Genomic DNA, 60948 nt, shown 5'->3' with positions numbered 1-60948 from the left:
GACGCAGCAGCGAGTCTTCTGCTGCTGCTAGAGCCCCGGACTGGGACGCAGTGGAGCGGGTGGGCCTACATCCCCCGTCATCCCACTCACGGGTGGCAGTCTCCCCCTCGCACCAGACGCTCAGAAGCCGGAGCTCCTGACTGTGTGTTTGCTGCCCCACCCTGACCTAGGGCCTGGGCTCATATTGAACTATTGACTCAGCCCCTGCTTAAGCACCTGAGCTCCTGACTGTTTACTACCTCACCCTGACCTAGGGCCAGGGCTCACAGTGAACTATTGGCTCAGCCTAGGGGCCTGAGCTCCTGACTGTGTGTTTATTGGCCCGCCCTGACCTAGGGCTTGGGCCCAGAGCGAACTAGAGTGAGGCGGTGGCATACCCCACAGCCCCGCGGAGGGACGAGCCTCGGACAAGCCCTTCTACACCCTCTCACCCCCGTCCCGATTTTTCACATTTGCTGTCTGGTCACCCTACTCAGGACAAAGGCGGGCTTGTGGTATCTCAGCTAAATCTGGATCCTTTTTAGTTATAGTTAATTTCTAGTCCTGTGGTGTGAATAATATACTCACCCAAAGGCAATCTGGTTTAGCAGCATGGATCAGTATGTTTGTCACCTTTGCACTGGAAACATTTAGCACCGTATCTAGCACATTGCTTTCAGACTCTGTCTTTTTTGGACTTAATCCATGCAAAACAAAGTAAAATTGTAACCAAGTGACCTGCTTAAGGCCTTATATAATCTTCTGAGGGATATATAAACCCCCACCTGCTTTTCCAGAGAGTAAAATGCAAGGATCAATGTGGCATTAAGCTTGGTAAGACCATTCCCTTATGCGTCAACAGTTCATAGAAAAGGTGTGTGGAGTTTTCCCGCAGCTGACAGGAAACTAGGAATGGTTGCATGGAATTTTTGCAACAAAGGAGAAGCGACGTGGTAGCATACTCAGTTATTTAGGGAGAATATAACTCAATGCCTCTTGTTTGGAAACTACACCCTCAAGAATCCCTGGACACTATTTGCCAACAGCTGACTTTTTCTAATTGCTGTGCTTTATGGCTGTCTTTGAAGTTGTGAAGTGGAATACAAGCTGGATTCAAATTAACGTCTTTCTATGTAGATATTTTGATCACACAACGTTTAATTTTTACAAGTAATCGACCTATTTCAGGTAACGTCGGTTATTCGAGCCCCATCGTTTTTGCTTAACCCAGATGGTTAGTGCTGAATCTTCCAACCCGGCACCATGAGTTTTGCTGAGCTCTTAGACCACGTTGGGGGGATGGGTCGCTTCCAAATAATCTATGTTATCTTACTGGCTATCCCAGTTTTCATGATGGCCAGCCATAACCTCCTGCAGAACTTCACTGCTGCCACCTCTGAGCACCACTGCCATGTCCATATCAACATCAGCAACACTCCTTACACCAACCTTACCGGAAAGCTCACTGCCAAGGACCTCCTCAGGGTCTCCATCCCCATGGACAGCAAGCTGCAGCCAGAGAAGTGTCACCGCTTTGTCACTATGCAGTGGCAGCTCCTAGACTCCAACGTCACAATCACAAACCTGACCGAGCTGGAGACTGAACCTTGTGCTGATGGATGGGTGTACGACAAGAGCATTTTCACCAGCACCATCATTACAGAGGTACGTGAGAGCAAGACCTGCTGCAGTGCAGGTAACCGGCTGGGAAAGGGACACTGAAACCATGGGGTGGAAGTTGGGGTGGATGAGGTGAAAATATTTTTGTTGGAATCATGTCTTTTCACAGATTTTTGCATGTAAGTTTTACCATCCTATGGGCAGAGAGGGTCAGAGTATCTATCTATCAATCCTCCTCTTCCTCGTATCAGATCTTAAAATTTGCACCAACCTACAGCCCCTGCATGTCTATTGACATCAGCTTGGTTTCAGCCCAGGGCTGCCCAGAGGATTCAGTGGGCCTGGGGCAAAGCGGGGAAGCTGCAGCACTTGTACTCATCCAGCGGCGGTCCAGCTCGTCGGCAGCATTTTGGCTGCGGGGATGCCCTTCAGTCGGTCTGCGTCTTCGGCAGCACTGAAGGGCCCCCCACTGCCAAAATGCTGCCGAAGACCCGGAGCGTCTGAAGGGCCACCTGCCGCTGAAATGCCGCAGAAGACCAGGACCGCCACCAGGCCAGGGCTCACAATTGCCCCACTTGCCCCCCCTGGGTGGCCCTGTTTCAGCCTAAGTCAATACAGAATTTCATCCAGGGCCATGTGCTGTTCTCAGTTACGTTCTGGCCCCCAAGGCGACTTCAATCCATGCAGCTTCAAGTGACTGCCATTACACAGCTGTAAAGGAAAGCAGGACATGGCCTTTACGCTTCACAGAGTCTTGATTCCTTCAGTGTATGAGTAGGAGGAAGCTGTGGTTGCAGTGGTTGCAGTGGGAATTCCCCCGTCCATTTCGCAGTCAGTTTCCTCTCAATTAAACTGGACATAATCCACTAATCTGCATTAAAGGAACCATGAATGATACTAAGAGCTAGCCCTGCTCTCCCCTAGATCTCAAAGGGCTTTACAATAGTGACTAAACCTTACTATCCCATCTCACAACTGGGGGAAACTGAGGCACAGCAAGGCAGCATGACTTGTCCAAGGTCACAGCAAGTCAGTGTCAGAGTTAGGAGTAGCGGTCCCAGTCTCTTGAATGCTCACTCCATTCAAAACCATCCACCTCACGTGGGATCATTATATTTGATCCTACATTAACATCTAAAGGACCCATTCTGCCAGGCACTGCAGAGACCCTAGCTGAGTTCAGAGACTCACCGTGCCAGATGCTACACAGATCCAAACTGAGAGTGGAGCCCTGTTGTGCCTGGCACTGCACAGAGCCCAGTTCAAACTGGGGAACTCTTGTGCCAGATACTGCATGGACCCCACCTCCAATCTGGGTCCCATTGCACTGGGAACTGCACAGACCCCAACTGAGACTGTTCTGGGTGCTCTGTGGACCCCAACTGAGATTGGGGCCCAACTGTGCTGGGTGCTGCACAGGGACAAAGCTAGAGACCAGGATGATCCTCCCTCATTTTACGGATGATGGACATTGAGATTCAGAGAGATTAAGGCTGTGATGCCCTGCAGATCACATTTCCCATTAAAAGTAGGTAGCTTTGGACTTGTAATTAACAAATTGAAATTAATTGTAATGATTGCTAGGGGAACTGGCTGTCTAAATGCCATTAATGGCTCTGAAAATCTCAGCTCCAGTCTGGGGCCTTAACCACAAGCCAGTCTTCCTCCTGGAGCCCAGCTTCATTTTCTCTCTCCCTTACAGTGGGACCTGGTGTGTGACTCCCGGCAGCTGAAGCAGATGGCTCAGTCCATCTACATGGCTGGGATCCTGGTGGGAGGCATCATCTTTGGAGGTCTGTCAGACAGGTGAGAGTAATGTCATTATGAAGCCGAGCAAGGCTAATTCCTGGGGGAATCAGGACTCTCGAGCAGGAGGAGAGGAAATTATGGTACCTCTGTATTTGGCACTGGTGTGACTGCTACTGGAATCCTGTGTTCAGGTCCAGTGTCCAAAATTCCAGAGGGATGTTGGGAGGCTGGAGAGGGGTCAGAGAAGACCCACGAGACTGATTAAAGGCTTGGAAAACGTGCTTTACAGTGAGAGACTCCAGGAGCTCGATCTATAAAGCAAAGGTTAAGAGGTGACTTGATTACAATGTGTAGGTGGAGCCCCTTGAATTTGTTTAATAATTGTTTATTTTATTTTTTGGGGAATTTCTTGGTTTTTTTGTTTTGTTAATGTTATCCATACACAGGGATCGGGTCTTGCCCCTGGGGGTTGGGAAGCCCTGGAAGGGAGCTGAGTCCAAGGCCACCCGGGGGGGGCGGGCAAGTGGGGCCCCAGGCCCTGCAGGAGCCCCACAAGAGTTTTCAGGGGCCCCCATGAGAGTTTTCAGCGGGTCTTCAGTGGCAGGTCCTTCAGTGCCGCCAAACACACCTGGATCAAGTGAAGGACTCGCTGCCGAAGTCCCGGACCTTCTTTCGCTCCGGGTCTTTGGTGGCAATTCAGCAGCGAGGGCTCCTTCCACTCTGGGTCTTCGGCGGCAGTTCGGCGGTGGGTCCTTCACTCACTCCGGGACCCACTGCCGAAGTGCCCCAAAGACCTGGAGTGGAAAGACTGCCGCTGCCAAAGACGCCAGGCCCCCTGAATCCTCTGGGCAGCCCTAGCTGAGTCCTGCCACCAGGGGTCGGGAGGTTCCAGGGGAGGTGAGTCTTGCACCCCCGAGCCTGCCCTGCACTCATCCTGTGTGGCGCGGCTGGGCCTGGGTCTCAACTCAGGGTGTTGTGGCCTGGCACACGGGGTCGCACAGGCTGAGGAGCAGAGAACCTGTTGTTAATATTTTGGCAGCTCATCACTGGGCTTTTCCATCTAGCAGACAAAGGTCTAACAAGAGCCAGTGGCTGGAAATTGAAGCTAGACAAATTCTGACTGGAAATAAGGTGCAAATTTCTAACAGCAAAAGGAATTAACCATTGGAACAACGTCCCAAGGACTGTGGTGGATTCTCCACCCCTGGAGATTTTTAAATGAAGATTGCATGTTTTTCTAACAGTCAGATATCAGCCAGGGAATAACCCTACTGTCAGGGCCCTAGATTGCCTTAATCTAGTGTTGCAGGCAGGGCTGGCTCCAGCTTTTTGGCCGCCCCAAGCAGTGAAGCAGGAAAGAAAAAAAAAGATAATGCCGATTGGTGGCACTTCAGTGGCAGCTCAATCGCGCCGCTTCATTCTTCGGCAGCAATTCGGTGGCAAGTCCTTCGCGCTCTCTCTCTTCCTCTTCAGTGGCACTTCAGCGGCAGCTCAAAGAGGAAGAGAGGGACTGAGGGACCCGTTGCCGAATTGCCGTCGAAGACCTGGACATGCCGCCCCTTTCCATTGGCCGCCCCAAGCACCTGCTTCCTTTGCTGGTGCCTGGAGCAAGGCCTGCCTGCAGGCCTCATCATTAGCAGCTACAGCACGGCTGACATGAAGTATTTTATCAATAACCCTTTGTCATGTGCCACAGAGCTGGTTTTAGAACTGGGGCCTCCTGCCCTCTTAGCCCATTCCCCAAGCCAGGAAGCCATGCCAGTCAATGGCACCAATAGTTCCTTGCACCAGGTTTAACTCCTGCTCTGAACACACTTGCCTCAGTATACCTGGGTTTCCCTCACCTGTTCTCTTGGTTCTTTTTGGCTCAGATTTGGCCGCAGGTCTCTCTTGATCTGGTGCTACTTGCAGATGGCTGTCACGGGCACCTGCACTGCCTTCTCACCCAGCTTCACTGCCTACTGCATCTTCCGTTTCCTGACTGGAATGGCCTTCTCAGGCATTGTGATGAACGGTGTCTCTCTGTGTAAGTGTGTCTGGCGCCTGCCATCTCAGATACAAGATAAGCTGGTTATTGGGGATGGATGGAAGTGCCTTGTTCCTGCTGCTGATAAATTACTCTGTGGTGGGAGCACAGAGAGACCAGAAGCACACACAGCATGGGTGGGATCTCCAAGGTCCCTGGATTTACCAAAGCACTCAGCAGCTCCCTTGGGGACACTGATTGCCACAGCTGACAAAGACCTGAGCATGTTATTTAGGAAATATTTTGCACCTCAAAATCCTTTTCTGAAAATCTGGTACCTAAACGTGAACTGAGTTCTCTGGAACAATCCCACCTCCGTGTGCTTCTGCAGTGCCAGAGCACAGGAGATGCCACAAAACAGGGCAGCTTCCAATAGCATGCAGGTCCCCAAGAATGGAATGGAAGCTATTTAGAGTGGAGTGCCGTCATCAGATGACGATGATTCACAACAGAACAGAGATTCCACAATACATCTTCTACAGAACAGGCACAGGCCATGTGCATCAGCCAGGAGTTACAGAAGGCCCTCCTCATTACTAGAAAGTCCCTTGCACTATACAACATATACAGGTCCTCTAGGAACTGAACGGACTCAGCTTATTCAATTACATAACAGCTGTGTATTGTGGCTGATGTACTTCAGGGTTCATAAGTGTGCCATTGTGGGGTGTTGGAGCTGCTGCAACCCTGCAGAGGGCAGTACTGCCTGCTGCCACTGGGGGACGGGTGCTAGTGTAGCCCTGCAGGGTACAGTACAGCTTGCTGCCAACAGGGAGCTGGAGTTGCTGCAGGGCACAGTACTGGCTGCTGCCATGGGGAGGGGGAATGAAGTGGCTCCAGCAGGGTGAAGTACCACCTACGACCACTAGGTGGGATGCAACTTGCAGGGGAAGGCGGCATGGATCAGGGAATGCGGGTTCCAGGGATCCATTTCATCTCAGCCTCAAAGAGCCAGGGGAAGGCTGTTTGTACATGTTTCTGGTGCCTCTGCTTGTGCTTGTTCTCACCACTGGAGGTCATCAGTCCAAGGACAGAGAGATTATTTTCCCTCTGTGTGTGTTTCTCCTCAGCTGTTGAATGGACACCCACCCGCACACGGGCCATTGTGGGCACCATGTATGGATACTGCTACACAATCGGACAGTTCATTCTGGCTGGAATGGCTTATGCCATCCCCAGTTGGCGCTGGCTGCAGCTTGTGGTGTCTTTGCCCTATTTCATCTTCTTCATCTGCTCCTGGTAGGTTACCTCACCCTTATCCTTTCTGATCCATACCCCTTCCAGCCTGCTTTTCTCACTGGATGCAGCAATGAGATAAACTTTAAGCAAGTAGAATAAACGAATCTCTTATCCTAGTTCTTATAATCTTGCATCTCGACTACTGCAACATCCTCTTCTCCGGCCTTGGCAAATGCAATCTTGCTCCACTTACATCCATTCAAAAAACTCATGCAAAGATTATTTCCCTGTCTCATCGCTTTGTCCATGTCTCCTCTCTTTTTGCAGCCCTCCACTGGCTCCCCATTCTTTATCACATCGTACATAAACTTCTCATCTTCACTTTCAAAGCCGTCCACACCCTACAGCACCATACCAATCCCATCTGTCATTCACTAGCATAGTGACGACTCCCAACTCCGATTGGCCCATGATGCCTGCCTCCGTTGCCCGCCAGGGCCACCCAGAGGATTCAGGGGGCCTGAGGTCTTCGGCAGCGGTGTCCTTCCACTCCAGGTCTTTGGGGCACTTTGGCAGCAGATCCCAGAACGAGTGAAGGACCCGCTGTCGAACTGCTGCTGAAAACCTGGAGTGGAAGGAGCCCTGCTGCTGAATTGCCGTGGAAGACCCAGAGCGGAAGCAGCTCCAGATCTTCAGCAGCAGGTCCTTCACTCAATCTGGGTGTGTTCGGCAGCACTGAAGGACCTGCTGCCGAAGACCCGCTGAAAACTCTCATGGGGGCCCCTGAAAACTCTCGTGGTGGCCCAAATTGCTCCACTTGCCCCCTCTCTGGGCGGCCCTGTTTGCCTGCCTGCTAAATTTTCAAATAAGCACCTTTGTGCATTCTATCATGCTGCCCCTCATACCTGGGAGGAGTTCCCCTGTAAACATCAGCAAAGGTACCTCATTGTCCTTCTTCAAATCCTTCTTCAAACTCTCCTTTGCTGTGTGGCTTACAGAAAAACCTGACCACGGTTAGGTTGCTGATGTGCAGAGACCATTGTCTATCATGCTGACCAATACTCTCACTGTTTCCTTGTGTTCCCCTGTCTGTATCCACCTGTTGTTGCTTGTCTTGTCCTTAGATTATATGATGTTTGGGGCAGCGACTGTCTTTTTGTTCAGCACGTGAGAGAATGGGGTTCTGCCCCATGACTGGGCCTTCAGGGCATTACGGTAATACAAACAATGAATAAAGAACTATGAAAGTGGTGGAGTTTCAGACCTGGCATTGTTTCAGCAAACCAGGGAAATGGCAAGACTAAAAGGATAACATATGAATAGAGAGAGTTGAAGATTTGATGTCTTAAATTTGTTTTCCATGAAAAATGGCTTCCTCCCTCCACCCCCCAAAAAAAATTCTGTTTCCTTCAAAGATTTTCAATGGAAGGAAACATTTTATTTTAGTTTTCAGGGTTGGCGGGGGGGCAGGATTGCTGAAAAAATAACCATTTCTTTCAAAATTTGTTAATTTTTTGACACAACAAAAATTTTCATTTCAATGTTTTAGATCCATGTTTTTCCACTTTCCTCCATTTTCCAGTGGAAAAATGAAAGCAAAAGGAAATAAAAGAGAGGAAATAAAAAACAAACAAACCCCAAAATGGAAACAAAGTAAAACTTTTGTTCTGTTGAAAAAAATGTAAAATATTGTGAAAAATTTTCAGTGAAACCAAAAAGGGCTCTACTCTACCCATAATGTCACTGCTAGGTAATATAAGGAACTGACTTATCATGGGTATTTATCTGGCACCCATCACCATAGTATCAAGGCACACCACAATGTTTAATATATTTATTCTCACAGCTAGAGCTGGCTAGCAAAAAACATGAGAGTCTTTGAGACTTTGAAAAATTTTCCCATCCCGAATCTGGCCAAACGTCAAAACCAGGAAAACTTTTGTAAATTGATAATCTGAAAAAATATTCCAGTTGGGGCAGCTGAAATGTTTCCTTTTGAAAATTTTGAAATTTTTCTTTTTGATCTGGAGCTTGTTTATTTTTACCCCCTTTTTTTAGTGTAAATGATCAAAAATTTTGAAACAAAATTGTTGAAATTTTTAATATTGACAAGGGTCACAATTTTTTTTTTTTTAAAATTAAGAGATTCATTGAAACCGCCCTTTCCCTGCAAACAGTTTCAGTTTGGACAAACCTGCATTCTTCAATGGAAAAATATTTCAGCAGAAAAGTGCCGACCAGCTGTAACCACAACACCTTTCTGAGGGAGAGCAGTGCTATTATCCTATTGAACAGATGAGGGGACTCAGACACAGACACAGACTAAGTGACCTGCAACGGTTGCACAGGAAGTCTGCAGGGGAGCAGGGAATTGAAACCAGATCTCGGCTATCACCCGATCATCATCCTTCCTTTCTGATGCATGGCAAGGTGCAGTACCACCTGCTGCCACTGGGCAGTCTCCTGGCAGGAATGGAGCTTCAGGTTGCAGTAACACCTACCTGTCACTAGGGGGCTGCAGGTAGCAGAGGGGGAAGATAAAGCAGAGAATGCAGGTTCCACTGAGGCTATTCCACAATATGCTCCCTGCTGCATCTGTCACTGCTTGTGCCCTGCACTGGCTTTGGGCACTGTCCCTAGTGTAGAAACACAGCACCATGCTCCAGTGGGGCTGATCCCAGTTCAACAAGAGCAATGCGCGTGTTCTGTGCAGGTGTGTTTTCATATCTTTTGCTTCCCAGGTGGTTCGCAGAGTCCGCCCGCTGGCTGGTGATAGCCGGCAGACCCGACGAGGCAGTGAAGCAGCTCCAGAGAGTGGCCAGGATAAACAGGAAAAAGGAAGAAGGAGAAAAACTCAACTCAGAGGTAAGACTGGATCTCAGAGAGGCTGAGAGCTCCCACCAACTCCAGTGGCGATATAGGAACACGAGACAAGCAGATATAAATCAGCATGGTTGCACTCATGTCATGGGGACTCAGCACAGGTACACCAGTGGTGCAACTGGCTTTAGTGTTCCCTGAGCAATAGTATTCTCACCATGGTCTGACTTCTTTCTGATACCTTGTAGGTACGGGAATCCCACTGTATCTTCTATCAATCTCTCTACCTATAGCTGTACATACATAACCACCTATCCAGCCATCTATGTATCCATCTCTAGACATAAACACTCATCTTTTATAAACATATACACATACACATAATATCTCTATTCATTTCCATCGATCTTTCATCCCCACACACACCTCTATCCATCCATCCCCATACAAATGCTTCTGTCTATCCAACTATCCATCCATCCCCATGCACGCCCTTCTATCTATCCATCCATCCATCCCTTCCTACACATACACATTATTTGGTCTGCACTGAGGCCTGCTCTGAGACAAGAATTTTGGCACCACTGGATGATCCAGAATCTCATTCCCTCCCATTCCTCTGCTCTGTTTCCAGGCCTTTCCCACCATGGAGGCCCCATGCCATTACCCAGAACTCTCTTCTCTCCCCAGGTCTTGAGATCCCATATGCAGAAAGAAATAGCCTCTGCAAAGAGCAGCTATACCTACATCGACCTGGTGCGGACCCCTGTCGTACGCCGGATCTCCTTCTGCCTCTGCTTTGTATGGTTAGTCGGCTCTTGTGCTCGCAAAAAGAGGAAGCTGAGACTATGATATGAAGCAGCCTGCAGCAAGTAAACCAGGCACAACAATTTGCTGAGGAATGGGGCAAATAATGGATTTTCTGACCTGCAGGCAATTCCAAAAAAAAATCAGTAAAAAAATCATTTTGGGTTGAAAAGAAAACCATTTTTTCCTCAATTTTTGACTAATCAAAAAGTTGAAAAACATTTTGTTTTGATTTCAAATAGTTTAAGATTTTTTTAAAAATAAAATTAAAGAAATGTTTGAGACAAACATTCATTTTGAACCAAAACTGAAAACATTTAGATTTTGTTTTGGTTTGGTTTTGTGGGGCTTTTTTTTATCTGAAACAATTCAGCAAAAGGGACATGAATCCCCTAAGCATTTTGATGTTGTGGAGTCTGCATTTTGTGCTGAAAAAGGTTTTAGATGAAAAATTTTGCTCAGCTCTACTAAGCCCCACTGATGCTCCACTTCATCCCATGGCATCTCAGTGACAGCGAATTTCAATTGGCATGACAGTCAATTTCACCTTGACTGAATATCCCACTAGATCACAATTCAGTATGTTATAGCTAGACTTCAGTAAATCCCACCTGGGAGACAGCATGTAGAGAAAACCATCAGGAGGCACTTCTACTCAGAAGCAGGAATAGGACGCAGGAGTCTCATGCATCCGACGAAGTGGGTATTCACCCACGAAAGCTCATGCTCCAAAACATCTGTTAGTCTATAAGGTGCCACAGGACTCTTTGCTGCTTTTACTGGCTCCTATAGTCACCTATTCCTATTACTAGGACACATTCCATTTGCAGAGCGGGGAAAAGAACCCAGGAATCCTTGATGCCTAGTGTGTCTTGTTCCAACTATTGGACCCCATTCCTCTCTGAGAGTTAACAACAGAGCAAAGCCCCCCCTATTAGGCCCCACTCTTCTTCCAAGGCTGGAAATAGAACCCAGGAGTCCTGGCTCCCAGCTGCTCCCCAGTCTAACTCACTAGACCTTAATCCCTTCCCACCGTCATGAACAGAACACAGTGCAGTCTACCCACCGGAGTGGCTCCAAGCACCAGTGCAGCAAGCGCGTGCCTGGGGCAGCAAGCTGGAGGAGGCGGTGTGCCGGTCGCTGTGAGGGCGGCAGTCAGGCAGCCTTCGGCGGCTTGCCTGAGGGAGGTCCACTGGTCCCGCGGCTTTGGCGGCAATTCAGCAGCGGGCACGCCAAAGGCGCAGAACTGGCAGATCACCCACAGAGCCACCCCCGAATCCGCGTGACCAGTGGACCGCCTGCAGGCGTGCCGCCAAAGGCCACCTGACTGCCATGCTTAGGGCAGCAAAAAACAGAGCCGCCCCTGCTACCCACTAGACTACACTGCCACCCAAAGCAGTGAAGAGAACCCAGGGGTCCTGGCTCCAACCACTAAACACATTTCCAGGGCCCATTGCTGAAAGGGAACATGCTTGTAACAAATAAACTCAATGATAAGGACTCTCTATGGATCAATACCTGTCTGCTTCATCCCAGGTTCTCCACCAGCTTTGCCTATTATGGGTTGGCCATGGACCTGCAGAATTTCGGTGTCAATATCTTCTTGATCCAGCTGGTCTTTGGAGCTGTTGATTTCCCAGCGAAGTTCATCTCGGTCCTCACAATCAGCTTCATCGGGCGCCGGTTCACACAGGCCTTGGCCCTCATCCTGGCTGGACTCTCTATCTTGGCCAACATCTTTGTCCCACAAGGTGGTTACTTGGTGTCCTGGATTTTCAGGGTTCGATACGGAAGTGTTCAAGCTTTAGTCATTCCAAAGGTCCAAAGCCTGGCTAATATGGTCAGCTGCAGGGGAGGGAGAAGATCCAGGAGAGCTGGTCCATAAGGGCTAATGGGGCTCAAGCCCACTGATATGTCACATCTGTGTTCTGTGGCTGAGGCACTGCAGGGTACAGAACCACGCGCTGCTGCCAAGAATTGAAGCAGCTGACACGTGTTTACGACACCAGTTGCCATGGCACTTCCCCATGAAGCAACCTGAGAGACATATTCAGCCTGATGCAGGCTGGCCTGTTGCAAGATGGTTACGAAGCGGATAAGCCGCTATCTGGGAAGGGTGACAGACACAGTTTCACAAACAAAGCTGGGTAGATGGTTATTAGTATTTGATTATTGGGCGAGGCGCTGCACAGACCCCAGATGACATCAGGGCCCCATTGTGCCGAGCACTGCACAGACCTAAAGGGAGAGCCAGGCCCTGTCTCAAAGAGCTCACAATTTAAATAGACACAGCACAGAAAGAACTATCACTCTTATTTCTGGATGGCAAACTGAGGCACAGATCCTCAGCTGGTGTTAATTAGCCCAGCTCCATTGATTTCTTGCACCTTTTGGCTTTAATGAAGCAGCTGGGGATTTGGCTCCATTGACTCCAATGGAGTTACAGCCAATTTGTACCAGCCAGGGATCTGGCCCCATTGATTCCAGTGCAGCTATGCTGATTTACACCACCTGGGGATCTGGCCCCATTGGCCCCTGACCCTTCTTGAGCATTTCAGCCTTTTTCCACGTGCCTAACCCTCCTCCATTGTGTGCTTCTCCCAAGATCTGAAGATCCTGCGCACCGTTCTGGCTGTCTTTGGAAAAGGCTGTCTTGCTGCCTCCTTTAACTGCGTTTATCTCTACACGAGTGAGCTGTACCCCACAGTGATTAGGTAGGTAGAAAAAACTCAGAGGGTGCAGCTCAAACTACACATGCAGCACCATGGAATAGCAAAAGTCCAGAGCCAAGTGACTAGTGATTAGATCTGGGCAGGAATTTTTCATCAAAATGTACTTTTCTTACAGAAAAAGCTATTTCACCAAAGCCAGAGCTTTCATGGGAAAGGGTTGGTTAGAAAAAATGGAGGGAGGGGGCAGGGGAAGGTTGGAAATTGCATTTCCAAAATGAAAATTTTAATTTTTCTGGTTGGAAACAACTTTGTGTTTTGGAATGTGTATTAAAAAACAACCACCCTTTTTTGTACAAATTCATAATGGTCAAAATCAAAATAAAACGACGTGATGGACCCAAACCAAGATTTTTTTATACTGTTGAATTCACAAAATTTTTTGAAATTTCAGTAGTTCATCCTGATTCAGAATGAGAAAAATGACCAGCTCTACTAGTGATTTTGGGCACCTTGGGGGATGCCCACATTAGGACACTGCAACTGGGCTTGATTCTCTGCAATTGCTGAGGATGTGCCATCTGAAAAGTGAGGACGCTCTGAAGTGTCTCAGTCTAGCCACCCAAAATTGCCCTTCTAGGAACTAGGAATTGCCACATTGGATCAAAGATCTAGCTAGCTCTGTCTCAGCTGCAAGAAACCCTGCACTTGTGTGGTAACCTGCCCCCAGGAAAGTTCCCATTTGTTAAGTTAGCACCTAAAGACGACACCAGGGCCCCATGGTGCCAACTGCTGCACAGACCCTGATTGAAATCAGGTTCCCATTGTACTAGGCACTTCACAGATCCTGAGTGAGATCAGGGCCTCCATTGTATGAGGCACTGCACAGACACAAATTGAGATTAGTGCCCCATTGTGCCAGCTGCTGCCCAGATACATAGTGACAGCAGTCACTGCTCTTCACAATCATAATAGACAAGACAGACTGAGGGTGCGAGGAGAAAGAGATGAACGAAGGGAGGAAGTGACTTGCCCAAGGTTATGCAGTGGGTCAGTGGCAGAGCAAGGAAAAGAACCCAGGTGTCCTGACTTCCTAGTCACTCTACTAGTCCACAGGGCCTGGCTGAGAGGTACTGCTTGGCTTATTGCCTGTGAGCTCCTTAGCCCAGATTTTTCTCATCACTGTGGCTTATGCTAATAGCTCTGTTTGTTATGATTTCAAATTCACAGGCAGACCGGCATGGGTTTGACCAACACCATGGCTCGCCTGGGCAGCATAACTGCCCCATTGGTAAAGATGTTGGAGGAATACATTCCCTTCCTGCCACTGATCATTTATGGAGCTGCCCCAATCATCTCCGGCATTGCAGCGAACTTCCTGCCCGAGACGCTCAACGTGCCATTGCCTGAGACCATAGAGGAGGTGGAGACACGGTTAGTAGAATCTATTGGGAGGCAGTAACAGTAGCCATGACGCTCTATGTGGGGGCTTTGTGATATAGACATGGGTCCACTGAGAGACACAGAGAGAGAGAGAGAGCGCACGCACAAACAAGAAATGATATGCACGATTAGATAGTGTGATAAAGTTCCTCCTCTACTTTGGTGGGTCCTGTGCTTATTGGCAGATTTTGCTAACCTCAGAGATCTTCCTGTGTTGGATCAGAAGATGGGAGGTTTTGGGGGGAACCCGGCCCCACCCTCTACCCCTCGTTCCAGCCCAGGGCCCTGTGGACTGCAGCTGTCTAGAGTGCCTTCTGGAATAGCTGCACAACAGCTACAATTCCCTGGATTACTTCCCCACGGCCTCCTCCCAACACCTTCTTTGTCCTCATCACAGGACCTTCTTCCTGAAGTCTATTAATGCTTGTACTCTTCAGTCCTCCAGCAGCACGTCCTCTGACTGCCAGCTCCTTACACACACCTCACTAACTGGAGTGAGAGCCTTTTTATACAAGGTGTCCTGATTAGCCTTAATTAATTCTAGTAACTTCCCAATTGGCTACAGGTGTCCTAATTAATCTGCCTGCCTTAATTAATTCTAGAAAGTTCCTGAGTATTCTGGAATAGTCCCTGTTATCTTACCAGGGAAAAGGGACCTGCTTAACCTGGAGCTAATGTAACTACCTTCAACCACTCTCTTGTAGCCATCTGGCCTGACCCTGTCATGATAGATAGATAAGAACGGCCATACTGAGTCAGATCAAACATCCATGAAGCCCAGTATCCTGTCCTCTGACAGTGGTCAATGGCAGGTCCTCCAAAGGGAATGACCAGACAGGTTATCGAGTGATCCATGCCCTGTCATCCAATCCCAGCTTCTGGCAAACAGAGGCTAGGGACACCATTCAGGTCCATCAATGGCTATTAGCCAGGATGGGCAGATCTTCCATGAATCTATCTAGCTCCCTTTTGAACGCTGTTATAGTATTGGCCTTCACAACATCCTCTGGCAAGGAGTTCCACAGGTCGACAGTGCGTTGTGTGAAAAAAAATACTTTCTTGTGTTTGTTTTAAACCTGCTACCTATTAATTTCATTTGGTTGCCCCTTGTTCTTGTATTATGAGAGAGTAAACAACAATTCCTTATTTATTTTCTGTATACCACTCATGATTTTATAGACCTCTATCATATCCCCCCTTAGTCACCTCTTTTTCAAGCTGAAAAGTACCAGTCTTATTAATCTCTCCTCATACAGAAGCCGTTCTATACCCCTAATCATTTTTGTTGCCCTTTTCTGAACTTTTTCAAATTCCAATATATCTTTTTGAGATGGGGTGACTACATCTGGGCACAGTATTCATTGTGTGGGCATACCATGGATTTATATACAGGCAATATGATATTTTCTGTCTTATTATCTATCCCTTTCTTGATGATTCCCAACATTCTGTTCACTTTTTTGACTGCCACTGCACATTGAGTGGATGATTTCAGAGAACTATCCACAATGACTCCAAGATCACTTTCTTGAGTGGTAAGAACTGATTTAGACCCCATCACTGTGTATGTATAGTTAGGATTATGTTTTCCAATGTGCATTACTTTGCACTTGTCAACATTAAATTTCATCTGCCATTTTGTTGCCCAGTCATCCAGTTTTGTGAGATCCTTTTGTAGCTCTTCACAGTCTGCCTGGGACATAACTATCTCGAGTAGCTTTGTATCATCTGCAAATTTTGCCCCCCTCACTGTTTACCCCTTTTTCCAGATTGCTTATGAATATGTTAAATAGGATTAGCCCTAGAACAGACCCCTGGGGGACACCACTATTTACCTCTCTCCATTCTGAAAACTGACCATTTTGTTCGTAACCTTTTTTCCCCCGATCTTTTAACCAATCCATGAGAGAAGCTAAACTCTTATCCCATGACTGCTTAAGAGCCTGTGGTGAGGGATCTTGTGAAAGGCTTTCTGAAAATCTAAACACACTATATCCACAGGATCTCCTTTGTCCGCATGCTTGTTGACCCCTCAAAGAATTCTAGTAGATTGGTGAGGCATGATTTCCCTTTACAAAAACCATGTTGACTATTTCCCAACAAATTATTTTCATCTATGTGTCTGACAATTTTGTTCTTTACGATAGTTTTAACCAATTTGCCCAGTACTGAAGTGAGGCTTATCAGCCTGTTGTTGCCAGGGTCACCTCTGGAGCCCTTTTTAAAAATTGGCGTCACATTAGCTATCCTCCAATCATTTGGATAGATAGACAGATTGATAGATAGATAGTCTGATCCAATTGACTCCAGTGTAGCTATGGCTGATTTACACCAGGTGGGATCTGGCCCTGTTAGCTCCAAGTACGTCTCTTGATGCTTGTATAAATATTAATATTTACTGATATTCTTTTTCATTGAGATCCAGGCATCTGAGAGATGAAGAACAACAAATGAAGATCCTTCTGAAACCCACCATGCCAGACCCAGCCAAGGAAGCCAGTTAAGGAAAGAAAAAATGAGTAACTGTTGTAGGATCTACGGGTAAAATTTTCAAAAGTGCCTTAGGAGCCTATGTTCCATTTTCACCAGTGACTTAGCCACTCCCATGCCTCATCTACCTGAGCACTTCTGAAAATCCCACTGGGCACTTATCTGAATCTCTTGGTACCTAAGTACCTTTGAAAATGGGGGCTTAGGCATTTTTGAAGACTCCACCCTATCTCTTTTACTGTTTTAATCATGGCAAAAGTAATATGCAGGCATCAGTGACAACTCCATAGGAGTTGAATTTTGCACTTAATGCAGGGAATCAACCTCTTCAAAAAGCATGTTTACCTCCAAATCACAGCAGGAATTTATACCACGGGACCTGCTGGTGTGTAAGGTGGGGGACACGACTCAATTACTCTATGTAGCTCCTCCATGTAGTTCAAAACCTGGTGTTGCACTCTGCTGCGATCCAACATATGGTACCCAACAGCTCAGCAAATATTTTCAGGCCAGATCCTCAGCGAGTGTTAATCGACGTAGTTGAGGACTGACCCAGTACTGCAGGACAGTCACGTAGTGGCAATTCTTAAGGGAATTCTAAAAGAATATGTACAGAAATGGTGGCAGAATATAGGAACTGCTGGACTGACCACAGCCAAGGTCCATGTAGTCTCTCTGACAGTGGTCAGCGATAGATGCCTTATAGGAAGGTGTGAGAAATCTGCAGTGGGCAGATATGAAATAATCTCCGCACCATTAAATCTCACCCTGATCTTGAATAGTCATTAAAGTTGGGCAAAACATGGATTTTTCAGCTCACTCGCAATTTGGAAAAATCAAGGGAAAACACACATTTTGGCTGAAAATGAAATTGTTCAAAATTTTCAGCAAATCAAGAACAGTAAAAAATTTGTTTCAAACTAAACATTTTGCTTTGATTGCAAATTGCTTTTACACTTTAGTATTTTGTATAAAAAACAATTAAAGGAAATTTCTAAACGAAGTTGTTTCAAATCGAAAAAGCAAAACATTTAGATTTTTTTGGGATTTTTCCCCCTGAAACTAACAATTCAGCAAAACCAACATGAAATCATGAACCATTGTAGTGTCACCAAATCTGCATTTTTCATCCCAAAACAGTTTCAGTTGAAAAATTTCTCACAGCTCCACTAGTCACAGATTGGCTTAAGGCCCGAACCATGAGGTTTATATGCCTTCTAAAACTTTATTTTATTTCTGATATTCCTATTACCCATAGAGATGTGCAGTCCCTCCTTTGAATCTCGCTAAGTTGTGGCCTCGATGTCATCCGGTATCAGTGAGTTCCACAGTCTAACACTGTCATGTCAGAAAGGATATTTCCTTTGTTCAGTTTTGAAAACAGGAAAGGGAACCCAGGAGTCCTGATTCTCAGCTTCCTCTGCCCTAACCCGCTACATTTCACTTCCCTCAGAGTTGGGAGTCCTGACTCCCAACACGCCCCCTTGCCGAACACATACACACGCTAACCTCCCCTCCCATTCCAGAACTGGGAATGGAACCTGGGAGTCCTGACTCCGAGCCCCATCTGCTCTAACCATTAGACACTACTCTCCAGCCAGAGCTGGGAACAGAACTCAGAAGTCCTGACCCTCATTCCTGCTGCTCTGACCCATTAGACTCCATTCCTTCCAGAACTGGTAACCAAACCCACAGGGCCGGCTTTAGGAAGTGCAGGGCCCAATTCGAATATTTTTGGTGGGGCCCTGGCAGGGATGACTTAAAAAAAAAGTGGAAAAAAAAGCCTCTCATTTCTTTCATGTATTATTTACTTTCCATAACTATATAAATAATAAAATTATATATTATGTACATTGCATCATATATGCTGTTGATTGGTTATTAATGACTGCTTTTTCACATGTGTGGGTCCCCGCCACTCCCTGGGGTTGTGCACATGTGTGGGTCCCAGCTGCTCCCTGCCCCCCTCATTGAAGCATGTGTGCAGGGTTACTGTCCTGGAACTGCAGGGCAGCAGTGGACATGGGGCTGGTTGGAGGCAGGGCAGGGGCTGACTGGAGGTAGGGTCTGGCTGCAGGCAGGGCAAGGGGTGCAGGGTCAGCTGGAGACAGGAGGTGTGTGGGGCAGGCTGGCTTCAGGCAGGGCCGCAGGGGGATGCAGCAGGGGTTGGCTGGAGACAGGGCAGGGTGTGCAGGGCTGGTGCGGGCAGCAGTGTGTGTGGGGATGGCTGGCTTTGGGCAGGGTTGCAGGGGTATATGGCAGGGGTTGACTGGAGACAGGGCAGGGGGGTTGACAGGAGCAGACTGTGGGCACGGGGTGCAGAGCGGGCTGAGGCAGGGCAGGGGGTGCAGCAGAGGCAGCTGGAGCCCCAGCCCTTTAAATAGCCCCCAAGCTCCCTGATATCCCAGGGCTTTGGGGTCTATTTAAAGGGCCCGGGGCTCCCCAGCTTCTACCCCTTTAACCCTGGACCTTTTAAATAGCCGCGAGAGCCCTGGGGAATGCATGGGGGTGGCGGGGCTCCAGCGGCTATTTAAAGGACTGGGGTGGCAGAGGCAGCTGGAGCCCTGGCCCTTTAAATAGCCCCTGGAGCCCGTCACTACCCCAGGATCCCCTAACTTCGGGGTTCTCTGCTCGGTGTCCCTGTCGGGCTCCCTTCTTATGACCCTCTGACCACACTCCCATCCCTGTTCTTTTATTAGTTGTCCCCCGTAATCAGTGGGCTTCTGTGGTCCTGTGGGTCCTCCCCTTAGGCTGGGGGGGGATCCTTTAGCAGTGGGCGGGCAAAGCCCGCCCACTTCCCAGGAACCCAATAGATACAATATTAAACCTCCTGCTTCAACTATTTAAACCTCCACCTTTAACTATTCAAAATTAGGATGAGATTTTGATGGGGCCAGAAGATTATCCCACATCTGACTACTCTGGCATTCTCACACATTCTGAAACATCTAGTGCTGTCCCCAGGATTAAACTGACCCCAGGTCTGATCCAGTCTGGCAATTCCTGTGTTCTCACTATGACAGTTCATTTAGGGAGCCATTTTCCTGTCTTCTGAGAGAAAGGCACAGCCTGTTGTCAATGAATTATGGACCCCAACACACACATGGTGTTAATCGAACATGAGATATCATCTTGGAGGGACACCTAGAACTACTATACAGGCCAAAAATAGTCAGGCATTCAGCCTCAGAAGTCAACGCATCTGTTCCATCCACAATGGACTTTAGACTAGAAATAAAGGGCTCTGATTTACATATAAGGCACATAATGGAACAACTTACCAACGGCTCTGATGGATTCTCCATCACTGGCAATTTTAAAATCAAGACTTTTTCTGAAAGATAAACTTTTGTTCAAGCAGGAACTGATCAAGTCCTATGGCCTGTGTTATGCAAGAGGTCAGACTAGATGATCACAGGGGGCCCTTCTGACCTTAAAAACTGTGACTGTGAATAACACGGAAGTGTTACAATGGAAAACAAAGCGAAACATGATCAGAAGGTGAGTCGGATGCATCAGACCTCCAGCTGGCATAAACTGGCCTTGCTTCACCAAAGTCAGTTAACACCAGTTGGGGCCCTGGCCCACAAACTTGGGGTAGGGTGGAACTATCAAATGCCTCTTGTGGCACTGAATTCCACAGTCTAATTATGTCTTGTGTGGAAGAGGTATTTCCTCTCCTAAGAACAAAAAGTTAAGAGGACCTGGGTGCTTCTTTAAAGCGCTTTCGAAAATCTCCCAAGAGCAAATAGTACCGTTTTACATCAGCCGTAAATGATACACAATCCAGCCCAGATTCCAAGCCATGCTACACCCATCCTATAACACCAATATACTAACCAAGGTCATCATTCTTGTCTCCTATATGCTGCAGACTTGTTCCTTTGCCAGCACTGCCCTTTGCGCCATATCATGTCAAACATTTTCCTATCTGACTTAACCCACCAAATAAGCAAAGTAAAACTTTAACTGGCTGAGCACATCAAGCCTTTATATACCAATGGGTCCGTTTGCAAGAGGGTAAAACCTGGAGATTAGAAGGGACTCAATCCTGGCAGAAAATCCATCTAGCATTCCTGGAACTGGTGTCTTTTTCACTGACTTGGGACTGAATGGTTTGCCACTACAAACTGGGACCAGTTAACCTGGGATTTCTGCAGCAACAGGAAAAACAACAGACACTTAATGCAGGTGGGAATCTGCAAAGTTATTAAGCCAATTTCTGCAATTTTAACCTGTGGTATTAAGAGACTATTTGCTGGGAAGCACATACCTTACAGGAAGTTCAGCATAAGCATCCCAAGTGGCCATACTTCCATTTTATGGTGTGAATCAGCACCACTGAGCACTTATTTTTTGGCCAAACCACTGAGATATTTTGCTAACACAGGGGAAGAGCGTATTCTTCTCATCCATCATTGGGCTTGTTTTTGATCGACCCAGCGCCACCCGAGAGCCATGAGTTTTTCGGAACTTCTGGACCGCATTGGTGGCAGGGAAGCTTCCAAGTCACGCATGTGGCATTCCTGGCCATCCCAGTCTTAATGCTGGCCAGCCAGAACCTCCTGCAGAACTTCACTGCCAGGATTCCAGATCATCACTGTCAAATGCGCATCATGGCCAACTACACCCATCGTGCCAATCTCCCAGCCAGCCTAAATGCTGAAGAGATGCTCCGGGTATCCATTCCCATGGACAGGAGCCATAAGCCGGAGAAGTGCCAACGGTTTGTTACCACCCAGTGGCAGTTCCTAAACCCAAATGCCACAAGCATCCACACCATAGAGCTGGATACTGAGCCATGTGTAGACGGGTGGACCTATGATAAGCGCCTGTTCACTGACACCATTATAACTGAGGTGAGAGAAACCTGACTCTGCTATAGCCCAGGCAGTGCTGTCACAGGGAGGCAGTGTGGATCAGTGCCTAGGGCACTGGGCTGAAACACGAGGAGACCCGGGTTTTATTCCCAGCTCTGCTACTGATCTGCTGTGGGCAAATCACTTCCTCTCTGTTTCCTCTCCCATCCTTTGTCTATTTAGAATGTAAGCTCTTTGGGACAGTCTCTAACTATGTGGGTAAAGAACACTGGGGCCCTGATCTCGATCGGGGTCTGTGCAGCGCCTGACATGATGGGTCCCTGATCTCAGTCAGGGTCTGTGCAGCACCTGGCACAATGAAGCCCTGATCTCAGTTGGGGTCTGGGTAGCACATGGCACAATGGGGCCCTAGATTGCCTTTGAGATCTATATGTGCTAGGCCAATACAACACAATAGCTTGTAGACTGTTACGTTGCACTAGGCTCTATATATATACACAGTGAGAGACAGTCCTTCCACCAAATCTCTTACTGTTGTGATCTGGTAGACTGTTTTTCCCCCTTGGCACAGGTATAACTGACCACACAAGGTAGTAGGGTTGCCACCTCTGGTGACGTTGCACTGTATATGATTTTATGAAAATATGCTAATGTAACTGGAACATGCTTCATGCAAAAGGCCTCTTGTGAGGTATCATTACAAAGCTTATAATCTACTGAGTGCAATCATCCTATTTGTATAAATGTACCACTCTTGTATCTGAAACTAGAAATATGAAATATAACTCTGAAGGCCTATTGTAATTATGCAAAGTGTGGGCCATTAATGGTGGTTTGGAATCTTGATGACTCCCATTAACCAGGACAATTGACTGCAGATGGCTCTGTTTTACCTGTAAGTCTTCCTGTATAGGTGTGTGCTGGCAAGTGGGTAATGAAGTCTTACAGTGACATGTGATCACGTCACCTGAACTGGAATCCATCTTTAACCTGGTGTCTTTCCATTGAGAAGGAGGAGATGGGAACCCAGAAAGGGTTATGCAAAAGATATATTATAAATGGGTGGAACAGAACAAAGGGGGAAACCATCATGAGGAATCCCCTAGCTACCACCTGAGCTGGAACAAGGGCTGTACCAGGGGAAAGGATTGTGCCCAGACTAGGAGCCATCCAGTCTGTGAAAGAAACTTATGAAAACATCTCTGAGGGTAAGATTTGGTCTGTACTCAATTGTATTACCGTATTAGTCTTAGATTTGCGTGTTTTATTTTATTTGACTTGGTAATTCACTTTATTCTGTCTGTTACTACTTGGAATCACTTAAATCCTACTTTCTGTATTTAATAAAATCCCTTTTAACTTATTAATTAACTCAGAGTATGTATTAATACCTGGGGGATGGGGCAAACAGCATTGCATATCTCTCTATCAGTGTTATAGAGGGAGAGCAATTTATGAGTTTAGCCTGTATAAGCTTTATACAGGGTAAAACGGATTTATTTGGGTTTAGACCCCACTAGGAGTTGGGCATCTAAGTATTAACAACAGGAACACTTCTGTTAGCTGCTTTCAGTTAAGCCTGCAGCTGCGGGGCAAGTAATTCAGACCCTGGGTCTGTGTTGGAACAGACAGGCGTGTCTGGCTCAGCAAGACAGGGTGCTGGGGTCCCGAGTTGGCAGGGAAAGAAGTAGTCTTGGCACATCAGTTGGCAGCTCCCAACCCATCACACCTCTGAGGTACAAAAAAATGGGACATCCAAGATGATCCTGAGCCTGTAAAACTGGCAGGGTGCACTGAGTACCCTGACAGATATCCCAGGCAACTACCTCAAAAGAGGGATGACCCCGGGAAAACCTGGATGCATGGCACTCTACAAGGTACAGGGCAAGAGGACCACACCCACTGTTTGTACTATAACAGGTTTGCTGACTGACCAATATAAATCTCCCCATCCACCCATACACACACTTGAGCCTATGGGTTCTCTGTATACCAATTTTACTCATGGGTGTCCACCTCAGGGCCTGATTTTTAGGGCTCAGATTTTCAGTGTGGAGGGTGTGAATAGCCCCTTAATAACCCAGCCCTGTGGGAAGGCCAGTAAAAATGCTCCACTCCCAGGTCCCCAGCATAGGGGGTGTGGCCTGATTGCACTGAGCTCTGCTTCCCAGGGGCATCAGGAGGAAGAGTGGAAGATGGAGAAGCTCCGAGTCCACTCTACACACACCCCAGGGGTTAAGTAGGGTCTAGAAAGGGGGAGCACAAGTGTGGGTCAAAGCCACCTCTTCCCATCTCTGTGTCTGCCTGGAGCAAAATATCAAGACCCGGGGATCAAATCCTCTCTACAGACCAGGCTACAGCATGTCCAACCTCCTCTCCCCGCCACCCATAGGCACTTCCAAAAAGTTCCAGCTCTCACTGGTCTCTGTTTTCTTCCCCCCACGCAGCGGGATTTGGTGTGTGAGTCCAGGATGCTCTGGCAAATGGTATAGTCGCTCTACATGGCTGGTGTGCTGGTGGGGTCAGCTGTGTTTGGACGCCTCGCGGACAGGTGAGATGGTGAGGCTGCGACTCCGAGCTCCACACGCTTTCATGTTGCTAGTGTGAGCTGGAGCCACACCAACCCCAGTACCAAAAACATGTCACAATGGTTATGTATCTACTGCCTGCAGGTCAGGACTGTGTAGTGGCCCTGGGGAGGGATTGCTGGGAATGCTGCAGGTCACAACTGATACGAATTGGCAGAGGGAACAGGGTTATGGTTGAGGGGCACCACAGAGATGGGGGAGGGGAAGCCAGGGCTGGAACAGCAGGAGGGCTGCAGTTCGGGCTTGAGGGGCACCGGCAGAAGTGTACTGGGATAACATCATGCATTCAAATTAATGCCTAACCCTGAATTTTGGTTCACACACTCTCCATTGCAAACAGTGCTGAGAGGCAGCTGAGATCACCAAAGTAGGAGTAATAGGTGGCCATACCAGCCTCCAAATTCCCCGCCCTGGATCAGCTTCCTGATCTCTCTTCCCCCCATCCCCACCCCATTAACTCTATTCTCTGTGCTGCAGGTTTGGCTGGAAAGCCCTCCTGATCTGGTGCTACCTGCAAATGGCAGTAACAGGTATCTGTGCTGCTTTCTCCCCCAACTTCACCATGTACTGCGTTTTTCCCTTCCTCACTGGCCTGGCCATTTCTGGGATCTCAGTCAATTCTGTCTCGTTGTGTAAGTAGGCACTTCAGGTCTGAATGATCCCAGTGGATTAAGGAGCAGAGGCAAGTTACTTTCCAGTCAATCTTATAAAGTTGCCTCTGATAGCACCAGACACCTGTTGTCTGCTCCTGGGACAACCAGGACAGAACAAAATTCACCCTGTGTAGTGGGCCCAGCACAAGCGTATGCACCACTTCAGCCTCCCCAGAGCTGGGAGTCCTGACATTCAGCCCTCTTCACCTGCTCTAACCCACAGAACACACGCTGCTAACAGAGCCAGTGACGGAAGCCCGGAGTCCTGACTCCTTGCCTTGCTCCTGTTCTAATCCACTAGACCCTATTCCTCCATCCAGAGCTGGAAATGGAACCGAGGAGTCCTGACTATTAATCCCAGATCATGCTGTGTGTGTGTGTGAAAGGGAGAGAAAGAGAGCCAGCACTCTCGAATCAGAACCAGTGACCTCCAGAGCTAAAACTTACAAACTGCTACAGCCTGAGCTAACACTGCCTCCTTAGTGCGTCCTAGACTCATATCCTCTGCAGAGCAGGCACAGAGTGAGGGAGGGGACTGCACTACATACCGACTGAGTGGGTCCCACATTTTCTCTACCCAGGCATAGAGTGGATCCCCACCAATGTCTGGGCCATCGTGGGCACCATCAATGGATACTCCTACACTACTGGGCAATTCATTCTGGCTGGAGTGGCCTACGCTATCCCAGATTGGCGCTGGCTACAGCTCACTGTCTCCCTGCCTTTCTTTGTCTTCTTTCTTTATTCCTGGTACGTAGGCTGATCAATAGCTTGAATTATTTCTGGCAACTCTTTCCCCCCTTCCTAGGTGTGTAATGTACCTCTTGGATAGAGGACCATTTAAGACCTTCTTTAGCCTTGCTAACTCCCAGTCACTTCCTTGCTCTAACCAATAGATACCACTTCCCTCCCAAAGAACCCAGGATTCCTGCATCCCATCAGTCTAACCAGATACTCCCCCGCTCTCCTCCCAGACCCAGGAATAGAAACCAGGAGTCTTGACAGCACCTACTTCCTCTTCTCTCCTCTAACTGCTAGACACCACTTCCCTCCAAGAGCCAAAGGAGTTCAGTCTAGTGGGTTAGAGAAGGGTAGGGGCTGGGAGTCAGGGCTCCTGTATTCTACTCCCAGCTCTAAGAGAGAAGTGTAACTGAGAATCAAAGCTATTGTCTTGGCTTCGTCTTGTTGGCAGGTTGTTTGTAGTCTGCCTGCTGGCTGGTGATATCAGGAAAACCGGAACAGGCAGTAAAAGGGCTGAGAAAGGTTGCCAGAATCAATGGGAAAATGGAAGAAGGAGACAAACTCAGCACTCAGGTAAAGAATCCATAGAGGCCTTTATGGTCCCATAGACAAACCAGGTGGCCCAAACTGGGGTTAATATTGGGGTGGGAGGGGAATTCATGCCCTTTCCACAAAATAAGCTCTGCCTATAAGTCCTTAAAATGATTGTTCACATCTCTCCAAGTTATTGTTTCAGGCTCTCTACAAACTCAGGCAGGCATCTGCACCCAGGTCATGCTTTCAAGATCTTCTTTGCAAAAACAACAGCTTGAAACTTATTCGAAAAAAAAAAGACCTAAAGCAAGGTTTGTGGAGAACAGGAAGGCAGCATTAAAGTGGTGTTCCTATGATGTACCACCAGAAACTGGGCTGATCCAGGCCCTGGGTCCAGCGCAGGGAGACAGGCTTCTACAAAGCTGCAGTATGAAGTTTGGGGATAATGTATTCTGTTCTGGTCACCCTCTCATAAAGTGATGTGGCAGAAATAGAGTGAACAAAGAGATGGAATTAGAGCCTGGCCAGACCCTTAGCCATAAATTGGGACTACAGCTGGTGGAAAATGTTCCAACAGAACAGTAGTCCATCAGATAATGCTGATTTGATTAAATGGAAACATTTCATGGGAACTTATTGATGGCCTTAAAATTTTCATCAAAAATTATCAAAATTTTTTTAAGGTCAAAAGCACTACATTTTGTCTATAATATAATATAATATGATTAATTAATAGGCAGGCCTGTTAGCACCATTTATTATTAAGGTTGCCTGACACTTCCCATTATAAGACCCTGTTTTCAGTTGCCTATAAGTTTCCTAAACAATAACTGTTCAAGCTAAAATTTTCCATGCTGAGTGTCTGCCTCAGGCTGAATATTTGAGGAAAATATAATTATATATTATTATATTATACATATGAAAGTCAAAATGGTGAAGTCAAAATACCTTATCAAAATGTTTTGGTTTGATTAGATTGTTTCTATATTTCTCAAATGAATTTTTTTTTTTTGAAATTCCATTCCAGTGGCAATTTTGACTTTTTGTTCCAATTCGGGACGAAAGGAAATTTCAAAATGTTGGAACTTCACACAGAATGGACGTTTTGAGTTTCAACCAACTCTAACTTGGATTATTTAGTGTGGAGAGGAGGAAAATAAGAAGGAACATGATAGACAGACAGACAGATGCAGAACAATGACTGGGATGGAGAAGGTAGACTGGGAATGTTTGTTCCCAGAATGGAAGAATAAGACAATGCAGTGCCATCAACACTTATAATTTTATTGTGAGTCTGATGATATCTGATGCCATGGACTACTGGTGAGAGGTCATTCTGTGACAACCTTGGCTTTCATTTAAAAAAAAAAAAAGTAACTTTCCAGTACTCATAGTTTTGGAGAAAAGCTTGAAAATGTGACCCAAGCCTCTTTTAAAGTTAAAAAAACAGAAAGGAAATAAACGTAACCCAACTTTTATTATATATTGAAAATCTCATGTTTTTTTAAGACAATCTCAGGGTTTTTTGAGGTGAGGGTAAACCATGATTTTTGAAGATTTGGGGTTGATGAGGCTGGTTGCTGAAATGTAAAGACTGCACATTTAAAACTTATAAGAGTAAATACTTTTTCACAAATAATTTCCATTGGAATTCACTGCTACAAGATACAAACATAGCAGGATTCAGGAAAGGATCAGATATTTATACAGATAAGGAGAAAATCCAAAGGAAGGATTTAATAAAAAATAAACAAGAGTTTTGGAAGGGATGTAAACTATTAATTTAAATGCCCTATATGGCCCTATCACCTTCTTTGAACAGGGGGTTGGACTAGATGACTTCCTGAGGTCCGTTCCAAACCCGGTATTCTATGATCTATGAGCACCACACACTCCTGAATGTATTTACCCTCACAGCTCTCCCATGAACCAGGGGAGCACTATTATCCCCATTGTACACATGGGGAACTGAGTCACAGAGAGGCTAAGTGACTTGCCCAGGGTCATACAGGAAATCTGTGGTACAGAAGGAAAATTAAACCCGGCATCTAAATTTTAGGCTAGTGCCCAAACTACTAGACCATCCTTCCCATCAGTCTGAATTCTGCAGGGCATACGCTGATCTCTAATTAGTGAGGGTTAGGAGGACCCTGTTCCTGGGGACAGGTTATACCATAACTGAAAGGTTTCTTTCACCTTCCTCTGAAGCACTTGGTACTGGCCATTGTCAGAGGCTGGAAGAACCCACTGGTCTGACCCAATCAGGGGATACCTGTATCCCTAAGCCAGGGGTCAGCAACCTTCGACACGTAGCCCATCAGAGTAATCTGCTGGGGGGCCGCAAGACATTTTGTTTACACTGACCGCAGGCACAGCCCCACCACAGCTCCCAGTGGCCAGGGTTTGCCATTCCTGGCCAATGGGAGCTCCAGGAAATGGCAGCCAGTATATCCCCGTGGCCACTGGGAGCTGCGGAGGGGGGAAAGCAGGGAGCGTGCCTGTGGTCAACGTAAAGAAAATGTCTCACGGCCTGCCAGCGGATTACCCAGATGGGCTGCGTGCCGAAGGTTGCTGACCCATGCCCTAAGCTATCAGTGGACAGCTGAATTGTCAACAGGGAAGTGTGCATGAAATTATTGGGCCAGATCCCCAGCTGGTGTAAATCTGCCATCACTCCACTGGAGTCAATGGGGCCAGATCCCCAGCTGATGTAAATTGGCCATTGCTTCAAAGGAGTCACTGGGGTCAGATCCCCAGATGGTGTAAACTGACTGTTGTTCCATTAGAGTCAGTGGGGCCAGATAGCCAGCTGGTGTAAATGGGCATAGCTCCATCAAGGCAATGATTGTATCCCAGTTACACCAGCTGAGGATCTGGCCGTGTAGGTAGAGGAATCCAAACCTTCAGTCTGGGTCAGCCTTATTTGAGCAGTGCTGGGAACTTCATACACAATGGTATTAACTAGCACTTGTCCCTGCTACTCATTGCTTCATTCTCACGGATACCATTTGGAGCATGCTCTCGTCTCCATCTAGGTACTGAAATCCAATATGCAGAAGGAACTGTCCTCAGCCAAATCTAGCCATACCATCACAGACCTGGTATGCACACCCACCATGCGCAAAATCTCCTGCGGAGTCTCCTGCATATGGCAAGTGGGCTCTTTCATTTTGCTGAGGCAAAGATATTGAAGCATAAGGGGCCAGCTCTTCTACTGGTGTAAATGAGCACAGCACCCAGCCAACACTGGGCGCTGCACAGACCCTGACTAACTTCAGGGTCCACAGTGTGCCAGGTGCTGCACAGACTTAATGAGAGACAGTCCCTGCCCTGAAGAGCTGACAGTTTAAATAGACAAAGGGGTGAGAGAATGAAAGTGAGGAAGACAGACTTACCTAAGTTAACACAGCAGGTCAATGGCAGATCTGGGAATGGAACCAAGGTGTCCTGGCCTCCAGTCTGGTGCTCTAAACCACACTCCCCCTGCATCCTTAGACGAGCCACTTCTGAACCACACCTGGACGATGAAGATAACAAGGTCTATAGATGAAATGCAGTTGTCTAAGTGCTACGTACTACAGCTCAAATACAAGGAGAGTAAAGGTTTACCTATATGTATAGGGCCCTATCAAATTCATGGCCATGAAAAATGCATCACAGACCATGAAATCTGGTCTTTTGTGTGTTTTTACCCTATACTATATAGATTTGATTCTCAAATTGGGGGTCCTGACCAAAAGGGAGTTGCAAGGTTATTTTAGGGGGTGTCACGGTATTGCCACCCTTACTTCTACACTGCCTTCAGAGCTGGGTGGCTGGAGAGTGGCGACTGTTGGCTGGGTGCCCAGCTCTGAAGGCAGCACTGTCACCAGCAGCAGCACAGAAATAAAAGCAGCAGTATCACAACACCCCCTCCAACACACACAAACACAATAACCTTGTGATCCCCCCAAACTCCTTTTTGGGTTAGGACCCCCTACGCTTTCAACAACATGAAATTTCAGATTTAAATAGATGAAATCATGAAATTTATTATTTTTAAAATCCTATGATTGTGAAATTGACCAAAATGGACTGTGAATTTGGTAGGGCCCTAGATATGTATTAACAGTAGGTCAAAATTTTTCTGCCAAAACTGTTTTTTGGCAGAAAATTGGAGTTTTGATTAAACAAATGTTTTTTGCAAAAATGTCTGCTTCCTGCAAAAAATTTCAGTTTTTCATAGAAAAAACTAAACATTCAAACTGCAACATACTTCAATATTTAAATTCTGACATGCTACTGCATGGGAGTTGTAGTTTGGGTGTTGCATGTCCCTGTTGTACTCTATGGGACTGTCTGCCTGGCTGGACTACATCTCCCATGATACATCTCAGCCAGGGACTTCCATGATGCACTGCCTTCCCTTTTCAAGAGGGAGGATGATGATGCATCACAGGAGATGTAGTCCAACCTGAGAGTCCAGCCCATAGAAGAGAATGGGAACATCAGGCACCCAAACTACAGTTTCCATGAGGCATCATAGCAGCATTTCTAAACAGAAATATTTTTGTTTTGGCCAAAATATTTTGGTATTCAAATCTTCACCACAAATTTTCAGTGGAAAATATAGATAACATTGTTTTTTCCATTTTCATCAAAAAAAAATTGTGACCACCACTCCCAATTTTCTGACCAGCTCTAACCCATGGTCATATCTCTGCACCATCCATCTCAGGTTCTCCACCAGCTTTTCCTATTACAGCTTGGCCATGGACCTGCAGAACTTCAATGTCAATGTCTACTAGACCCAGCTGATCTTTGGAGCAGTTGATTTTCCAGCCAAGTTCACCTAAATCCTCACCATCATTTTCATTGGATGCCGTTTCTCCCAGGCCTTTTCCTTGGTCCTGGCTGGACTGCATATCCTAGCTAATATTTTTGTGCCACAAGGTGAGAGAGGATTTGCTCATTATGGGATGGAATAGGGGATTTCCAAGGGTTCAAGGGACTCTTGTACAAATCTCCTACAGCTAGAGATGGAACACGGACAGGATAGACCAGTGCTGTGAGGTTGTATGACAATTCTGTCTTAGGTGCCCAGTTGGTGTGTCTTGATCACATGCTTGAGGTCCAATTAAAAACCAGATTTTGGGTCAGGAAGGAATTTTCCCCCAGATCACAATAGCAGGGACCTTAGGGGGTTTTCCTCTTCTTTTGCAGTGTGTGTGTGGGGGGGGGAGGCACAGTCACATATCTAATGGGATCATCTGGGCCTTTTCCAGCCTAATCAATAGCCTGCAAATACATCGTCGGCCCCTCGGTCTCTCCTGTTCTTGGACTGGGGCACACAACAGTTTAGTTCTCTTAAGACTAAAATGCTTTGGTTTAACTGAAATTGTTGGGCTCAACATAGGGTGGTAACGGGGTGAAATTTAATGGCCTGTGACATGCAGGAGCTCAGACCAGATGATTTAACGGTCTCTTCTGGCTTTAAACTCTATGAAACTGTGAAAATGTCTGGGCATCAGAGCATTTGCTTAACCATGGAACAGCGGGGCGGATCCTTAGCTGATATAAATTGGCATAGTTCAACTGCGAATGAGACCCTGCCCCACGTCCTGTGTGGATGCAAGCAGCACTCCGGAGCCTGGCGGCACTGCCACAATGCCATCCCAGAACCGGCTAGTGAAAGCCATCCCACCGTCCCTGGGGAAGATCACCGTCGACTCCGCCATCCCTGGGACAGACAGCTGACTGCGACCCGACATCGTCGTGATGGGCGCAGAAAAGAAGGTGGTCCTCCTGGTGGACGTCATGGTGCCTTTCGAAAACTGGTCACCGGCCTTTCAAGAGGCCCGAGCACAGAAGGAGTCAAAGTACGCCCCGCTGGCCGAGACCCTGAGAGCCCAGGGCTACGAAGTCCAGGTACACACCCTGAGCATGGGAGCCTGGGGCTCGTGGGACCCCTGCAACGAGCTGGTTCTGAGAGCGTGCGGGGTCGGTTGACGCTATGCCCGGCTCATGAGACAGCTCATGGTGTCCAACACCATCAGGTTGTCCAGAGACATTTATACTGAACACATCACCGGATACCGCCAATAGCACACCGAGTAATCGAGACAGCCGACCAGGGAAATTACCCTCTTCCTTCCCTGACAGACCCAGGAACGCACTCCATCCATGTACCTATCCGCTCCACCAATACTGACTTGGACTCCTTATTCATTCCATGGGTGGCGTACCCAAGCCCACTTACCCACTGACAATTTAAAAACCCTTGCACCCCAATCTGGGTCTATGCCGGTTATGCGATATGTATGTATCTTTTCATCCTTGCAAACGGTATCTGTAACCTAACATAACCCAAGCCTGACCCCAGATGTACAGTACCTTCCCTCTCAACCTGTGTATATTTCATTTCAAACATTTACTTTAATAAAATTTTTATATCCCACACTAACACAATGTGGTTCTTTGTCCTATTCTAGTCGGCTGGACCATACATAAGAAGAGTTTATATATCTAGTAGTATTTCCAGCTTATAGCAGTTGAAGATATGACCCACAGATTGAAGACCAGATGGGGAAAGCAGTGTGATCTGGTGAACAAACCACTAGACTGGGACTCTGAAGACTTAGGTTCTATTCATTGCTCTGGCCTGCAGGGTGACCTTGAGCAAGTCATTTTGCTTCTATGTGCCTCAGTTTCCCCATAACTGGCGGTAATGACACTGATCTCCTTTGTAAAGAGTTTTTGCGATTTACCAATGCAAAGCATTAAATAAGAGTTAAGCATTATCATCTAATCTGACCTCCTGTATAACATGGGCCAGAGAACCTCATTAGTAATTCTTGCATCAAGCCCACATCTGATGGTTGAGCTAGCATCTTTTAGAAATATGTTCACTAAATTTAAAGATTCCAATGTGAGCCTTATTTCTAACTGAAATCTGTCTAGCATCAATTTTCAGCCACTCAATTTCATTTTGCCTTTGTTTGGTAGATTGAAGAGCCCTCTGCATCAGAAATCATCTTGCTGTGTAGGTATTTATAGACCATGATCAAGCCATCCCAGAACCTCCCAATGGATAAGCTAAATAGATGAAGCTCCTGAAATCTCTCACTGTAAGACTGGTTTTCCAGACCTCAAGTCTCTTTTCTGCACCCTCTCCCATTTTTCAACTTCCTTTTTAAAGTGTGGACTAGAACTGGACATAGTGAAGCAGATTTTCAGCTGGCATCAAGCAGCCTAGCTCCATAGTCTTCAGCAGCTGAGGATCCGGGCTGGTGTTATTATTATAATTATTTTTATTCCAGTTATACCTAAAGGCCCCAAATGAGATCAGGGCCCTATTGTGCTAGGGGCTGTACAGACACACTAGGGCATGGACCATCACTTGCAAAGAGCTTACAATCTAAAGAGCCAAATCAGACAAAGGTTGGGAGGGCAAATAGAAACAGAGAGAGGTGAAGTGACTTGCCTAAGATCACACAGCAGAGCTGAGAACAGAACCCAGGTATCCTGACTCCAAGCCCATTGGATCACCCAATCTTGTTTAGGGTGGCCGCACCAATACCATATGGAGAGGTCATCTCACTTCTTTACTGTTGCTCATGAGAATCACTGGTCTGTGGTTAGAATTCCTGCAATAACTGAGAGACAAGATGGGTGAGGTAATATCTTTCATTGGACCAACTTCTGTCGGTGAGACAGACAAGCAGAAACTGGTCCAATAAAAGCTATTGCCTCACCTACCTTTTCTCTAATATCCTGGGACTGACATGGCTACACCAACACTGCCTGTAACAATACCTAAGTCACTCCTGACTTAGGCTGAACTGCCCTATTTTTCCCCCTCTCCAGAACTGCAGACCCTGTGCATGGTCTTTGCTGTGATCGGAAAAGGCTCCCTGGCTGCATCACTTAACTGTGCCTATATATTTTCTGGAGAGCTGTTCCAAATGGTGATCAGGTATCTAGAAGCCAGCACCAGACCACACTGCTGCCTAGGAAGCTCTATCAGCAAACTGCGACCTTGGCTGCACTCCACGGAACTCGGTTGATGACTTGTAAAGTGTAGTGAATGTAGACATCACAGAGCTGACTTGTGCTCTCAGAGTGAAATGTACCCCTCTGCACAGGCCCGTACAAGCCCTCCATGCCACTTGAGTCCTCAGAGATAGAGTTCTATCTATCCGGCCCATACGTCCCCTTTTCTCTCTCTGTATTTTTATCTTGCTATATCAGTAGAGTTACACCAGTTTAAGTGAGAAGTAAATCACAATTTTCACTGTAGCCTCCATTTCAGTTATTCCTGCATCCTATCCTCAGACCACATCTTCTTTTTATGGGGGAAATCCCCTCTGAAATACACATTGAAAGAACCAGATCCCCAGCAGGTGTAAACTGGTATCTCTCCATTGCAGTCAATGAGGTCAAATCCCCAGCAGGTGTAAATTGGCATTGTTGCAGTGAAGTCGACGAGGCCAGATTCCCAGCTGGTGTAAATTGACCATAGCTCCACTGGAGTCAATGGTTCAAATCCAGAGCTGGTGTAACTCAGCGTTGTTCCATTGGAATGTAAATTGGAGTCAAAGGTTCAAGTCCAAAGCTAGTGTGTCACTCCATTGACTTCAGAGCAATGGCCCATTTACACCAGCTGGGGCTCTGGCCCAATAGCCCAAGCTCAGATGGGTACTTTTTATGGCGGTTGCAGGCAGACAGGGCTGGGACTTGGCGGCACCATGGCTCAGGTTGGTAGCATGATGGCTCCACTTGTTCGGCTGACTGATGAATTGTTCCCATCCCTGCCCCTGATAATCTATGGAACTGCCCCTATTGTCTCCGGCATCACAACCTGCCTACTGCCAGAGACACACAATGTGCCATTGCCTGAGACCATAGATGAAGTGGAAAGACAGTAAGTGGCATTTGTGTAATTAACCAGAATAAAAAAGACATTTCTTGACAACCTGGACGTTGTTTTCGATCTGTGTGTTCCAAACAGGAACAGCTATTTCACTGTTCTCAATATTTTTATAGAAATTTTTCATTTTTCCACCTCTAATTTAGTCATTTTTGTCTCCATTTCTCTCTTGCCACTGAAAATGGGAGGAAGCGGTGGGGGAATTGGTTTCAACTTCATCAAAAATCCCAGGAAAATGAAAAAAAAACATTATTTGGTTTTGTTAAAAAAAATAATTAAAATTAATTTCTTTCAGTTTTGGGTTTTGGCAAAAATAAACAGAAATTTTCAGAAAGAATTAAAATATTTTGGTTTTGGGTTCCTAAACTAAAAGTGGAAAATTTCAAGAAAAATGAACATTTTTTCATATTCAGGTTTTGCTAAAAATAAAAAAAAAAATTTGGGGGGGAGAGAACTTTAGTTTTGGGTTTTGTAAAAATAAATCAAAAAATCAAACAAACACTCTGGAACTTTAAAAAAAAATTTTCATTAGCTTTGAGCATTTGCTTTAAATGAATCACTTTTCTTGATGATGCTGCAAACGCTGATATTTATTTATTTTCTTCTTTTTTTTTTTTTTAATTAAGATCAAGAGATACACTCAAGGATGAACTACAAATGAATGTCCTCCTACATTCCACATAGCCAGATCCAGCCAAACAAGTGAGCTAAAGAGAGAAAAATGAAGAACATTTTTTAGCTTTTATATCTTTTATTATTCTGTTCCTGTTGGAAGTATTTACACAGTGCGACTGGCTAGAAAGCAAAAGGGGAACATGTCCCAGCTGCTCTGCACAGCATCTGCCGCTAGTTCAACATCCCATATAGCTCACTGCAAGAATCCGACACATGGTGCTCACGCTGCAAATATGAGTCTGACATTGCCTGTGTAGTCAAACTGTCCACAGAATTGAGTGTATATGGGAAGGGGCTAGTGATCTGGTCTAATGTTCATAGCTAGATTAGTTCTGAGTGCAGTAGGCACATTAAGAGGTTTCGTTACACAGCACCACTTTGAAAAGGTTCCATTGCTCACCGATTAAAGCCAGGCCCCAGCTAGAGTTACTGGAGCTCTGCTGATTTACACCAGTTGAAGATCTAGCCCATTATTTCATAAGATAGGGTAGCGATGAAGACTTATAACCTGAAGCACAGACAGGTAAAGCAACCTGCTGAACCTCACACAACAAAGCTTGTGGCAGAATTAGGAAGAGAGCCCAGGAGTCCTAGTGCTACATCCTACCCCAACTCCAACCACTAGACCCTATTCCCCTCCCAGAGCCAGGAGCAGAATTCAAGTCCTCCCTCCTTTTGCCATTGGACACCACTCCCCTTCCAGAAGACAAATCAGGAGTCCTGGCTCTCAGCTCTAACTCACCAGACAATACTCTTCACCTAGGAATAGTGAACTTCCTGCCTCGTGATAGGAGGAGAAAACAGAATAGATGAACATGAGAAAAAAAACAGGCACATCTCAAATTTCCCGGGACAGATATTCCTGCATAGTGATTTACTGGTGAGATTCTCATTAAATGGTTGCATCCCACTGTATCCTGTTAACTGTTTCTCCAACTTTGCACAATTGTAACTACTTTCTTCTATTTCATAAGGCACCCTTGCTTTGCTATCACTGTTTGTATTTCAGTTGTGTCAAGGGGCCCCCACTGAAATCAGGGCTCCATTGTGACAGCTGCTGCACAAACAGCTAGTGAGAGACAGTCTGTGCCCCAAAGACCTTGCAATCTAAATAGAAAAAGGAATTATTATTCTCTCCATTTTACAGATAGGGAAACTTAGGCACAGAGCAATCAAGTTACTGTCTCTTTCTGTGTGTTTGCATAGCAGAATGAAGTTCCAGTCTCAGTTGTTCAATAGGTGCTACCATAATACAAATAATAATTAATAATAATTGACAAACACACCACATCTTGCACCAGCAGAAAGTTGGGTGAGGTGTGTTCCTAATTTAACATCTGTGGCTCAGATCCTTAGCTGGTGCCCAATCAACATAGCTCTGTTGAAGCCAATGGAGCTGCACTGATTTACACCAGCTGAGGATCTGGCCCATGTAGGATTCCATGAACATAAATTTGCTTTTCTATAGGACTTTGTGCTGCTTGTTAATAATGAAACTGTTAACCCTTTTGTGACCTGAGCAGTTAAGCAATTTTTGGGATCCTGCACATTGTTTCCATTAGGAGGAGCAACTGCTGAAGTCAGGTATTTCTTTCATGCAATCCTGCTTATGTATGAAGTATGCAGTAAGTCCTGTTTCCCAGAACACCGCAGGAATCAAACAACAGGAGACAGTTTCTTTCTCACAGTTCTGCGATGCGCTGTACCTCAGGGGAACACCCTGCACCCCCACCTTCATCTTTATAAAATGATTGTGTGGTATCCAATGCAAAGTTTGTCACATTGGGTGTCTTCGGAAGGCTCATGATGCACTGAGCACAGTTGTTATAGTGATGTTATAGTAATTGCTACAGTAATGTTACAGGTTATAATTTCATGTATATAATTATGAGGCTGAAAATGGATCCTCGTGGCTTAAAGCAAGCCCAGGCAAAAACTCTCCAAGAACAGAGACGATGTTCACACCTTATCAGGACAGATATGGGACAAACCCAGTCCAGCCTCACAGGAACAAAGGACGCTGGCCTAGGCAGCAACAAAAGAATCTGTTAGACTCTCGAGTGAGTCACCCCCCTTCCTTTGCTCAGTTTGGAACTGCGATATAATGCTCACCTAGCTCTGAAGGGACCTGAGGAGGAAGGCAAAACCAAGAGGGAAGAAAGGACATGACAAAAGGGAGAGACATTTGCCATGCTCTCTCTCTCTCTCTTCCATCTACATCTACAGACACCACACCAAGCAACCGAAGTGCTGATCAAAAGGGAGCGCCTGGCTGCCTGTGGTGAGAAGCATCTAAGTTTGTAAGGACATTGGAAGTGTTAAGATCAGCTTAGAAAGTGTTTTGCTTTTATTTCATTTGACCAAATCTGACTTGTTTTGCTTTGACTTATAATCACTTAAAATCTATCTTTATAGTTAATAAATTTGTTTGTTTTCCCTGAAGCAGTGTGTTTGGTTTGAAGTGTGTCAGAGACTCCCCTTGGGATAACAAGCCTGGTACATATCAATTTCTTTGTTAAACTGATGAACTCATATAAGCTTACTGCATCCAGTGGGCATAACTGGACACTGCAAGACGGAGGTTGCTAGGGTTGTGTCTGGGATCAGAGATATTGGCTAGTGTCATTCGGTTGCAAGTAACTGGGAGCAGCTTACATGCCAAAGGCTGTGCGTGAACAGCCCAGGAGTGGGGGGGTTCTCACAGCAAAGCAGGGTAAGGCTGGCTCCCAGCGTCAAGGATTGGAGTGACCTAGCAGATCACTGGTCCTGATAACACCAGAGGAGAACGTCACAAGTTCCAAGCCTCTTTCCAACCAGTATTTAGCCCCATAGCTCTCTCGGCTTTTTCTCACTGGGATGTTCAGTTTATGCAAGCAGCCGGCAAATGCCTCAGTGACGAGCATGAGTTGAGCGGATCACTGCAGGAACCCCACATGCTGGCAGTGCTACAGAGACTGCTGGCATGGCCTGTCCCCTCTTTATTTTCATGTCAGCAGCCCAGAATTGCCTGCTCTGGTGTGAAAACCTCTTCTGTTTTCTGGCCAGCAACATTTACATTCATTCTTCTCAGTTTGCACTGGGAAAGGGTGAATGTATTAAGCTTGGTTTCAAACCCATTAATACTTCAACATTATTTCATGTATACCTATTTCTCTCCCTATAGCTTTTCCATAGATAGATTTTTTTTCCTTTAAAAAAAAGAAAAAGTTTAGTGAAAATTTCCATTTTGTCAAAAAGCCATCATGCATGAGGAAGAGAAGCAGTCACATGGAAAACAATATAATTGTGCCCTTTCTGCAAATGGGGAAACTGAGGCACAGCAAGATTAAATGACTTGCCCAAAGCCACCCAACAGGTCAGAGCTGGAAGCAGAACCAAGCTCTCCTGAATCCCTGGGCAGTGCTCTATCCAGTTGAGCACATCTCCACCATTATTACAGTGTTCTGATAAGACTCTGTTAGCTTGTAGGAAGCCTGTTTTGCCTTGTTGGAAGGTTTTTAATTTTTTCTTGCTCTGAAACAAGACCTTGGCTCTGTTCCTCATACCAGGAACTGCAGGAAAGGAACCATGTTTACATTCCCCAGTCACAGTGTTCTGCTCCAGGTCCTGGCTGCATGGTGGGATCACATTAGCTCTTGTTTATTAATTTGCTAAGTGAGAGTTCTCCTAACTGGGTCATTAAAGGGGCACTCAAGGTTTGCCTGCTGGGCTTTTGATGCAGTTGTTGAGTCAAGGGCAAAGAGGTTGCAAGTTCTAATGTGAGAAGTTGAACAAGTCCCACCTTCTCTGTCCTCAATGTGTTGCTGTCATAGCCTGATCTCCACTGATCCAGCAAGATTTCTGGACAAGTTACTTGGTGAGAGTACGATCCATTGACCCACAGAGAAAAGCAGCTGTAGCCTATTAAAGACATTGCTTTGCAGCAACATAGGAAGCAGGTAAGTCTATTTTACCAAGGTTTATATTTTAATTGTATGGGGCCAGATTCTCAGTTCCATTGTAGATCAGTGCCTTTTTACACCAGCAGAGGATCTGGCTCATTGACTCTCTCCGATTTAGTAAAATAGGGCTTGAAGTGTATTGACTCCAGATTTACATTGATGTACATGAGTCAGATCCTCAGCTCGTGTAAAGCAGCACAGAAGTTAGGGGAACTACAGCTGAGCAGATAGCTCATTGAATCTCCCTGATTTTGTAAAACAGGGGCTTGAAGGGGAGTGACTCCAGATTTACGCTTGTGTAGATAGGCCAGGTGGTGTAAATCAGCATAGTCTCATGTCTTTCATTGATAGCTGAGTTCTATATCCTGCCCCGCAGCACTATGGATACATGGAAACTCTTGCTGAACTATGTGGAATTCCAAAATGTTGGCCATCTACACAACAAGATTTGCTCCACAGTGCAAAATACATCAGGGTTGGAAAACTCAGATTTAAGGGCATATTTTACCTGGCTCTCCCTTGACATGCTTTCTCCAAAATTCCTCTTAAAATAGTTTTCTTTTTAGATTAAGCCCTCCAAACCAAGGGGAACTTTCCCTAACTAAACAAATGAAACCCAACACAAGATAAACTAAAAGTGCAGCAGAACCACAAACAATCTACTTCTTGACATAGAGCTCAGCTAGGCACAGCATTCCCAACCAAACCATTCCATCGGGCTTCTGGGATTCACAATCAACTTGGAATTGTCTAGTAGCCAAAAGAGACTGTGGATTAGTTGTGCATGGAATGACCTAGAATTTTTGCATCTGGTTTAATTGTATCGATATTCTGATTAGCTGCTTATTTAATCAGCAGATCCTTAATGCACCCAAATCAACCGCTCAGTTGTAGGAATTTGCTTTGAGCTATTGCTAGATCCATTGCAACTCTTTCTGTCTTTCCAGCGTAGATTGCAGCGTCTGACAAGACTGGGAGCGGATGTCTAAGCAAACACAAAGCTGTGCGCATCTGTGAGTAAACAGCAGTTGCATTCTTCTATTTACATCTGCACATTGTTTTGGGTGTGCATCTGTTTCACAAAACAAGCATATTCAAGGTGTCGGAGTCTTCTGGTCTGGGGCAACATGACTTTTGCAGAACTTTTAGAGCAGGTCGGCAGTATGGGCCGTTTCCAAATTATCCATGTTACGTTACTGGTCCTGCCAATATTACTGATGGCCAGCCACAACATCCTGCAGAACTTTACCGCTGCTACCCCTGGGCACCACTGCCATATTGCCATTGTTGCTAACTACACTTGTGATGACAACTTTACTGACGTCCTATATTGCCAGGAGCTCCTCAGGATCTCCATCCCCGTGGATGGGAACCAGCAGCCAGAAAAGTGTCTCCGATTCATCTCTGCCCAGTGGCAGCTCCTAGACCCAAATGCCACAACCAATGGGACTGAAATGGACATGGAGCCCTGTATGGATGGATGGATCTATGACAAGACTGTTTTCACTTCCACCATCATCACCGAGGTAAGAAAAATTCTCCTGGCAACGACTGGCTAGTGACTATGCTGAACCAGATTGCTATCTGGTGACCACCAGCATAGTTTCATTGAACCAACAGAGCTACAATGATATCCACCAGATAAGGATCTGTACGAGTATTGTGGTAGTATCTGGACACCCCAGACCACACCACACTGGGTGCTGCAGAGATCCTGACCAAGATCAGGACCACATTTTGCTAGTTTCTTCACAAACCTTGTCAGAGTTTGGGGCCCCCATTCTCACTATGACCAAGTTTGCTGGACTTGTCTCCCTCATGCTTTCTCACTGAGATGGTGTTTTTTCTCACATTTGCAGTGGGATCTAGTGTGTGGCTCACGGACATTGAAACAGATGGCTCAGTCGATCTATATGGCGGGAGTCCTGGTGGGAGCGATTGTGTTTGGAAGTCTGTCTGATAAGTAAGACACCTGTCTGTCACTTCACTTAGGTAGGGTGCAGGAGATGAATGACCGTGGGGTAGTGGCCCAGTTCTAACAGTTTCCAGCTGTCTTTACCAGAACTTATAATCAGAGAAGAAAAGTGGCCGAGTGGTTAGGGCACTCACCTAAAACTTGGGAAAACCTGGGTTCAAGTCCCTACTCTGCCACAGACTTCCTGTGTGACTTTGTGCAAGTCCCTTACGTTCTTTGGGTTTGAGTTCCCCATCTGTACAATGGGGATTGTAGTGCTGCCCTACCACAGAGATGAGGGTCATACTGTTTCCCCCAGAGTGATAACACAGCACTCTAGCCACAAGCCCATCCTGCCTATTAGCAGATAGCCTTGGTTTTCTCTGCCACAGGTTTGGACGGAAGTCACTCTTGATCTGGTCCTGTCTGCAAATGGCCATCACCGGCTCTTGCGCTGCTTACTCATCTAACTTTACCATGTATTGCGTTTTCCGCTTCCTGACTGGAATGGCTCTGTCGGGGATCAACCTCAACTGTGCGTCCCTCTGTAAGTACTGACTCAAGCAAGCAGCGAGTCTTTTGGGGTCTTCCAGAATGTTTCCATTAAGAGGAGAAGTTATTGATGGAGCCAGGTATTTCTTTGGTGCAATCCTGGTTATTTACAATGTCTTGTTTCCCTGTTTGCAGCAGGAAACAAACAGCAGGAGGCAGTTATTTTGCTCACTGTACCAACCCTTTTCCAGCCAGCACTCTGCCCAAAAAGCTCTCCTTCCCAGTGTTTTCTCAGGCTCACATTACCAGGACTTCTCTGGCTGTATCTCAGGCTTCTTTGTACCTTCCCTGTTATTGCTGCTTTTCTCACACACAAAGACCCACACAACTGCACCAGTCCATGCTCCACCCTGTGTTTGCTATATCACTGTCCAAGGAACCCCCATGGGCCACATGATTCAGCATCTGCTCAAGCCTTGACATGTGCCTGTGTTTTGGGTGGTGGCTCCTATTGTTTCAGCAATCTAGGTCCGTAAAGTAGCTTGATTGTTTCTTTTATCCTGAATGAAAAGTGGCAGTTAGGCCCACCAGCTCCAACCCCCCAGCATGACAGTAGGCAGCACTCCCCAGAGGATTCAGGAGGCCTGGGTCAAAGCAATTTTGGGGGCCCCTTCCATAAAAAAAAGTTTCAATACTATAGAATGCTATATTCTCATGGGGGCCCCTGCGGGGTCCGGGGGCAAATTGCCCCACTTGCCCCTCCCTCCCCCCACCCCAGTGACCCTGACAGTATTTTCCTACATTAAGATAAAGAGGATGTTGAGGAGAATGAGCATTACAAAATAATTATGTGACAGAAATGCTAGATGAGGCAGTATTCACCCCTCAAACAGCTTCTAGCCTGAACAGCAGGGTGGCCACACCTCGGCGCCCCAGTCATGGGTCAGGATCCCACAGAACTAAAAGACAGTCCCCCCTGCAAAGAGCTTGAGTCTAGAGCTGGGTGATATTTTTTTGCTGAAACTTTTTTCCATAAAAAATTTCACGAATTCGTGTTGGTTTAGCCACATTGTTCATGTCGAAAACAAATCAGAAAAAGTTGAAATGTCTTAATTTTTTTGGTTCAAAATGACTTTTCATTTCAAAATGTTCTTGAATTTAAAATGTTGACAGTCAAAACAAAACAGTTAATTTAACCCAAAATGAAACCTTTTTCAGCTCTTTGATTTGCCCAAAATTAAAAAAAAATAAAATTTCTGGTTGGCCCCAAATGAATTGTTTTCTGTTTTTTTTCCCTTTTTTCTTTTTTGAAGCTGCCACCAAAACAAAAAATCCATTGTTCTCCCTGCTCTGCTTAAGTTCCACTTAAAAATCAGGCCATTTGGGGTGGATTTAGGTGCCCAGGTGGTTTTGAAAGTTCAGATTGGTGTTCTCTGGACTTTGACTCTCTTCCCCCTTTTATCTCCTCCACCAGCTGTGGAGTGGACCCCCACCAAACTCCGGGCAGCAGTTGGCATGGTGACAGGATATAGCTACAGCATCGGGCAGTTCATTCTGGCTGGGCTAGCCTATGTCATCCCGGATTGGCGCTGGCTGCAGCTGGCTGTTTCGGTGCCCTATTTCATCTTCTTCTTCTATGGCTGGTAGGTGTCATTCTAACTCGTAAACCTTGCCAGCATGGGGACCTCTCTGTTGTCCCTGGTGGGGACCAAAGGGTTCTGGACGGTATCCAAACTGCAAGCTCTCGGACACCAGGTGTGTCTCTCACTGAATGTCTGTCCAGCTCTTGGCACTGTGGGGGTCCCAATCCAAGGTGGCACTGATTGTTATTTTTCATATTATAAATGGCATCTAGAGGCCTCATCTGAGGTCAGGGTCCCACTGTGCGACCGACACACACAGAGAGAGGCCCTGTCCTAAAGAGCTCACAGTCTAAATAGAAAAAGAAAGGGTTATTATTCCCATTTTACAGATTGGAGAGCTGAGGCACAGAAATATGGAGTGACTTGCCCAAAGTCACATGGGGCATCTGTAATAGAGTAGGGAAAAGAACCCAGGTTTCCCAAACGAGTGTCCTACTCACAAGATCATTATTATTAAGGTAGCCCCAACAGACCAGTGCTACGAGCTGTACGGACACTGTTCCTGCCCAGACACGCTTACAGATGCAACAGATGATCTTTGGGCGGAGAACCAGCTGGGAAGTGATTTGCCAAAGGTCACATGACAGGCAGTGCTACAGCTAAGAAGAGAACCCAGTTGTCCTGCCTCCTAATACTGTACCCTACCCATTAGACCACACTGCTTCTCAACTTGCTCCTTTAGCCTGAACACTACATCTATTCTAATCACACAGAGACAGAGGAGTTTTGAAATTTGCCCTGAACTTAGGGTGACAAAATAGCAAGTATGAAAAATTAGGACACTTTTTTCAGGAGGGGAGGTGGGGGGAAGAGTATAGTTGCATATATAAGACAAAGCCCCTAATATTGGGACATTTGGTCACTCTACCTAAACTGCAACAGACTCTTTCTGTATCATACGTAGGTTGAGAGCCCCAGGGGCCCTGAGTCTTTTCAATAGGTTTAGTGTTTCTCATGGTGAAAAGGACCCCGTTATAATGAACATACAGGCAATTCTTCATTAAGCTGCTGGACAAACACAGCCCTGGGGTTCCCCTAGGTTCTCCACCCTGAACTTCCTGGTGTCACCACATGGGGTCATCGTAAGCCTTACCCGGCACTAAGGCCAATGGCAGGGAAGCTGGCTACCATGTGCCCTTCTGGTTCCAAACAGGTGGTTCACAGAGTCGGCCCGCTGGCTTGCAACAGCTGGCAAACTGAACCAGGCGTTAAAGGAGATGCAGAAAGTGGCACGAATAAATGGGCGAAAGGAAGAAGGGGACAAGCTCAGCATAGAGGTGAGGAACTGAATAGGCTAAAACAAAAGGCTGTAACACATGGAACTTATGTGCGTGCTTCTCACCCCTTGATTGCCAGAGGGAAGACTGACACACACAAACACACCATAGAGTGAACTCACACACCCCTTCTCCAGAGAGGAAACACACACACACACACACACACACACACACACACACACACACACACACCACACACACACACACACACACAAAAAGAGCTGGGCAAATGGATTTTTTCGGTTACTGGCAATTCCAAAAAATTGTGAAAAAAAATTGTTTCAGGTCAAACTGAAAACAATTTTTTTCAATGTTTTTGGCAAATCGAAAGGGAAAATATTCAGTTCAGGCCAAATTTTCATTCACCATGAAATGACACTTTTTTATTTTGAGCATTTTTTAACATTTACAAAATATATACATATATATATAAAATTAAAGGAAATTTCAAAACAAAAATTTGCTTCAAATAAAAAAATCAAAATATTTCATTTAAAAAATGTCAAAATAAAACATTTCAATTTGGTGTGTGTTTTTTTTTAATTTTTCAAAACAATTTGGTAAAATTGACACAAATTTGCAATTTGTTTTGGTGTCACCAAATCTGCATTTTTCACTGAAAAAAGTTGCAACCAAAACATTTTGTCCAGTTCTAGACAGGGACACATGAACGCTTAGTGCCAAGAGGGTAATATATATATAATCTCCCAAGCCCAGAAATCAAGTCCTATAGTTCAGCTACAGCTGTCGTAAAACAATAGCAATAAAGAATCCAAATAAAACATATCCAGGCCTTAACAACTCCAGTAAAAGAGACAGCCAGGCATGCTGACAGGGTGATCCCCTTAGAAATCTAGCACATGGATTGCTGTCTGGAAATGTAGGTTGCTAAGGGGGATGTTGGAATGGGAATTCTAGCATCTGAACCTCTCAGGTGCTGAGAGACCTAATAGGATGCGCTCTTCCAATCCATAGGAGGCATTCAGTACCTTGCACAATGCCCTAAACAAGGAGCCCTGTGCTATGATAGGCCCACTGGAGTCTGCACTTCCTGCTCTATGCCTCTTCCCTCAGCTACCTGCACCTCCCAGTGGTAGCCAGGGGTACTGCAGCCTGAAGACTGGCTCCCCCAGTGGTGGCACTCAGTATTGCAGCTGCTCCAGACCCCGGGAGTTTACATGGATAGCAAGAATCCCCCGTTATAACTGTAAGGATTTAAATAATCAACGGTTTGGGGAAGCTATAAACTCTCCTGTGTCTCTTCCGCACAGGACTTGAGAGCCAGCCTGCAAAAAGAAATGTCCTCAGCCAAATCCACCCACACAGCTGCCGATCTGGTGCGCACACAGTCTGTACGTAGGATATCCTGCTGCCTGTGCTTCATATGGTAGGTGGGTTCATTCAGATGCAGAGGGAGGCAAGGAGTATGGAAGGGCAGAAAATAAACCAGGGGTGTTTATTATGATGGTACGAGCAGCTGAGATCCGAATGCTGTTGTGCTTGGTGCTGTACAGTAGGATGAGACAGGGCCAGGCCCTACCTTCAAGAGTTTACAATCTAAATAGACCAGAGGTAGGATTATTGTCCCCATTTTTACAGAAGGGGAACTGAAGCACAGAGACACTAAAAGTGACTTGCTGAAGGTCATACAAGGAAGTCTGTGACAGAGGGGAATTGAACAGAAGTCTCCCAAGTCCCAGGTTACAGAGCATTTTACAGCACTCCCAGTGGCAACAGGCAGTACTGCACCCTGCAGACTATTTCCATTGTACCATGCATTTTTGTGCCGCCAATGACAGGTTCTCCACCAGCTTTGCCTATTACGGGCTGGCCATGGATCTGCAGAATTTTGGGGTCAGCATTTACCTCATCCAAGTGGTATACGGAGCTGTCGACATCCCTGCAAAGCTGATTGGTTTCTTCATGATCAGTTTCATTGGCCGGAGAGTCACCCAGGCTTCTGCTCTCATCCTCGCAGGGCTTGCGATCCTGGCCAACATATTTGTGCCACAAGGTGAGGCCCTGGTGCACTATCGATCTGCATGCTCTGATTTTAATCAGCATGTATATACATTTAGCATACATAGAATTTAATGAGCATATATGCAAGATACAGCAAGAGTGATATTGCAAGAATGGTCTAAATAAAAGTGATGTCTGTATATTAAAGGTGGGTGAAAATGTTTTCATCCAAACTGTTTTTCAACAGAAAATTGGGGGGTTGGCTAAATTAAGTTTTATGTGAAAGGCATCAGCTTCACACCAAAAATTTCAACTTTCCAATAACAAAATGAACACCCATGGCACTTCCCTCACCCCACAAATTTTAATTCTGCAATGCTGGGGTCCCTAGCCAGACTACGTCTCCCATAATGCCATGCAGCTGCCATGATTCACCAGTTCCCCTCTCTTTACTTCCCTGCACTGGTCCCTTCTTCTCTATCATATCAAATATAAGCTACTTGTCTTCACTCTCAAGACCTTTCATGACCTATCCCCACCTGCCCTAACAGCTCTCATTCAGTATTAAAAGATCGACTCCAATCAGTCCATGATATCAGCTTCTATCACCCACTTGTTACATTTTCAAACAAGCACCTTTGTGCTTTCCCCCATGCTGCACCTCATGTTTGGGAAAAGTTCCCCATAAGCATCAGCAAAATTAACACACTATCCTCCTTCAAAACCCTCCTTAAAACTCCCTCTACCTTGAAGCCTACAAAAAACTTGACAATGGTTAGGCTGCTGGTGTGCTGAAACCACAGCCTATCATGCTGACCAGTAGTGTCTTATTGTTTCCTTGTGTTACTCCATGGTGAACCAAGGGTCACCCAATGAAATCAATAAGCAGCAGATTTAAAACAAACGCAAGGCAGGACATCTTCACACAACGCACAATCAACCTGTGGAACTCATTGCCGGGGGACAGGTCATTGACATGGAGGACAGGTCCATCAATGACTACTAGCCAAGATGGTCAGGGACACAATCCCATGTTCTGGGTGTCCTAAGCCTCTAATTGCCAGAAGCTGGAAGTGGATGACAGGGGATGGATCACTTGATAATTGCCCTGGTCTGTTCATTCCCTCCAAAACATCAGACATTGCCACTGTCAGAAGACAGGATACTGGGCTAGATGGACCATTGGTCTGACCCAGTATGGCCGTTCTAAGGTATTTATCTGTCTGTATCCTGTCATCACTTGTCTTATACTTAGATTGCCAGCTCTTTGGGACAGGGACTGTCTCTTTCCTGGCCTATGACTGGGGCTCCTAGACACTATGATAATACTAATAATAAATAATATGGTGAGGCCACAGTGCAGCCTGGAGATATAATCTGACAATTCACAAACAGGACAACAATTAATTTTCAGTAAAAAAAGCATTTTTCTTGGAAATTACTTTTTGACCAAAAAAAATTCAACCTGTTGTAATTACTGACTCTTTTTACAGAGTTTGGGGCAGGGGGGACTCAAGGACAGAGAGATTAAGGACTGTGTTTGCATGTCTACACTGTGCAAAGAGCTGAGCCCCAGCAGCACCTACAGATGTCATCCTTTCCCTCCCCCTAGATCTGCAGACCCTGCGCACTCTTTTGGCTGTGTTTGGAAAAGGTTGCCTGGCTGCTTCATTCAACTGTGCCTTCCTCTATACAGGAGAGCTCTACCCCACCGTGATTAGGTATGTAGATGCAAATGCCCCTTACGGAGTCCTATCTGGGCTGCTGGGCTGTGTTGCAGTTTTCACCCTGCATGGTTAACCTCAAGGAGATGGCAATGACAGAATGGCAGCAAGAGCTCTGGTCAGCTGAGCCACTGGATTTCCTACAGCCAGGAGCGGCGCCAGGGTTTCTGGTGCCCTAGGCAGAATGCGGGGGATGGCATTTTGTGCGCTCCCCAGGGGGCGCGCGGGAGCTTCCAGTTCCAATCCCATCACGCCGCCGAAGGACCCTCCACTGAAATGCCGCAGGCGGCAGTGGCAGTTATTTAGCTGCTCAAATGCCTGTCGCTGTTTTCCGCGGCACGTTGGCAGAAGGTCCTTCTTCGGCGGCACGACGGGAGTGGAACCAGAATTTCCCGTGCGCCCCATGGGGAGTGCACAAAATGCCGCCCCCCGAATCCTGGCGCTCTAGGCGACTGCCTAGGGTCGCCTAATGGAAGCGCTGGCCCTGCCTACAGCTGTTAGAAGATGCAAATCAAAACAAATCTATTGGATAAGGCCAGATTGAATGAATCAGGATATCTTGTTCTACTGCTTTCTGACAGGACGCTGCAGACAGACAGGTTAGAGATTAGATTAGATATGCAAGTTGTGAACAAACAACATGGAGATTGTAGCTCAGAAAAGGCAAACCCAGCTGAAGGCCGGTTCCCAGCCCCTGACTGTTTTCTCTCCATGGCAGACAGACCGGAATGGGGTTTGTGAACACCCTGGCTCGGGTGGGCGGCATAGTGGCCCCGCTTGTGCAAATGACCAGTGAGTACTTGCCATCCCTGCCGCTGATCATCTATGGAGCTGCCCCTATTGTATCCGGCATCACCACCTGCTTCCTACCTGAGACACGTAACATGCCATTGCCGGACACCATAGAAGACGTTGAGAGGCAGTGAGTAATTTCTGCGATCATTCCGGACAGCTAGTGGAGAGGAAGTACGGCCAGCTGGCTAGTGCAATGGGCTGGGACTCAGAGAGATGGGATCTATTTCTAGCTCCATCAGCCTGAGCTTAGGCAAGCCCCTTCCCCTCTCTATGGCTATTTCCCATCACACCCTTTGTCTAGTTAGATGTTAAGCTCTTCAGGGTCTGTCTCTTAGTATAAGTCGGTGCAGCACCTGGCACAATGGGGCCCTGACTTCACCAGGATCTGTGCAGCACCCAGCACAACGGGGCCGTGATCTCAATGAGCATGTGTGTAATCAGGTGTTGTCAGTGGGCGGGGTTCCATTTTCAATAGGGTCCTTCAAAAAATGTAAACACCAGCTTGAGCCCCAACCCAGAAACCTGGAAACCTGTATACACCACCCTTGGCACCCTTGATAGGTTATACTTCCCCACTTGCAAGCGCTGAGTGTAGGGCTTAAAAAAAAAATGCTTTATGAAGGTGCGGGAAGGGGACAACAGAACCAACTTCAGAAAGCCAGCAATTAATAAATCCACACCGTTCCCCTCCACCCCGGGTATTTTGGCAGTGATACCAGCCTCAGGCCTCCTTTCACAGTTGTGAGCAGCTCAGACATTCCAGCCACTTCTCTTCTTGGCATCATCAATCACAGTTTGCTGCCCAAGGCTGGTGGAGACCACAAATTCTGGCTGTGCTGCCTGCACTGCCACCAGGCCCAGTTCACACGATTTCAGCTCTGCTTGCTAGGCAGAGAGGTCTGCACCAGAGTCCCTCAGATACACGGCTGCTGCTCTGTACAGCTTCCGCCCGGCCCGGCCCGGCCCGGCCCGGCCCGACCCAGCCAGCCAGCCAGCTCAGCTCAGCTCAGCCTGCCCACAGCTAGCAGGAGCCCCTCTCCTTTTCTCATGAGGCTCCCTTACCCAGCAGTGCCTGCCTGTGGTGTCGGTCAGGATGTCCCCCTCGCCCACCATGATTGGTGCTGTTCATTTGTCCTTTCATTTCCCAACAGGGTCAACAGCATTTTATTTCTGCCAGACTCAAAACTTAACTATATTTTAACCCAAATGCCCCCAAATTAGCACAGAACTGAAATGCAAATGAGGCCTGGCCCACTTGGTCATTTCTCTTTCCTCATCAACAGATGCTTGCAGAGACCACCCATCCCATGGTGCCCCTGTCCATCTGGAGCTCTTAAGCAGCTCTGGACTAATCTTCTTCCTGTTCACAAACAGGTGTCAACAGTCAGCTCCTTCCTCCCTAGGGCTTCAGGCCACAAGGATTAGAGGCATAACATCCGGCACAGGAGGCCCCGATCTCAGTCGGGGTCTGTGCAGCACCTGGCACAATGGGGCTCTGATCTCATTCAGGGTTTGTGGGGCCCTGACTGGGGGGTGTCTTCAGGCGCTATCATAATGCAAAGTGACGTGCCCAAAGTCACTCACTCAGTGAGTTAGTGGCAGGGCTGGGATTGCTATCAGTTCTCACTCTCATCCTGTTCTTTAGATCAGCGCTTCTCAATGTTTTCTATATCAGGACTCTGCACAGGCATCTAGCCAGGACTGGAGCCGGTTGTGAATTTTCCAAAGAAACCTTTTTTTGGTTGGAAAATGCCAATTTGTCAAAAACAAAACTGTTTATGGGAAAGTGTCAGTGTTGGTGAATTGAAAAAACTTTTTTTAAAATAATTTTTTCAACATTTTCAAAACAAAAATAAAGTGGTTTTCTGGTTTGAAATGACTTTCTACTCAGAAATTTAAGCTAACGGTAAGAAAAACAAATTAAATAAGTAATTTATCAAAATCAAAACAAAATGTTTGAAAATTGTTGAAATGAAACATTTTAATTGCTTCAAAATGAATTTTTTTCAGTTTCTTTATTTATGACAATTTTTGAGGTTTTGACTTTTCATCCCAGTTGGGGACAGGAAAATTTTTCAAAACTCAAATATATTCATAGGACATGACAATCATCCCCCCCGCCCCCACCCAAGCCAAGACCCGGACTCCTACGTGGGAAGGAGAAGGTGATCTTGACCCATTGACACCTGTTCCTTGCTCTCCTGGGGGCCCCAACCCCAGGGCCTCTAGGTGGAATCCATGCTGCATTATGCGGGGTGAGGGAGGTAAAAGGGAGATAGTGTAATTCACAGAGCTACTGGGAGGCTTAGCTAATTCCTTTGTATAGAGTCATGACTTGCTGTGATGAAAAGGTGAAAAGAAATGCAGCGTTGATATATAATCATGTGGTCTCTTCTTATTCCCTTACAGGAGAAGGTCCAGAGTGATTACAGATGTAGGACGGGAAGACAAGGTTCCGCTGAAAGCCTCCAGATTGGAACCACTCAAGGAAATAATTTAAGAAGAGAAACTAAACAGACTCTAGGTCTTGATACCAATTAATCAGATTAAAATCAAACACCTTTGTCTTTTACCGGCTCAGGTCAGAGATTGCTTCTGTGGGATGGGTATTCATGAGACACTATATCAGCCTTTTGTATCCACTTTCAGAAAAACTAATAAAGTCAACTGTGCCTCCAAAGGTACAAGCCGTGGCTGCTAACATGAGGTGGCAGCATAAGAATGGACACAGCATTGGACTGGGAGCCAGACAACCTGGATTCTGATCCTGGCTCAACCACTGACATTGGACATGTGTCTATTGCTCTTCCCACAGCAAAACCAGTGTGAACAAATCACACTGGTCCAGTTGGGTCCCAGATAACTGTGTCTATTTAATAGGACTAGCCAGAAAATGGGAATTCTGTTTAGCACAATAATTTCAGAGGTTTCATATCAGAACAAAACCAAGACCTTTCAAAACATTTCATGGAAACAGAGAGCTCCATCCCAGAAGAGACAATAGCTCAGGCAAAGTAGTAACCTAAACCTTGTTCTTCTGCACCCCAGCCAAGTTCCCTAACAACCAGGCTAGCAAGTCAGTGCTTCTCACTCTCTGAACCTGACTCTTCATGACCGCTGAGTACCCTGGCCATCAGGCTTTTCTGGGGTGGGCCTCGCTCACTCTCTCATTTTGATCAGAAATTCCATCCTGGACCTGAGAAACCTCCCTGACAAAACTTTGGTAGAAACCAAAAAGTTTCGGTTTTGACAAATTGGCAATTTCCCACAGAAAATTCTCACCCAGCTCTTCTCTTTAGTACATGCAGTCATTCAAAGCCTAGCTACATAGATACCATTGCTCTGAGTGGCTTTGAAAATACAGAACCCAGTGAAAGCCTTTAGAGGGATCACAGACTAATTAATTTTGCCCTATTCCTCTACACTACACTCTGCAAGTCACTTCCCCACTCCATGCCTCAGTTTCCCCTCCCACACTTTGTCTATTTAGATTACAAGCTTTTCAGGGCAGGGACAGCACCCTACACAGTGGGATCGTGATTTCTTATTGCTACTGAAATATGCATAAAACTATACCTGTTTAGAGGAGGTTCTGCACAAAGGAATTCTGAGTATGGTAGAAACACGTTACAGTCCAGGCCATGCAGTGAGAGAGCTTATCAAACAGTTGTTCATGTATGTCGCAGGCTCTAGTTTCCCAGACTGACAATTTGCATCAGACCCATAGTGGAAGAAGGGGAAGAACAAATGCGGGTCCAAAAAGGAAGTGTTTAGCCCAGTCCACAATCAAGCCACACCCACAAATAAGCCCCACTCTCTTGAGATACAGATGTCACTCAAAGTCAAGGTGACCATGTTTTCGATACCTCCAGCCAGGGCTTTTTCATGGTGATGTTGTTTTAGGTTCATACGTGAGACAAAGTTATTCATATTACAGGAGGGTTCAAAGGCCCTAACAAGAAGGGCTCCATTGGTTAGGCACTGCACATACACATAGCGAGGACCAGCCTCTGCTCCAGAGAGCTCACAATCTAAACAGACAAAGGGTGGGAGGGGAAACAAAGGTACAGAAAGAGGAAGTGACTCACCCAAGGTCACGCACCAGGCCAATGGCAGAGCTGGGACTAGAACCCAGGTGAGTACTCTATTCACTAGACCACATTGCTTCTAAAAAACACCCTTTAAAAAAATACCTGTGCTGGCATCATTGCTAGAATGGGTCAGAAATGGGGGTGGTTCCAGGAGAAAATTTTGACATTTGGGGAAAAAGCAGGGAATTGAGCCCACAACTCCCAGGCTTATAGCCTAACCAGGGGAACAGCACAACCACTTTACTCACATGTCAACTGCATCCCAAATACTTGTCCCACTGCACTGTTAGTATCATAACAACATGAGGCCCCAGTCAGAGATCAGGGCCCCACTGCACTAGGAATGTGGAATAAATGAGACATTCCTTGCTACAAAGAACTTACAGTCTTAGCATAGGACAAGAGACAACAATGGCTTCCACCAAAGAACGTGCTACAGGGCAGGAAAAATGGCGGGTGTTTCAGTTACAGGTCTGGATTGGACCTTTGTGGAGGGTCAATTCCCGCCTCCCCAAAGATGCTGTGTGTGACCTCGGACAAATCACAGAGGGTAGCAAAAGCTCGTAAGTTGCATAGGAAGTTAAATCCCATTTTCAGAAGTGACTCAAACACTTAGGAGTCTGAGACCCCATGACTTCCATAGAGACTTGAGCTCTTGAGTATCTAATTCCCTTTTGAAAATGAAACTAAAATGATTTAAGTCACTTGAAATGCTGAGTGGAGCAACTCCGAGATATCTTTAAAACTCTGGGCCTTAGTATCCCTGTTTCTCCATCTGGAAAAGATGGCTAATAAACCTTCCTTTGTCTATTTACTTTGTGAGTTCTTCAGACTAAGGGCTGTCTCTTACTAAGTGTGCCCGGCACAATGGGACCCTGATCTCAGTCAGAGTCTGTGCAGCATCCAGCATGGCAAGGCCTGCATCTCAGATAGTATCAGCTGGTTTCTGGCAGCATCTGGCATAACAAGGCCTTGATCTTGGTCAGGGTCTGTGCAGCACACGGCACAATGGGGCCCTGATCTCAGTCAGAGTCTAGCCCAATGGAGCGCGATATCTCTCAGGTCTGTGCAGTGCCCAGCACCTGCAAGGGCGCCACTCTTGGTCAGGGTCTGTGCAGCGCCTGGCACAATGGGGTCTTTAGGCACTGCTGTACTACAAATCATAATTACGCAAGGAAGAGGTAAGAGTAAGATAATCATGCTTAGGAAAAAAACACTGCATTCACGGCACACCAACTCCCTGGAAAAGCAGCAAAGTGTCCTGTGGCACCTTATACGCTAACAGAAGTTTTGGAGCATGAGCTTTCATGGGTGAATACCCACTTCGTCAGATGCATGTCCCTGGAATTACTCCAATGGCTCAGGGTGAATTTTGTCCCAGATACCAACATCTCTTGTGGATAACTGACTGCATCAAAGGACTTGCTGGACTGGCTTTTACACTCACCTGATGTTGTTACCGAGGACTTTACTTTTACTCTTAAGTACTGTGTGTATTATAATAGTACCTAGAAGACACAACCAAGATCAAGACTGCAGCATTATTTATTTCTATTGTGGTAAGGCCTGTGGCAAAGTCCCTGCCTCTCCTTTTGTTAGCTCAGTCCTTCTTAGCCTCGGAGACACAGGCTTGGGCAAAGTAAAAGAAAAAAAAACCTTCCCAATCTCGCAGGGTCTGGCTGATCCCTTCTCAGCCAGCCCCTTGCTCTAGTTTCCTCTCCTTCTGGGGACAAAGCAATCTGCCTTGCAAGAAGAGTCTCAGAGTTCAGCTGCCCCTACTTGCTGGCAGCTACTCTGCTTCTCTCTTCCTCCCCCACCCCTTGCTTCCCTGCCAGGGAGGATTTAAAAAGGTCTCCAGCAATTGGGGCCAGCTGAACTTAATTAGTTCCCTGATAACCCCTGTCCCAGCAGAACTTTATTCCTCCAGGGCTAAGCCTTCCGGGACCAATTACTACCCCTCTCCTGGTAGCTAATTGTCCTGAGTTTGCCACATATCCCCCCCCACCTCCCGCTCCACACTACGGAGTTGGGCTACTTGGGTCGGAAAGCAGTGCACCCTCGACAGGCCATCTGCATTGCCATGTTGGGTTCCTGACCGGTGCCAAACCGTGAAGTGGAAGGATTGAAGCGATAGGAACCATCTCGTTACTCGCGCATTCTTGTCCTTGTTTTGGTGCATCCACTGCAACGGGGCATGGTCCGTGACCAGGGTAAATCTCTGTCCCAGTAGATAATAGCGGAGACTTTCTACGGCCCATTTTACTGCCAGGCATTCCTTTTCCACGATGGCGTACTTCCGTTCCCTAGGCAGGAGCTTTCTACTGAGGAAGAGGAGGCCGAAGAGTCCCAGCAACAGACCAGGAGGCCATTGCATTATGCACTAAACCAGTGGTTTTCAAACTGCGCGTCGTGACCCAGTACTGGGTGGCAGAATGTAAGGCATTGGGTTGTGGCGGCTCTGGTCAGCACTGCCACCTGGGCCGCTGAAAGTCCTGTCAGTGGTACAGCCCGGCTAAGGCTGGCTCGTCCCTATCTGTTCTGATACCGTGCTGCGCCCTAGAAGCGGCCAGCAGCAGGTTTGGCTCCTAGGCAGGGGGACCATGGGGCTCCGTGCGCTGCACCCGCCCCAAGCACCGGCTCCACACTCCCACTGGCTGGAAACCGGCCAATGGGAGCTGGAGGGGATGTCTGCAGGCAAAAGCCATGCGAACCTGCTTTCACGCCTCTGCCTAGGAGCCAGACCTGCTGCTGGCTGCTTCCGGGGCACAGCACGGTCCATGGTGCCAGGACAGGCAGGAAGCCTGCCTTAGCATCCCCGCTGCGCAGCTGACCAGGAGCCACCCAAGGTAAGCCCACAGCTCAATCCCGTGCCCCAATTCCCTGCCCCACTCTTGAGCCCCCCCCAAACCCGGCATCCCTTTCTGCACCCTAAACCCCTCATCCCTGGTCCCATCCCAGAGCCTGCACCTCCAGCCCAGAGCCCTGACCCCCTCCCGCACCTTGAACCCCTCATCCCCAGCCCCACCCCACAGCCCTAACCCCTGCACCCAAACCTTCTGCCCCGCCCTGAGCCTCTCCCACACCCCAAGCCCCTCATCCCCAGCTCTGTTGGGTTGTGGGCATCAACAATTTTCTTCAACTGGGTCACCAGAAAAAAAGTTTTAAAACCATTGCATTAGACAAACACAGAACAAAGAGATGGTTCCTGCTCCAAAGAGCTTCCGATCTAAGAGCAGACAAACAATGAGGCAGCCCCCTCCCAGTTTAAACAGATAATGAAAAGAAGTGAATTGCCAAGCAGCAGAACCAGGGATAGAAGCCAGGTCTGCTTTCCCTAAGCCAGCGCTGCAGGCACTTCCTTAACCTTTTCCCACAGCCATTCTTGTTGTCCTCCCATCTCTCCCATGGATTTATGCACTGTTTCTACCCTATCTTTATCCAGCAATTTGCCTCCACATGGACCCCAGCGCTCCTCCATCACCAGTCAGCTTCGATGAAGTGCATACGGAGTTAGAACCTCAGCTGACATAAACCTATTGTCTTCAGTAGGGGCATGTTGATTTACTCCAGCTCAGGATTTGGTCCCATGAGTCATCTTTTCAGCACCCCACACAATGGGGGCCCTGATCTTGGTCAGGGTCTGTGCAGTGCCTGCAGGGGCAGCTCTAGCCATTTTGCCGCCCCAAGCACGGCGACATGCCGCGGGGGGCGCTCTGCTGGTCGCCGGTCCCGTGGCTCTGGTGGACCTCCCACAGACATGCCTGCAGAGCGTCCGCTGGTCCTGTGCTTCCGGTGGACCTCCCGCAGGCATGCCTGTAGATGCTCCACCGAAGCCACGGGATCAGCGGACCCTCCGCAGGGACGCCTGCGGGAGGTCCACCTAAGCTTCCTGCCGCCCTCCCAGCGACCGGCAGAGCACCACCCCCGGCATGCCGCCCCAAGCAGGTGCTTGACATGCTGAGGCCTGGAGCTGCCCGAGTGCCTGGCAGAATGGGCCCCCCGCCTCAGTTGGGGTCTGCGCAGCGCCTGGCAGAATGGGCCCCCGCCTCAGTTGGGGTCTGTGCAGTGCCTGGCAGAATGCCCCCCCTCCCCACCCCGTGTTAGTTGAGATCTGTGTAGTGACTGATACAATGGAACAATAGTCTGAGTTGGAGCCTCTAACTGTAATGCCAATAATAATCACCCAGTGCAAAGCAGGCTTGGTGCCCTTGTGTACTGGAGGCCTAATGCCTTCCAAACACTGCCCTTTGTCCCACATTTACTGAACCAGGAGATTTTGTCTCCCTTTCCCTTCAAGCTAATCGCTCAAACCCAGAGTAGAACTTTAACCCAAGTAAGATGATTATGGTTTACATAACCCACACAAGCACCCGTTTAACCCAATCAGTTTCCTAAAGCTCCCCCTCCGCCCCATTACCACCATGACACATACACAGTTTCCAGCATCCCAAAAAGAAACAGTCCAACTGAGGTATCCAAGTTCACACCACAGGTTGCTCAGATCTTCTTCCAACAGACTAGGATCCCCGCTGAGACCCCAGATCTTGGGGTGGATGCCAGGCTGATAGCGGTTTCAACGTTGTAGGCAAGAATTTAGTGGGGTTGTGATAAAGGGAACTTTTTTCTGAGACAATAAGACTGAACTTTCCCATGCAGCTGTCCAAGTTTTGCTTTTCTCCTGTAGGAAGTGGCAGGCTATAGCTGTCGTGCTTTGACAGATCTCTAAAGAGAGCTGGAACTTTTGTAGGAGGTGCCCTTTCCAAATGCAGCTCCATTTGTGAAACTTATTGAAGTCCTCAGGAGGCGAGTTAACAGTGGATCCATTCATCATGAGTTTTGCCGAACTCCTAGACAGCACTGGCGGCATGGGCCGCTTTCAAATCATCCATGTCGCTTTGCTTGTTATCCCTGTTTTAATGACAGCCTCTCATAACCTCCTGCAGAATTTTTCTGCTGCTGTCCCAAGACACCACTGCCAGATCCGCGTCGCTGCTAACAGCACGGGTGGTACAAACATGACTCAAAGGCTGAGCACAAAAGAGCTCTTGAGGATCTCCATCCCCATGGATGGGGACTGGGAGCCGGAGAAGTGTCGCCGGTTCATCACCACCCAGTGGCAGCTCCTAAGTCCCAACGCCACCATCGCGAACGAGACAGAGATGGAAACAGAGCCATGCACAGATGGGTGGACCTACGACAAGAGCATCTTCACCAACACCATCATTATGGAGGTAAGGAAGGGCCTAAAGCACTCACCACTGCTTAGCAAAACCCTGCGTTGCTTGGGTGTTGTTGATCAATATTTACAGCTGATTGCACAGGAGCAGGAGGAAGTGTGGTCCAGCCAGTGAACTGTGACTTGGGTTCAATTCCTGTCTCTGAACCATTCCTACTGGATCAGATCCAAGGCCCATTCAGCCCAGTTTCCTGTCTTGGACAATGGCCAGCAGCAGATGCTTCAGAGACAGGTGTAAGAACCCTGCAGTAACCCCATGTGAGATAACCTGTCCCATACACAGGTATCATCCTGATCTGTAGTAGTTGGAGATCGACTCAAGCCCTGAAGTACCAGGTTTAGTATCCCTCCCAGAAGCCTTGTTGTTGTTGTTATGATTACTCTGGATGTTTTTGATATCCATAGAAATGTCTAATTCCTCTTTCAATCTTGTTAACGTCTTCCCCTCAATGACTTCATGTGGCAGTGAGTTCCACAGGCTAATCCCACATCATGTGAAAAAGTGTATTTCCTCTCATCAGTTTTGAACTCCCATCTATTAATTTCATTGAACATCCCCTTGTTATGAGACAAGAAGAACAGATGCTCCTGATCTGCTGCGTCTCTCCCACTCGTTGTTTTATAGACTTTTATTCTGTCCCCTTTAATTCATCTCCTTTGCAAGGTAAATGATCCCAGTTCTTTCAATCTCTCTCCACAAGAGAGTTTCTCAGGCTCTTGGTCATTCTTGTTGTCCTCCAATGATCCCCTTTTAGTTCTGCAATATCCTTTGTGAGATGGGGTGACTAGATCTGCACCCAGCAATCTCTTCATCTCTCTGTCCCTCACATTCCCATATCGGTAAAACATGGATAATTCTTCCTTTCTCCCACCTATGTCTATTTGGAATGTAAATCCTTAAGGCTGGGGGCTCTCTTTTACTGTGTTTGCATGTTTTAATTTTTAATAATGGAGATATACCTATGTCCTAGAACTGGAAGGGACCCCCAAAGGTCATCAAGTCCAATCCCCTGCCTTCACTAGCAGGACCAAGTACTGATTTTGCCCCTTCCTGGAGCTTCTACCTGCTGCTAGAATAGAAAATAATAATGTCATATATGATGAGACACTCTTGCTCTCCATGCCTTCTGCTCCTATTATTTACTGACAATTTGTGCTGGGAAGGAACGTTCAGATTATCAAAGGGGATTCTGGTAACTGTTTGCCAGATGGTTAGAAATGGCTGTAGCTGGATATAATCAAACTCAGCCCTTCCCATGATTCAAAGAGCTTTACAAACTTGTCCATTGCTGTGAGCTAAGTGTGTAGTAGTACCATTAACTCCATTTTACAGATGGGGAAACTGAGGCACAGGGTGGTGACGTGACTTGCCCAAGTCACAGTTGTGTCAACCAGAGAGCTGGCTACAGAGCCCAGGAGTCCTAGGCTTTCAGTCCTACTCCTGTAACCCCTAGAATCACACAGGCTGCCATAGAACCCAGGAATCCCAGTCCTAGTGCTCTAGGCACTAGAACATTCTCCTTCCAAGTGCCAGGAGCAGAACCCAGGAAACCTGATGCCCAGTCTCTGTTTAACCACTAGACCCCTCTCTCCTCCCACAGCTGTGGATAGAACCCAGCAATCCTGACTCCCAGCCCCCCACTCTATCCTCCTAGACCCCACTCCTCCACAAGAGCTCTGACTAAAACCCAGGAGTCCTTAGGCCCAGTCCCTGCTTTAACCAATACACGTAATTCCACAGTTTGGAATTATAACCCACAATGCTCTGCTCTAACCACTAGGCAACACCATGCAGCTGCATAATAGTAAATACCCAATACTAAGATGGTCATTTATTTAAATATCCACAAGTAGTTATATCACTCACACATGTGACCTCATACAAGCTGCGAGCCACCCCGTTAACAAATCCACTGACACAGCAAAGTACTGTTTGCTTGTTTAACCAATGCTGAGCTGCAGGACTGCACACAGAGAAACTTCCCTGCCCTTGACAATTCTCAGATTGTTGGTTAGTTAAATATTTACTTGCAATTTTTTTAAAAATATAAATACAAAGCAGGGATTAATTTTATTTTAAATGTAACCTTATTTACCAAATGCAATGGTGCCAATAAAATCATTATTGTTAT

General features: G+C 46.8%; 3 protein-coding genes and 1 pseudogene across 5 annotated transcripts in view; all 4 read left to right on the top strand.

Annotated features, from left to right (window-relative positions):
* The first annotated feature begins 809 nt into the window (after positions 1-809).
* Positions 810-18232, top strand: LOC116838765 (solute carrier family 22 member 6-A-like). The gene is made up of 10 exons (XM_032804211.2): positions 810-1644; positions 3302-3405; positions 5220-5374; positions 6445-6613; positions 9295-9418; positions 10064-10179; positions 11717-11931; positions 12786-12894; positions 14080-14283; positions 16718-18232. Exons 1-10 carry the CDS (start codon positions 1243-1245, stop codon positions 16794-16796), a joined length of 1677 nt encoding a protein of 558 aa, XP_032660102.1. The 5' UTR covers positions 810-1242; the 3' UTR covers positions 16797-18232.
* A 3008-nt stretch (positions 18233-21240) lies between these two features.
* On the top strand, positions 21241-35710 carry LOC116838766 (solute carrier family 22 member 6-A-like; annotated as a pseudogene).
* A 3771-nt stretch (positions 35711-39481) lies between these two features.
* LOC116838777 (solute carrier family 22 member 6-A-like) lies at positions 39482-52156 on the top strand. 3 transcript variants are annotated; one of them, XM_032804243.1, is made up of 12 exons: positions 39482-39639; positions 40590-40655; positions 40980-41168; positions 41502-41605; positions 41989-42143; positions 43563-43731; positions 44885-45008; positions 46280-46395; positions 46808-47022; positions 48583-48691; positions 49413-49616; positions 51899-52156. In XM_032804243.1, the coding sequence occupies exons 3-12, from the start codon at positions 41097-41099 to the stop codon at positions 51987-51989; spliced, it is 1359 nt and encodes a 452-aa protein (XP_032660134.1). In that variant the 5' UTR covers positions 39482-39639; positions 40590-40655; positions 40980-41096; the 3' UTR covers positions 51990-52156. The 3 variants fall into 3 exon arrangements, with proteins under 3 accessions (XP_032660134.1, XP_032660132.1, XP_032660133.1); XM_032804241.1 differs by having other exon boundaries at positions 40590-41168; XM_032804242.1 differs by lacking the exon at positions 49413-49616 and having other exon boundaries at positions 40590-41168.
* A 6048-nt stretch (positions 52157-58204) lies between these two features.
* LOC116838771 (solute carrier family 22 member 6-A-like) overlaps positions 58205-60948 on the top strand; it is a 20330-nt gene continuing 17586 nt past the window's right edge. The window contains exon 1 of the mRNA XM_032804229.2: positions 58205-58811. Within this exon, the coding sequence (XP_032660120.1) occupies positions 58410-58811 (402 nt within the window). The 5' untranslated portion in view covers positions 58205-58409. The remainder of the gene's footprint in view (positions 58812-60948) is intronic.

The sequence above is a fragment of the Chelonoidis abingdonii genome, chromosome 17 (assembly GCF_003597395.2).
Source record: "Chelonoidis abingdonii isolate Lonesome George chromosome 17, CheloAbing_2.0, whole genome shotgun sequence".
In the NCBI taxonomy this organism is placed as follows: Eukaryota; Metazoa; Chordata; order Testudines; family Testudinidae; genus Chelonoidis; species Chelonoidis abingdonii.
This window is presented reverse-complemented; position numbering and strand designations above follow the sequence as displayed.

What these genes read in the sequence shown, in the direction of transcription:
- LOC116838765 (XM_032804211.2), top strand. Translation starts at nt 1,243, where the DNA reads ATGAGTTTTGCTGAGCTCTTAGACCACGTTGGGGGGATGGGTCGCTTC. An exon ending in TTTGGAGGTCTGTCAGACAG is followed by an intron (nt 3,406 to 5,219) that starts GTGAGAGTAATG and finishes TTTTTGGCTCAG; the next exon opens with ATTTGGCCGCAGGTCTCTCT. An exon ending in ATAGAGGAGGTGGAGACACG is followed by an intron (nt 14,284 to 16,717) that starts GTTAGTAGAATC and finishes ATTGAGATCCAG; the next exon opens with GCATCTGAGAGATGAAGAAC.
- LOC116838777 (XM_032804241.1), top strand. Translation starts at nt 40,770, where the DNA reads ATGACTTTTGCAGAACTTTTAGAGCAGGTCGGCAGTATGGGCCGTTTC. An exon ending in TTTGGAAGTCTGTCTGATAA is followed by an intron (nt 41,606 to 41,988) that starts GTAAGACACCTG and finishes TCTCTGCCACAG; the next exon opens with GTTTGGACGGAAGTCACTCT. An exon ending in TGCTGCCTGTGCTTCATATG is followed by an intron (nt 46,396 to 46,807) that starts GTAGGTGGGTTC and finishes CGCCAATGACAG; the next exon opens with GTTCTCCACCAGCTTTGCCT.